Here is a 72,089-nt window from a genome sequence, read left to right as displayed (position 1 = left end):
TGACGGATTCAGCGAGTTTCACGTCACTGTAGGGTCACCGTATCTCTGATCCCTGCACTAAAAGACAAGTGGCCTGTGTCGAGTAAAGGTTACTGGGTGTAGGGCACCCCAGTTCCCCAGTTTGCCGAGTGCATTGTGAATTCACACCACCCTAGTGGTGGATCGGCTTTGATCAGCATAAAAACCTGCGAATGGACGTGGGTTTCCCCAAGGATCTGCCCGGTGTCCCAACGCCGTCGTATAAGTGAAATGTTCTGGAGTGCGGCGTAAAACACCTATCAAATACATAAATTAATAAGCGTAGATTTGTATTACTGGCATTTGTCATCACATAGAGCTTATAGGTAGGCCTAATGTGTCAGTTTTAATCCCCTTTATTACACAGGAGGACAATACCTAGGGATATGCAGCTATCTTAAATAAAAAGTTTAGGATTCCGTCAAAGACAGATTTGTGATTGTTTATGCACGATTAAAACTAAATGATATTTTGGGCAAATACCAGTGCAATCCAAAACAATTAGAATTTCACAAAACATATCACACTGAATATCATTTTGCCGTATTTTAAAGTTGATCCTTTTTCAGTGGACGATATATATATATATATATATATATATAGCTTTGTGAGCGAAGGTGGAATTTAAGAGTTAGATCTACCCATTTGAATTGGATAATAGTGATTAACATTTCATTGAGTATAAAACAGCTGAGAAAACAACTCTCTCAGCTTTGGGAGCAGTAAAACTATAAACCACACACACACACAGTGATAAATTCTATTCAGAGGTTAACAGGTCTTGGTGAACCTTTGTTGCATATCAATCAGCGGCAGACGGTTGGAAGCTAATAGGCTAAGATTGTCCCCTGTTTGAATGAAATCTGTTGTTTCTGAATCAAAATAGGCGCACATTCGCTGTCTGTATCCCGACAGGTGACTAGACCCTTTTCAGGGGTCGGACACTTCCGCCAGGATCGGATAACTAATAAACCCTGAACTTGTGCAAGAACACGGAGGTATGTTCACGCATTTCTTATAGGACAAACGTTACCATTTATGTCTGTACTGAAAAGTAAAAGTAAAACCGAACTTAAAACCGACTTGAAATTAAGGATGAAATGTTTTCCCCTTTTCAACAGTGATCCGCTAAACGTAGAACTATATCAACGAAAATACACAAGCTGTAGGCGCTATCTCACTGCGGTTGGTACTACCGACCTTACCTGTAACATACACATGAGGTGTCGAACCTGACCATTGGTTGTTTGTTTGTTACATGTACTTGGGGTTTGACGTAAATTTCGACATCGTTATGTCACGATTGTGTATCCTTGTACCAGGCCGGACCAAATGCCCTCATATCTATCTAATGCTTCCTCACTAAAACGTCATGCCGAAGAAACAGGATTGATCCGAGGTTTCTAGCTTACGAGGCCTCGCCTCGATTTCATGAAGCACACGGTGCAAAGTAGGCCCTAAGCACTACACTACCATAACAACATATGTTGTAATTTACGTAGCTAAGGACTACTTAACACCAAGTATTCTTCATAAAACTGACCCATGCGTCCTCGGGTAACATACATGTATATATATATATGTATATATACCTAAAGGTAGCGATGCAGGATCTAAAAATCTATTAAATAGAAACATTTCGAATTAAAGATCGATGGATCAATGGCATAAATAAAAGATGCCCTTTCACAGTGAGCAGTCTTTGCTGTGACCGTCAGTGTAGAATATAAAGTATAGTCCACTCTTCAATGTGCATGTCACCCATGACCGTTTCCACCCCTCCATGACACCTCTGAGCGTTTCCACGCCCTCCATGTTACCTCTGAGCGTTTCCACCCCTCCTTGTCACCTCTGAGCGTTTCCACCCCCTCCATGTTACCTCTGACCGTTTCCACCCCTCCATGTCACCTCTGACCGTCTCAACCCCTGAGCGTTTCCACCCCTCCATGTCACCTCTGAGCGTTTCCACCCCTCCATGTCACCTCTAACCGTTTCCACCCCTCCATGTCACCTCTCACCGTTTCCACCCCTCCATGTCGCCCCTTACAGATCTCCACCCATCCATGTCACCCCTGACCAATTCCACCCCTCCATGTCACCCCTGACCGTTTCCACCCCTCCATGCTACCTATGAGCGTTTCCACCCCTTCATATCACCTCTGAACGCTTCCACCCCTCCATGTCACCTCTAACCGTTTCCACCCCTCCATGTCACCCCTGACCGTTTCCACCCCTCCATGTCGCCCCTTACAGATCTCCACCCCTCCATATCACCCCTGATCGTCTCCACCCTTCCACGTCACTCCTGGCCGTTTCCACCCCAAGTATGTCATCCCTGACCGTTTCCACCCCTCCTTGTCACCTCTGAGCGTTTCACCCCCTCCATGTTACCTCTGACCGTTTCCACCCCTCCATGTCACCTCTGACCGTCTCAACCCCTGAGCGTTTCCACCCCTCCATGTCACCTCTGAGCGTTTCCACCCCTCCATGTCACCTCTAACCGTTTCCACCCCTCCATGTCACCTCTGAGCGTTTCCACCCCTCCATGTCGCCCCTTACAGATTTCCACCCCTCCATATCACACCTGATCATCTCCACCCCTCCACGTCACTCCTGGCCGTTTCCATCCCAAGTATGTCATCCCTGACCGTTTCCACCCCTCCATGCCACCTCTGACAGTTTCCACCCCTCCATGTCGCCCTTTACAGATCTCCACCCCTCCATGTCACCCCTGATCGTCTCCACCCCTCCACGTCACTCCTGACCGTTTCCACCCCTCCATGTTGCCCCTTACAGATCTCCACCCATCCATGTCACCCCTGACCAATTCCACCCCTCCATGTCACCCCTGACCGTTTCCACCCCTCCATGTTACCTATGAGCGTTTCCACCCCTTCATATCACCTCTGAGCGTTTCCACCCCTCCATGTCACCCCTGACCGTTTCCACCCCTCCATGTTACCTATGAGCGTTTCCACCCCTTCATATCACCTCTGAGCGTTTCCACCCCTCCATGTCACCTCTGACCGTTTCCACCCTTCCAGGTCACCTCTGACCGTTTCCACCCCTCCATGTCGCTCCTTACAGATCTCCACTCCTCCATGTCACCCCTGATCGTCTCCACTCCTCCACGTCACTCCTGGCCGTTTCCACCCTTTCATGTCACCTCTGACCATTTGCACCCTCCATGTCACCCCTGACCATTTCCACCCCTCCATGTCACCCCTGACCGCTTCCACTCCTCCATGTCACCTCTGATCGTTTCCAACCCTTCATGTCGCCCCTTACAGATTTCCACCCCCTTCCATGTCACCCCTGATCGTCTCCACCCCTCCACGTCACTCCTGGCCATTCCCACCCCTTCATGTCACCCCTGACCATTTCCACCCATCCATGTCACCCCTGACCGTTTCCAACCCTCCATGTCACCCCTGACTGTTTCCACCCCTCCACGTCACCTCTGACCGTTTCCACCCCCTCCATGTCACCTCTGACTGTTTCCACCGCTCCATGTCAACTCTGACTGTTTCACCCCCTCCATATCACCCCTGACTGTTTCCACCCCTCCATATCACCTCTGACCGTTTCCACCCCTTCCATGTCACCTCTTACCGTTTCCACCCTTTCATGTCACCCCTGGCCGTTTCCAACCCTCCATGTCACCTCTGGCGGTCTCCACCCCTCCATGTCACCTCTGACGGTTTCCGCCCCTCCATGTCACCTCTGACTGTACCCCCCCCCCCTCCATGTCACCTCTGACCGTTTCCACCCCTCCATGTCACCTCTGACCCTACATTTCACCTCTGACCGTTTCCACCCATCCATGTCACCTCTGACCGTTTCCATCCCTTCATGTCACCCCTGACCGTTTCCACCCCTCCATGTCACCTTCAAGTTCAACATTTACAACTAAACACACTGTGGGATTAACTAGGAATACAGGCTGCATGGTTGATGAACATGTCTGTGTCTGTACCTAGCCCATGCAATGCCAAAATGCCAAAAGATATACTTTAATAAGCTAGCTACATCCTTAACATCGTTAACATACCACAAGCCTCGTTTCACTTTAAGACATTTGGCCATCTGTAGAACTTACAGCAGAAGGGCTGGGAATAATTCCATGAATCTTATTCCACAGAAATGGAGGCTAGCCGTTTTACATGTTGAGCAAAAAGAAGCAGTCAACAGTATTCAAGGATATTGGAAAGACGCAAGGTATGTTCTAGGCGGCTGAGTGGAATCAGTTTTGAAATCGTGTACATAGAATATGCTAGAATATAAGTTGTCGATAACAAAGTATGTTTTTCAGCTGCGCTTTTATTGGAACTGTTCATATAACCAAGGGGGCGATTTAGTTCAACACGGTGGAAGTTTCCATATACGGGGGAAGTTTCAAAATATGTGACTTCGAGATAAACTTTCGCTATTAAATGGCAATCATAATTTGATAACTGGATGACTTGATTTGAAATCGAACTTCACAGAAAATACTATTTCCTGGAAGGAAAAGCGAGGCTTACCCATTTCTTCTAAATGATGATTCCGCAAAGTGAAGGGTAAAACACATGAGCAGTCCGATGAACAGGATAGCCTTTGGAACCGACAACCACGATGGCTTGACAAGTCTCTCAGCGTCCATGTTTCCAAACAGTTTTGAGTGAATGAACACGAAGTTGTTGTAATCCAATATACCTAAAAATGCTTAAAAATTACACCTGTTTAAACTTTTGGTGAAACAAACAAATTTCAAAACTCTAGCAGATCCTTCGAAAATTCTTGTTGTTCGAGATGATTTACAAACCTGTGGTGGACAATTCGTTTCTCAACACGATAGTCTCAGAGTGGAACTTTTGCTCAGAGCTGTAATTGTATGCCTGTATCGGTTTTCAAATCTCATATCAGTACCCACATGACAACTGTAATCAGTCCAGTTGTCACAGTGCAAAGGTAATCCGAGCACGCTTCAAAAATATAAAAAACTACAAACTGCGACTCATTGCGTTAAGTAATCCACAAAAGTCGTACATGCATCACGTAGTTCACCTTGGTAATCTTAGTTTCGTCTAATGTATAACAACTAAAATATCGCAGAAATGCGAAATTTCGCCAGTCACTAGAATACACAGCTACATTAATCCAACACGTTGCATGTTTTCCTGTGTCGAGTATTCCGTCTGGCCTTGATTCACTGCGTGCGCGAGGTTTTCCCTCCTCGTCGTTAGTTGTGTTTTATAGCCCAACGTCCGCTACGGGTGCTTAACATCCCTCTAACTGGGGGCAAGTAGCTGAGAAGTGGAGGCGTTAGGTAAAGAAGGAAGTCAATTTCTGGTCAACCTCGAAGTACTTGAGCCGTTTGTTCAGGGACTGAGAAAGGACTGTCGGGGCTAGAGATACTCGCATCTAGGCTGTTTCAACATGTATGACTGAAGACCAACTTTTACTCATAAATGTATATTGGAACTTTTTGCTGAAAATTCACGTATTTCCTTTAAATGTAGGTCAAGATAATAATTTTAAGAGTAAGCGCCGGAGGTAAAGTGGTTAAAGCATATGTGGTTTCTACACAATAAATGGTGGTAGTGTTTTAAATAATTTAGCAGCAAGTGAATTTACCTCGCGTACACCAAATACAAACTAATGGAACACTACTCTGGAGGAAGGCAGACAAACACAATAGGGCTGATACAATACAGTCACGTTACCGCTTAGTAGGGTGGCCCGTTAGTGCCATTCGAAATTTTGAATATTCTCTACTGATTTACAATAATTCTTAAGACTTTCTAATAAAACTTATCATTATGAACATAGAATTTTGAGTATATACAAAAAGAAATTAACGAAGAAACAAAAAATTTCACACAAAATTTATAAATTAAACTAAAATCTTAGAAAAACAGCGAAAAACTTTTCTCTGCGGTGGAAACCATATCTCCGCGGTATAAACCTTTTCTCCGCGGTGTGAGCCTTTTTTTTTCGGTGCTATAAGCTTTTTCTCCGCGATGTAAACTTTCCCTCCGCGGTGTAAACTTTTTCTCCGCGTTGTAAGCTTTTTCTCCCCGGTATAAACTTTCAGTCCGCGGTGTAAACGTTTTTTCCGCTGTGTACACTTTTTCTCTGCGATGTGCACCATTTCTCCGCAGTGTATTAATTTATTAATTTTGTCCAAAATATTTTTGTGTTTTCGTTAATTGCCGTTTCCATATATTTTAAATTCTTTGTTTCTAATAAATAGCTTTCATCAGAAAAATCTTGAACCACGGTAAATCATTATTAGAAAATGTTAAAAATTTCAAATGGCTTGAACAGCCCACCGTAGATTATCAATGCACTGATGCGTATGTACTGAGCTCTGTAAATAATTCACCGCGATTTGTCTATCTTAAATGATATATTTTGGGCCCTTGATCGTGGGCCAAGCGAACATATCTGTCTTCAGTCCAAACTACGTCTCTTCCACATCACAGGTTGCGCGTTCGAATCTAGCCCTCGCTCAGTGGGATGTCCTTATTATAGCCATATAATTTGTCAGATGCCAGTGCCTGAAGAGGTGAAATATTGTCTGCGTATAGGTATGTTGCTTGTTCGGCTATTCTCAACCAATAAAGGTGATGGCAGACCATATTAATTAAACATCAACAAATAGTGAAAAACGCAGTAATATACCAGTACCGGATCGAGATTTTTGACCCCCAAAAAAAACATATTCGCTAATGAAGTCGAATATTCTGTATTTACCAAGAATAGCTCGATTATTGCTTTTCAGTAAAGATCACTCGTTCCTGTCCTACTTAAAGAGTTAAAATCATTCTTAAGTTTGAAAAAGTTGTAATGCGACTCGTTTTATAAACTGTAGGAACTTTATTGCCAATTTTCAACGGTAAAATTAACCTGCTTTTACGTAGAGCTCAGCTTCGATGTCATTGATTTATTTACTTTATTTATTTGATTTGTATTTTTCGCCGTGTTCAAGAATATTTCACTAATACCACAGCGGCCAGCATTATAGTGGAAAGAAACCGGGCAGAGCCCGGGGAAAACCCACCACCATCCGTAGGTGAATTCACAGCGACCGCATTTGTGAGAGGCTCCAGGTATTGTGAAGCGCTGGAACGCTATAATCACAGCCATGGAAGTCCTTCGATGTTACACTACTTCTCGTGGAAAATTTCTCTAACCTTTACAACTTTGCAAACCGTCCTTTTATGTTTGGTATACACTGATGCCATGAGTGATCCGATGTGTAGACTTACGACGCAAAGCCTGCATCGGTAAGCCGTCTTCTAACATTAATTAATGTTTAATCTTTTGAATCGGAAAAGTCAAACCTACGTCCGCCATGTCTTGAATTCGATCTTCCGCCCAGTTCTGGCAAGGTACGTGCACAAACGAGGCTGATTTTTTGTGAAAGGTTATTATATGGACTACTCTAAAATAAATTTAAAAAATCTGTTCATGTCCAGGAGGCTTGTGTAGGTTTAAATCTCACTTTGTCGTTTGTTTGTGAGGTTGTAAAACATGGTTCGTAACGCTGCGTACACCAGCACAGCAATTTGCGTTCCAGAACAAAACCACGCGTTTCCATTAGTTAACCTCTTACAATGTAGATAACCCCAAATTAATCCCACGTTCAAGAAAATCAACACGTTCTCGAATTTGGCTTGAATATATGTGTCTTAACAAAATGATTCTAATTATTAGGGAATGTATATCCGCGCTCATTTCTGGTTTGTCACCCCGGCACGCATGCTGGTGGAGGTACTTGGCGTGTGTGGACCAACGTAGCGGAAGGAAATCCTAAACCACCACTTGACGTTACCCGATTTCGGAACTATCAAAGTGACGTTCTGGAACTCCCAGGCTTTCACTGCCTTGTACATCGATCTGCTGCCATAAAACACGATCTGTATTTTAACTCACCCTTAGATATAACGTTACAGATAGCGAAGGAGGCTTTGTGATTTTTCCTTAATTAATTCCCCTCAACTTCCGGTAGGTCTCGCGCCAAAAGACAACGGAGCCATAAACAACACACAGCCCACATTTTCCATCCGTTTCCGTCTGCACTTTTAAGTACCATCGTTGGTGAACTTCAGTGGAACAACACCAGGCGGGAAGAGCCTATAAATAATGCAATTACGTTTTTTATCTTCCCTTATCCTTTATTACATTAGATTTTTAGGCAACGGTACGTTAATACATACACACATATATATATATATATATATATATATATATATATATATATATATATATATATATATATATATATATATATATTTGCTTCGTTTTCTTGCTGATTAACTTATTAATGTTGACAAAGATACATCGATACAAGGCTTAAAAACTTCATAAAAGCTATCCTTACCCGTATTACCATAACACTGAATATATATTTGCTCGGTTGTCTAAATTTTCCCCCCAGAAACTAATGCAGCTAAATACAGGAATTCGGTATATGGGGTTAAATGCCAAGCACAGTGGCGTTTGCAAAAATGACGGCACATCGATTTTTCGCCCCCATGAAAATTTAATGTCAGAATATCTGTATAAAATAGTTTACACTGTGTTAAACGGTCAAGTAGGTTACTCACTGGAACGTTCACCAACTCTCAGCACGACGATAAGATCGAGAATTGGATCTGCCAATGCCTACGCAACCAAACCCGGCTTACTGAATGAACACGAAGCACCACGTGGTTTTATTTAGTTCCACACGCGAAACTGTGAAGTCATGTATTGTATACCAAGGAATAGACGACCTTGAATAAAGCTCAGGAGAGACAGGCAGAGCCCAGAGGCGAGCCCAGGATCAAACGCAGGCTGCTGGCAGACTTCCAAAATATTAATCAGCTTGTAAATACACAATCGGATCTTGTAGCCGCTCCCTACACTGGCGTGTCGTTTGTGGATTTCCCTACCTCGGCCGGTGCAGTGAATTGGACATCCTGTTAAAATCTTCCCCTCGTACTCTTAGCAAACTAGCGTAGTGTTCGTCAAAAATAATTATCTGACAGCAGTCAGAATCCTCTTTACTCTCTCTAAACCCTGAAGGAGATAAATGAAATATATGTTTTGTTCACCAAGCAAGCATGCCGAAGGCAGTGCAGGTTGAGAAGATGCGACTTCATCATTGCCTACTTTGCATACAAAATTCTTTTAACACTCCACGCTGCACTTCTACTCGTTAAACCCGACAACTATGTCGATCGGGTAAACCAAACACAGACTGATTGACAGACTGAGATTCTTAGATTTGTGGTTAGATTTAACTTGATTTCAACCCGTGGGTTTGTGTTTTCAAACAACGATTTGGCTTGGTAGTAGGCCTAATGTTTGACCTCTCCAACCAACGAAGGGATCATCAGACGGGTTGGACGCACATTTTACTTCATATCTCATAAGTCGGTACACACATCGTCAGTTGCATATAGCTTTATGAAGTCATGTATAATCATCGTTTTCTCTGTTTACCCGGCGTGGTAGGTTAGCACAGAATATAGATCAGACTAACGTTGACTAAAATTCGAGCTGAACGTCCGAAGTTTTTAAATTCAATAGTTTATGCGTTGCATATTTTAATATAATAAAACCAGAACACTTAGCTTTGCATGCGCAGAAAAATGTTTGTTTAATAAACAGAACTCAGAAATTAATACACACACATGTAACATAAAGTATAACATTGTCAACAGACATGATCTGTAACTTCACAAACAACCAAGGGTGAAACGTTTGATTTAGAAGTTTTAAAATGTTGAAATTCTGATCATTTTAACTTAGCATGCTTAAAACAAATAATCAAGATAATAAATAGTTTAATACACGTATAACTCACGAAAATGTAGCTACACGTGACGCGGATCTGGCGTCGATCTGGCCAAACGAACTTTCTCCAATTCATTAATAAAAACAAACCTGTTTAACTTTGCTCTATGACAAAATTTCATCACAAAGCTGTGATCCACTTTGTCCTAATTAGGCAAAGAACATGGTAGATGGGTGGAAGGAATCTACAGTTCATTGAAACAAGTCTGTTTCGGTTTGCTCAGTAACAAAACGTCATCATAATGCCCATTATAAGGCAAAAACAAAGTAGATGAGTGGGAGGGATTAGGAAAGGGAGGGGTCATTAATTGAGGGGTCATGTTGTTTTAACGTCACTAAAAGAAGTAGAACTCTGCTGAAGTCAGACTCCAGTGGCCCCAGTTCACCCAGCATATTTCTACTACTAACTTGTACAAGTCATAAACTTACATGTAACAAGGTCAGAAAAACATTCAATATAAACACTTAGCACCTTAAACGGAACTGTGTCTGCCATGTACTGTGGCCAGAATAGTTTCACATGATTTTTAAACTTTCTATCCAAACATTTTCTTCCACTTAATTCCTTGGAAAACCATGAAAATTATTACTATTTATATATGTACATATCGGGTGGGCATAAAAAAATGGGCCGTACTCTGACACTCAATATCTCCGAAACCCTGTTAGGTCAGCTTCTAAAAAATTACACACTTAAAAGCCATTATGTCCTTAGTATACAGACCAAATTTCAATTTCATCCTTTAAGGTTTCTGTTCATGGGACCAAACTCAAAATAGAGTCAAAAACGAATGTTCCGGACATTTCAAAATGATGTTCTACCTTGATGCGTGTCACACAGGTGCAGCGCGCGCTCTACTCATGACACCTGACAGGTGACGCAATGTGGGTCACCGGAACGTGCCTTTTTAAGGTTATGCTTTCTTTTTAACCCTTTGTACAGACTACTCAAGCTATGACCTTGAAAACTGGTGAGTATATTAACAAAATCATGCTATTTGAATATCTAAAGTTCGAAAGGGTTTGAACAAAGGATAATGGACCAGTGTAGCATCAAAGTACGGCCCATTTTTTTATGCGCACCCGATATATATTACATATTTTATTAGTTTAGGTTTAAAATATACATTATGTGCAATGTTTTAATACCTTGACAAAGTTTTATGTTTAATACAGTAATATTAGCTACAGCTACACATCAGTAAATATCACAAGTCTAACGATGCCTTGAGCTTAAATCTCTTCCGCACTCTGTCACTGGCAGGAACACGGAACTGGTTGCCATGGATATTGAACTGAAATCCGTCGTATTCGAACATGAACACAGAATTGGCCTTAGGTATAACTGAAAGGAAAAATGTGGAAGGCATTGATACTTACGGTCATGTTACTTTAGTTTACAAGTTAAAGGATATATGAAGCGCTTGGTTTTTATTCCATAATAAGGTGTAAATGGCATGGCCTAAAATATAGAAGTACAGCTCAGCTTTCTTCTTGGGGTGTATATATCGCTTTAAAGTAGTTTCCTTCAGGGGCTCAGTGGTCAGTCTGACAATAAAGAAGTCTCTGATGAAAGCTGTCAAAACAATTTGGCTAGGGAGGGAGCCCGGAAGTTTGTCCCCGGTTCCCAATGTGGTTATGGATGAAGTAATTTCCGATCTCTGACAGAAAATATACATCAAATAGAGTGGTTATTAACAAATATAAAATATGCTTACAAAATCAAATTTAAGTTTTCTAATGTTTTTTTTTTGGCATATCGTTTTTCATGAATCCTTAAAAAAAGTTTTGTATACAAAAAAGTTCATATATAATCTGCATGCTATCAAGAGACAAGTAACACAATTTTGGTATAGATTCATTGTTGCTGCTTGTTTGCTTTTTTTTCTCAATGTTCATGCTTTTAACTTTCTGCTGTACATCTTCACATGATATCCAATGTAATATATGTTTGAGAGAAAATTCCAGTTTTCAACACAGACAGTCATCAATTGATTTCGTTCAATGATGTATGTTTTCGGCGCACAGGCCACTCAGGTCCAGGCTGGACTGACAACTGTTCTCTTGTATTAAATGAGCACTGATATAATTTGCCCAAAAATCACCATTGCAAAGGCAGGAATGATGAACATACTACACAGCTTGGACCTGATTTACATTTGGACAGGAAAGGTTCACCATTGCTACCTTACAGGAAAATACATCAATAAAAAAATTCCTGCCCTAAAGCTAGAATGGATCAGAATTAACACATTATATTTCACCTCATACAATATCTAGCTAGATTTTTATATCAGGAATCAATTTAATGTTTCTCTATTGTCACATGTACCCCTCCAAAGACAGAGCAGGGCCCAGTTGTTCAAAAGTGTACTAGCTGTTAAGACCTGTATTAACTTTGGTCAGGATTTTAACTCAAGTTTGTAAAAGGCCAAGAAAGGTATCCAGATTTAAGCCTGGAATACTAAATACACTCTCACAAAGCTCTCCCCTGGCCTCTAAAACTTCACATACACTACCTTTGATCTTATTTTCTTCGGTAACCATTTTGAAAGTATTTCTTGTTTCCTGTATGACGATGCCCTTACTGCCAACGTATGTTGGACATTTTGACCGGACGACTCCGAGGATACAGCCATGGTAATCAGCCTTCAGCAGTTTGGGGGTGACCTGAGATAGAGATCTGCTTTTAAGGCTGTAAACATAACATTCAGTATTCATGACAATCACGAATTTCAGATCCACCCTAGCAAGGGAACTGTTCTGGCCCTTGAAGATAACACTCATGACAAACTAAAGGAAGTTCAAAAGTCAAAATGATCTTAGTTCATGGCAATCTAGAGAGATCACTCATGTCAATCTTCAGTAATCTTAAAGAATCACTTGTGAATGATGCTCTGAAAGACCTTCAGTCTCATGGAGGCACTTTGTGACAATCTTTACTGTGAAGGAACTTCAGTCCCAAAGATCACTCATGATAATCTGAACCAACTTCAGTCCCAAGGATCACCCATTCACCCATGACATTGTGAAGGTGCTTCAGTCCCAAAGATCAATTCTGACAATCTGAAGGAACTTCAGTCCCAAGGATCACTCATGACAATATGAAGGAATTCCAGTCCCAAGGATCACTCATGATAATCTGAACCAACTTCAGCCCCAAGTATCACTCATGACATTGTGAAGGTACTTCAGTCACAAAGATCAATTCTGACAATCTGAAGGAACTTCAGTCCCAAGGATCACTTGTGCCAGTGTGAAGGAACTTCAGTCCCAAGGATCTCTCTTGACAATCTGAAGGAACTTCAACCCCAAGGGTCACTCATGACAATCTGAAGGAGCTTCAGACCCAAGGATCACTCATGATAATCTGAAGGAGCTTCAGTCCCAAGGATCACTTATGACAATCTGAAGCAACTTCAGTCCCAAGCATCACTCATGACAATCTGAAGGAGCTTCAGACCCAAGGATCACTCATGATAATCTGAAGGAGCTTCAGTCCCAAGGATCACTTATGACAATCTGAAGCAACTTCAGTCCCAAGGATCACTCATGATAATCTGAAAGAGCTTCAGTCCCAAGGATCACTTATGACAATCTGAAGGAACTTCAGTTCCAAGGTTCACTCATGACACTGTGAAAGTACTTCAGTCCCAAGGATCACTTATGACAATCTAAAGGAACTTCAGTCCCAAGGATCACTCATGATAATCTGAAAGATCTTCAGTCCCAAGGGGAACTCATGACAATATGAAGGAACTTCAGTTCCAAGGTTCACTCATGACACTGTGAAGGTACTTCAGTCCCAAGGATCACTTATGACAATCTGAAAATAATCTGAAAGATCTTCAGTCCCAAAGATAACTCATGACAATATGAAGGAACTTCAGTTCCAAGCATCACTCATGACAACATGAAGGAATTCCAGTCCCAAGGATCACTTGTGCCAGTGTGAAGGAACTTCAGTTCCAAGCATCACTCATGACAATCTGAAGGTACTTCAGTTCCAAGCATCACTCATGACAATCTGAAGGAGCTTCAGACCCAAGGATCACTCATGATAATCTGAAGGAGCTTCAGACCCAAGGATCACTCATGATAATCTGAAAGAGCTTCAGTCCCAAGGATCACTTATGACAATCTGAAGCAACTTCAGTCCCAAGGTTCACTCATGACACTGTGAAGGTACTTCAGTCCCAAGGATCACTTGTGCCAGTGTGAAGGAACTTCAGTTCCAAGCATCACTCATGACAATCTGAAGGTACTTCAGTTCCAAGCATCACTCATGACAATCTGAAGGAGCTTCAGACCCAAGGATCACTCATGATAATCTGAAAGAGCTTCAGTCCCAAGGATCACTTATGACAATCTGAAGCAACTTCAGTCCCAAGGTTCACTCATGACACTGTGAAGGTACTTCAGTCCCAAGGATCACTTGTGCCAGTGTGAAGGAACTTCAGTTCCAAGCATCACTCATGACAATCTGAAGGTACTTCAGTTCCAAGCATCACTCATGACAATCTGAAGGAGCTTCAGACCCAAGGATCACTCATGATAATCTGAAAGAGCTTCAGTCCCAAGGATCACTTATGACAATCTGAAGCGACTTCAGTCCCAAGGATCACTCATGATAATCTGAAAGAGCTTCAGTCCCAAGGATCACTTATGACAATCTGAAGGAACTTCAGTTCCAAGGTTCACTCATGACACTGTGAAGGTACTTCAGTCCCAAGCATCACTCATGATAATCTGAAAGAACTTCAGTCCCAAGGATCACTCATGACAATATGAAGGAATTCCAGTGTGAAGGAACTTCTGTTCCAAGGATCACTCATGACAATCTGAAGGAGCTTCAGTCCCAAGGATCACTTATGACAATCTGAAGCAACTTCAGTCCCAAGGATCACTCATGATAATCTGAAAGAGCTTCAGTCCCAAGGATCACTTATGACAATCTGAAGGAACTTCAGTTCCAAGGTTCACTCATGACAATGTGAAAGAACTTCAGTCCCAAAGATAATTCATGACCATCTCATGGAACTTCAGTCAGGTGGATCACTCATGACTAAATGGTCTGGAATTTCATGGAATTCCACACCTAAATATCAGCAAACACTGTAATGCCAGCTTAACTTTGCATAATATCCACTGACCTTTCCTACCAAATTTTCTTGTGTAATTCTTCTTCAATCATCAGAATAGTTTTTAGTCCCAGTGTAAAATGAGAAGAAAGATTTCACAGCTCACCTTTGAAGTCCCACTAAATCCTTGATGTAATCAATCCATATTGCATTCATTGGTAGATAATCATCATAGCTGTAAACAGAGAGCCCACGAGGGCAGTCTTTGAGAAAAAGGTACTCTCTGGACAAGGACCAAAGACCTTTTGCTTTAACATTGTAGAAGGATTTAAAATGAAAGACAACACCAGATTAAATGCATATATGCATTGATAAAGTATTTCACATGCAAATTAAAAAGCATAACTTTTTGTCTATGTGATATTGTTTAAGAGAGATATCTCATTTCCAAGTAAGCAAAGTCGGACACACTGAGAAAATCGGAAGCACTGTCATGTTATCAACTGGACATTAATCAGATCATAGAGTTATCTCTACAACCATGATGATAATCCGAGATCGTAAGTGTTCACCTTTAACTGTTTTAACTATAAGTGTGTTCAATAGAAAATGACATGACATCATCTTGTCCTTGTATGAATTCCAGATCAAAATTTAATTTGAAACTGAGTTACCAAGCACATCAGAAAAACATGTTCGTGGCCAACCAGGCATGTTTCCTCCGATCTTCCTGAATAAATCTTTTCTTTTAACCTCACTTTCAACAATATTTCAGTCCTACCCCTACTCTATCCCCATGTAATAGGCTACATGTAGCCCAGTGCAGACATTTTATAGTGCTGCCTCAATGAAACACCATGCTGAAGACACCAAGCATTATGTTCTACACAGTTAATATCTACTAACATTGTGACGACCAGTGCTTTACTACTCACTTACATCAAGTGATAAAGTTATTCAACTTACTCATATACACCTTTCTTGTCAAGCTGAAAAACTTTCAAGTCTCTTTTCTCACGTGCTGTCAGTGTGTGACGTTTTGCTGGAGTTTTGTCAAATTGCCTCTTTTTCTTTTTGAAGTTATCCAGAGCTTGTGTTTTGTACTTGAAATCGTCATATTCCTTCTTGTTTTGCCCAGATACCTGAATACATCTTTGAAGAAATGACTCTATGAACTTGTGGTTGCTCTGGCTGGGCTGCAAAATAAAAAAAAATGTTACAATAAGGTACAAAAATGATCCATACTCGGCCATTTTTTATGTTGAATTAGAACTATAGGTGTTTTCTTTCAAGAAATGAATGAATACCTATCACATCCATCAAAATGGACAGTGTACAAAGAGAAACAAATGTTGTAACCCATGGAGTGGCAGGGGCATCTCTGTAGTGTGATGAGAAAGACGGAGTAAGACAGAGCAACAAATGTTGTAACCCATGGAGTGGCAGGGGCATCTCTGTTGTGTGATGAGAAAGACAGAGTCAGACAGAGCAACAAATGTTGTAACCCATGGAGTGGCAGGGGCATCTCTGTTGTGTGATGAGAAAGACAGAGTCAGACAGAGCAACAAATGTTGTAACCCATGGAGTGGGTTGACCCAGCATTGGGTCAGCCCTCCTGATTCCATCCATCTTCAGAATTTGCAACAGGGATAAAAGAATGTAATTCATCACAGATGTTAATGTGAAGAAATCAGGGGCCATTTGTTCAAAAGTGTATTAAAGATAAGCCAGGCTTAAGTATCAGTACCAGTCTTGGCCTTATACAAAACTAATGGCACTTGGCCAAAATTAAATTAAAGGATTAGTGTCCAGATTTAGCCACTTGTCCTAATAATAAAGATTATAACCTGCTTAAATTGTAATTTGTAAGTTACTGGGAGGAACTCTGAGAAATATTTGAACCCATAGTGGACAACATTGAAGATCCGATATATGACACTGTCATCTCTAACCATTAACCATTTAATATTTACTATTCTTTCCTTCTGTCCGCTTCAAATAAATATCATTCTATTCCCAGAGTGATTCTAAATTCTTATACAGATGTACGTGTGCGATGTGGACTTCAGCGTTAATGTACAGAGATTTACTATCTATCATAAGGGTCTATAGTCGTGTACAATATAAATACATGTGCGATGCGGACTTCAGCGTTAATGTACAGAGATTTGCTATCTATCATAGGGGCCTATAGTCATGTACAATATAAATATGTGTGCGATGTGGACTTCAGTGTTAATGTACAGAGATTTGTTATCTATCATAGGGGTCTATAGTCGTGTACAATATAAATACACGCACGATGTGGACATCAGTGTTAGTGTACAGAGATTTACTATCTATCATAGGGGCCTATAGTCGCGTACAATATAAATACGTGTGCGATGTGGATTTCAGCGTTAATGTACAGAGATTTGCGATCTATCCGTTTTTAGTTCAGTTTAAAAATAATGGTATTTTATAACCACTTTGTGCAGGTATTGTTGTGGAAATGGCGGAATTGTGTAGAAGTTGGCAAGGTTGACAGGAAAGCCTTAGAACTGGGCTAATTATCATGCATATGTCAGCATCGGGGGTTTCGTACAAATCTGGTGAGTATGGTTGGTATACATATAACTTCAGGTTTTAGTTGACTGTACCCCCACGGTAGCCAAAGTTTGAGTTCACCTGCAGGCTTATTCCTCTTGTAGCTTTCTGCCTGAAAATGGTGAGAGCAGATATAGCTGTGTTCAGTGGGAATAAAACCTTTCTGTTTTGTGCTGTGAATCCACGCTTTCTTGTTTTATTTATTTATTTGATTGGTGTTTTACGTCGTACTCAAGAATATTTCACTTATATGACGGTGGCCAGCATTATGGTGGGAAGAAACCCAGGAGAGCCCGAGGGAAATCAATGACCATCCACAGGTTGCTGGCAGACCTTCCCACATACGGCTGGAGAGGAAGCCAGCATGAGCTGGACTCACAGCGACTGCACACGTTTTCTCGAGGGCCAATCATCTGGAAGCTTGAAAAACATTTTCAAATTTCTTTGACCACGTTTTTACAACAATATGCAGAACAGCAAACCAAAGTGTAAGCAGAACAGCAAACCATTTTGTGGAGAAATTTGATATGCTTGTCACTTTTCTCGCTTTCTTAACACTGAACTAACTGGCAAAGCTCTGACACCTTGTAAAGGTTCGACTTGTAGGACGTAATTCAGCAGAGACAACCGAGTGTTGGCGGAAAAAATACATAACCCCAGCCTCATTATCTAGTGCTTTTAATGCCATATTACTCAGATTAACATACCTTTTCAGTATTTTTTTACACTCAATTTAACAATATATACAGGGGTAACTAACCATGAATAAATAATCAATCTGGGCACTAATCCTTTAATACTGGGCTTAACCACTAATACACCTTTGAACCACTGGGTCCTAATCTCTTGAATGTTCTTGGTATATATGTATGCATGTATGGTTGAGATTTTATGCCATACTTAAATTTTTCCGTCATCTGACTTTGAGGAGTCATTAGGTACATGTACAGATACTGTGTCTTCTTGTGGCAGGGCGAGCCCATGCCAACAAGTGCTGTCGCCACTGAAGTATCATGCCGATGACACCGGACATGACACTGCACCCAGTGCAGACACTGGCTAGTTCTCCTATTTCCCTCCATCTTTAGAATTTGCAAAAATAAAACAGGGTAATTTTAATGAGATGTTCATGGTATCAGGCCTCTTGAATATTTTCAGCTGAAAGCCTGTAAAAAACTTTACAATTCCTTACTTTTTCTCAGTCTGGTTCAAGTAAACATCTTTGCTGTATGAAGAGGTGTGGTTGATGAAGAAGACAGTACAGCCAAACATTGTGAAATGGCAGATAAATCTTACCTGTATTTGTACCATTATATGGTCTATACTCCTGTCTTTATTTATTAATTTATTCATTGATTTTTTTTTTTTGGCTATTTATTTATTTCACATTTAAGATAGTAGGCCTAGCATATATGGTCGAGGTCTCCTGAAATGCTCAACAACATATTTTGATCTGTACAAATCTTTGCCTGGTTAAAAATAATGCATCAAGTATGGTAGAGTCAATGCAATGACAACAACCTGTGATGTGCGACAGTTTGGAACTCTTACCTCTGGTCGAAAGTTTCTTGAATGACGTAGTACATCATCAGGGAGTGGTGTGTACAGCTCTGAACATGAAATAGAAAATAACATATACATATCTTTGACACAATAGCAGGAATAGAACTGTGAAAAAGAAGCTAAAGCAAATATAAAAAAAAAAAGAACGTAAACTTAAAATTCAATTTTCATGAGCGGCGTTCAAGTAAGTCCTTTTTCTACTTAACATCAATGATAATCAAAGATAATACCTTCCATTTTTTGGTTTAACTCGTGTCGGTAGGACAATCAGGCAGCATAACTTGACATCCAACGTTATCACTCCACGCTTGCCGTCCACAGATATGAGGGAACTCTTCAGTGTCGAAAGGTGCGAAAGAACTATGCAAGCAAAAAGTAAAACCATGCAAAGATTCAATAAAGAAGTATTAAATTACAGTACATGAATTTTGAATTTGCAGTAAAATGTTCACTCCAATGTGATATAAAATAAAAATTTGTCTCTCTAAAATTGATCTTAAATGATTTACGGTACACAGTTGTGAATAATGTATTGCGAATTGCCGTAAGTTCTTCTTGGTCTGGAAATTTAGTTTCTAGTTCTCGTTTTCAGTAAGATGTTGTCGATCTCGCTGTTTCAAAATGGCGACGCCCATGTTCAAAGGGTTTCAAAAATTGTCTTATTCTTGCGTTGGATTCAGGCGATGTAAGGCCATGCCCCTAATGTTTGTGGGCAACCTTGTCTTCAGATTACTAGTTAATTAATAGTTATTACCATCCACGGGTTGTAGAAACACGGAAAAGTTTGAGAAAATAGTTTGCGGTCATAGCATAGTTCGCTGTGTTATGGTGTTAAGGCCAGCCAGGCGAAGGGGCATAACTCATGAAATATACTAGCAAGCCCAGTGTAATGGCAGAGGAGCCTCTCACCAGTGCGATCGCTTTGAGTTCAAGTCCAGCTCATAAAGGTCCAGCTTCCTCTCGTGTCGCACGTCGCAAGGTTTACCAGCAACTTGGTAACATTTATAAAATGAGAAATAAAACGCCGTGCACAGTAAAAAAACGTTTTTTCCAGGGCATTTTCTTTAAAATGGCTTAAATGAGAAATTACACTTTCCCTTCAGAGAAAGAAAGATAATGGTAAGAAGTGTAATAAATAAAAAGGCAAATGTTTTGTGTTTTTTTAATTCCTCGCAAATAAGAAAAAGCATCCTTTTTTTTCCTGGGGCCCAACGGAGAAAATTCTTAAATTTACTTAAATAGCAAAAGATCTACATATGGACAATTTATAATACATTATCTCAGGTGTATGATACTTAGCACAATGCAAAGTAAGCCCCAGATACTTCTCTTCTTTCTTATTATGGCTCTTTATAATAGTTTAACCTTTCCTAATCTCCTAAATGGGAAATGTATTTTCTCAATTAAGAATTTTTTTACTAAAATTCAAGAAAATGTCCAAGAAAACATTTTTGACTATGAATGTGCCTATATTGGAGGCTCTGGCTATGTGAACTCTTCCTGAAAACAGTTTTATCTTTTTACTTCTGTATAATTATTCCATGTATGCTATATACATCACTTCTAGTTTTTGTTTTCAGTAAGATGTTGGCGAGTGCTACACACAACTAAGGATCTTCAGGCAGATGACAAGGCATTACATTTTGACGAATCTGTGCTGGAATACCTGGCTTGCCCTCTGTCCAAAAAACCACTGCGGTGAGAAGTGCTAAATACTCTAATTTATTTGTATGATTGATGTCTTTATTCCTCTATTCATGGTAAAACATATCATTGCATTGAACTGAAACTTGATACATACTATAAATCTTCAACCTTTTCGACCTCTAAAGCCCTTTTTTACAGTGGAATTTATACATACAATTATTTTGAAAATGACACCAAAAATGATTTGTTGGGGCCACTAAAGATGCAGGCTTCATATTCATGTGCAGATTTCTTCTCTCCCCAATCACCCCCCCCCCACCCACCACCATTTATTCTTTCATAATGTTTCCATGAATGGATTGCAGTGGTGATTGAAGGCCAAAGAATTAGGGTATCTTTACCTAGAGACTTAGAAATCAAATTCAAGTTTTGAGCTAATTTGTCTATTTTCAACGAAATTACGGCCGTTTTGGAATGTGGCAGTGCTCGAACATTTTTTCAAAACAGTTCATCATATTGAACTGAAACTTGGTAATCCTACATAGATATTTAATTATTGATTTATTTGATTGGTGTTTTACACGGTACCACCATTCTCAAGAATACTTCACTTATGTGACAACAGCCAGCATTATGGTGGGAGGAAACCGAACAGAGCCCGGGGAAACCCACGATCATCCCCAGGTTGCTGAAAGACCTTCCCAGGGAGAGGTAGCCTGCATGAGCTGGACTTGAACTCAGCTTTGGTGAGAGGCTTTTGGGTCATTGGGAGGCACTGGCGTGCTAACCTCCTCGGCTACAGAGGTCCCTCTTACATAAATATGACCATTTACAGATGAAGAATCGTTTCGGTCTGTTTGACACTTTTCGATATGTTGTTTTCAAAACCCGAGGCAACTCACACACCAACCTGAAGTTTGAGTGGTTTCACCCACGTTATCCACGTTGTTCTATTGTGGATTTTTTTTTACAGTGATAGTTATTATGCTGCGGCTCAAATCGGCAAAACAAAACATTCACGAAGCTGCTTTACATACTATTCGTAGATTATGTCACAGTGTTGTGCCGATGTATGTCCCTGGAAAATATGTTTGATGGATGGATGGATATGATGGATGGTCGTCTCACATTTATAACGCATCTTCTTTAATGTTTCTAGTTAGACAACATCGCAGAGTGCGAGTTGTCCATTCAACTTGTCGAATTAAGTCCGCACTGCTCTATATGCAAAGGGAGCCTCTCTTGCTGAGGGGGTTCGCACACCAGTGCGGCGCGTTCGTTGTGAGTTGAAGTCCAGCTCATGCTGGCTTCCTTCCCGAACGTGAGAAGGTCTTCCAGCAACTTACATGTACGTATGATCGTGGGTTTGCCGCGTTTTTCCTCCCACGATGATGCTGGCCGCCGTCGTATAAGTGAAATATTCTTTAGTACGGCGTAAAACACCAATCAGATCAATAAACTATTTGCAAAGCAGCCTTCACCCACTGTGCTTTGCAAAATTCTACCAATCCTATGAATAGCGTTGCGGTATTTTTTTGCATTTGACTAGTCGAAATGAACGAGGTGCCCCGGTGTGTCGATCGCATCTTGTGAATGCGGCGTTTGTAATATTTTCAGTCAGTGACTGTGGTCATTTCCTCAGCCACTCAGTTTTCAGTCTAACCCTCAGTAAGAGTGGGTTTGTTTGTTAGGCAAACATTCCGTCTCAAATTGTTTCATTGACCAGAATTCAAGCGTTGTTTTTTAAATTTTAATTGTACAGGTATGATAAAGTTCACAACGAACTAGTGAGTGACGACATTGGCGTGGCTTACCCAATAGTTAACGGAATCCCCAATTTGGTGCCACAGGACGCAAGAATGCTAAAGAAAGATGCAGGAAGCTCAGAGGAATCACAGTCAAAATCAACTTGAACAACACTCGGTGCATAATATACAGACTGTGTCAAGGATGAACAACACACTAGAACTATGGCTTGATGTGTGATAAGTTTTCTCTGGCACCTATATAGATTTGCGATGTAATTGTGTAAAAAGTCTGAAGTCAGTCTAGATATTCAGCAGTTTTCTGATCTGTTGTCATGGAGACACTGGAGATGTCAAGAACTGTCCCATACTATTACTAAATGCAAAGCTGTGGCTTTTGTTATCCAACATTGTTCAATGTTACAGCGTCCTGGGACATGCATGTGAAGAGTTTGAAGCTAAGAAAATATATCTATCTTGACTGACGGGTTGATTTCTCAGTTTTTGTAGCAATACATGTAATATGCTACTAAATTCCGTATTCTAACTGCATTTTCCTTGCTAATTTTGACGTCCAACATATCATTGTGTAGAGCTTAATGTGGTCTGACGTGTCGGACTAAGGGCAGTTTGATAGTGAATATGGTTAATTTTACAGAGAACTGAATACAGGCGAAAAGTGAAATTAAACAGACTATTCAGCCATAACGTTATTCCCTCAGCAGCCTGCGGATGGTCGTGGGTTTTCCCCGGGCTCTGCACGGTTTTCTCTCATCATGCTCCTGGCCGCCGTGGAACAAGTGAAATATTCTTGAGTATGGCGTAGAACACCATTCAAATAAATGAATAAACAAACAAACTACTGGCGAAATACCGAGAGCCGTTGCTTCGAATTTATACTTGACGTACCATAAAACCATAAGTGGAAGAATTTTAAACGTTGTAGGTCGGTTTTTTGGGAGGACAAAAACGGAGTTTCTAGGGGAAACTTCGACTAAGGTACTGAGTAGTTTTGTGCGCCTGACGGACAGCATATTAATGGTAGACAACTTGGCTTCAAAGAACGCTTCTGGGGCGCGTAGATCCAAGGTCAGTCCTGGGTCGGGTCACACTTAAGACTTTAAAAGAGGAAGTTGTAACTTCTTGTTTTGGCATGGATTGTCTTGTTATTGATAGTGAATCATAACAAAAAATCGGTCCGTAAAGGTAATTCAACTCTTTTACTACCTAACGACAAGTGTACATGTGTGTCGTCACGACTATACTTTGTTTCAAACGCAAAGGTACATCTTACAGCATATAATGCCATTATATGATGGGGATAATGCAACGACTAGTTTACTCGTATCAGTATAATGGCTCGGGCGTTGCGACTTACTTGCCTTCGGTAAGGTCGTCTCAGGGAAGGAGCACTAGATATAAGAGCGGTGAAATCCGTGCTGCAACAAGGAGGCACATCACATGCGTTCTAAGGACTCCTTCGTCATCATATGAATGAAAAATTGTTAAGTACGACGTTAACCCCAATCACCACGGTCCCACGCGCTGCGAGAGCGGGGGAATCTACAAATCATCGGTATCTGTCCAAAGCCACGGAAACCTGTTTGAATCCAGCTAATGTTGGCTCAATGGCCCCTTCATGTCAGGAGATTTATCAGCTCCCCCTTTGTGGAGGCGCTTGTCAAACCAGATCATCGCATTGGACTGAAATTTGGTACACGACAAAATTGTGGCCGCTTTTTTAAAAAAATATTTTATAGACTTTTACAGTTTTCAGGACTTTGTCTTCATATGTATTGTTTCATATTAAACCCACATCACGTTTTATGCCGTTTCGTATATCTTTTAAATTATGGCGGTTTTTATTCTGAATTGAAACTTGAGAAATGGCATTACCGAGACAAGTTATGGGCCAACTTTGAGTTTTGATCTTTTCGTCCGTTCTCAACAAAATGATGACAAAATGCATCAAAATGCTTTCAAACGCGATTTGGGTATGTAGCGATTTAGTCATTTGGAGTGTGGATAGCTGAGCTCTCGTTCAGGTGGTTTCCCAGCAATAGGGATAACTGACATCTGTTCATACATAACCACCAACGAACGTGTGATAACTGATATGCGGCAAGTGACATCAAGTCCTACAACGACCAACAACGAACGTGTGATAACTGACACCTGCATGGTCGTACATAATCAATAGCGATCGTGTGATAAATGACATCTGGTCATACATAACCAGGAGCGAAAGTGTGATACTGGCATCTGGTCATACATAACCAATAAAAATCGTGTAATAACTGACATCTGCACGATCGTACATAACCAGGAGCGATAATATGATAACTGACATTTGGTCGTACATAACCAATAAAGATCGTGTGATAACTGACATCTGGTCGTACATACATAACCAGCAGCGATAGTGAGATATCTGACACCAGGCCGTATTTATAAAGTTATCTAGCGACATTTTGAAGGGTTATTACTGGCATCTGCATGGTCGTACATGACCAATAACGATCGTGTGATAACTGACATCTGGTCGCACGTACGTAATTAGGAGCGATAGTGTGATATTTGAAATCTGGTCGTGGTTATACAGTTGTTTAATGACATTTTGAAGTGTGATGACTGACATTTCGACATACCAATAAAGAATGTGTAATACTAGCTGACATCTGGTCACACTCCAGTCACGATGACTCCATGACGAATGCAGACTGGTATCTAAAATATATTAAACGCATACTTGTCCACGAGTGTTGAAAGAGCCAAACTAATCAAAATACTGTTGAAAACCTTTTTTTAAACATCATGGCCTTGAGGAGCAAAGGGTAAAACAACGACTCGAATTTTCCGAGTATTCGAACAGTTTTAGAAACGTTTTGCAATGACAGTGTCATTGTTAATCTGAACATAATTACTCCTTAAATATTCACCATTCATCTGGCTTCAAAACGAGCCTATTATTAGCATTAATATCATGGCATTGGAGTGGTGAATCATGTCGTAAAAAGTGGTGTATTTAATAAATGTACGATTTTTTCCCCGCAATGGATAGTTCTATACGGTGTGCCATTGTGACGTAATAGAGCGCTGGCGTCGCTAATTAACAACCCCCATGGGATATGTTGACTGGATGCTCCCATTTTTTCACAGGTTCACAAGTCACCCTTTTATCAGCTCTGGCAACCTGCGGAGTTCGATGTAGTTACTAAAATTACACTCAAAATTAAAAATAAACCTGCAAAGTAAACTTTTTTACACGTTAGTATCTGTACAATGATGCAGAATTGCAGCACTAATATTTTAGACCGACGTTTCACCCCTGGCTACAGGTATAGACTTTCCCGTAGGTATATAAGCGTTTGTTGACGTCGATTCCGCTTGTCAACGTCGACATTTTCATTGTGGTTACATGATGCTTACATCAGTTATCCATTCCTGAAAACAACAGATATTTTATTGATAATCCATTGATGGATCGACAATCTCGTATACGCCAAGGCTCATACCGAGTAAGTATACAAGGTCTTTCTTTAGCAAAGTTTTTTTGTTGCTTTACATATTCTCTATACATGTACAATGTAGGATGCCAGTACCAAAGTGTTTAGCGTTACATTGTTACGTCACGCAACAATATTGACGTTGCGTTAAGGATGACGTCACATGTCAAATAACTCTGACGCCATTTTATTACAAACGTTACTTTCCTAACTAAACATGATGACGTCAACATCGAACATAGTACGACGTCACAAAATAAACTAATGCATTGCAACATTGTAGACGTTGCTATGCAATCAATGTTTGACGCAACAATCCCGAGTAGAGGAATATATGAATGAAGTGTTCATTTCCAAACGTATTCCGTTAAAACCATTTCCCTCAAAGCCAAGAATCGGTTCAAATCGATATCATTGACATTTAATGTCACTTTGATGTAATTTGTGTATTTTAGCAATTGGTTACTTTCTATAAATCTCTGTCAGTCAGTCAGTCGGAGAGTTGATTAGTATGTGTAAAAAAAATACTCCACTTATATGTACGCCAAAAGAATTATAATGCTCGCATTTGTTCAGGAATTAACGTCTATATTTGAGCCGCCCTTGACATTGTGCCTTCTACACATTACCCTCTGTATATGTTATCACTTTGTCCCGGGTACACATAACCCCTCTGTATATGTTACACACATTATGCCCTGTACACATTACCCCTCTGTACATGTTACCCACATTATCTCCTGTACACATAACCCCTCTGTACATGTTACCCACATTATGCCCTGTACACATTACCCCTCTGTATATGTTACCCACATTATGCCCTGTACACATTACCCCTCTGTACATGTTACCCATATTATGCCCTGTACATATTACCCCTCAGTATATGTTACCCACATTATCCTCTATACACATTATCCCCTGCATATGTTATCACTCCTTATCCCCTGTATTCACTTTAAGCCCTCGATATATGTTACCCGCATTACCCCCTCTGCCTATTACCGTTTGTATGTTACCCGCATTATTCCCTCTATACACATTACCCTTTATATATGTTACCCACCTTACACCTCCAGACAGTAACCTTCCTGTATATATTGCTCCCATTATTCCGCCTTCATGTTTTGATGTTTTGTTTGATATAATGTTTCAGGGTAATCTGACACAAGGCCGCTCCAGTCGGGTGGCGGTCTCAGAGGTAAGCTTTGCCGCCAGGTTTGATATAGGCCAGGCCGGTTCGAAGTATACAAGACTACACTATGGCTCACATCTGGCGCCTTCAGTAGCCGGCAGCCACACAGAGAGGAAGGGGGACAACTCCGAGGATGACCTCGCCGAGCAAGAAGCGGCGGCCATCTTTAAATGGGTCGGACCAGGGATCTTCAGAAAACACCGGGAAGAGGATGAATTTGAATGGGAAGAACTGTGTCCTCTTCTTTCAGACACGGATGCAGAGGACGAGCAGGACGAGCAGGGCGACGGCAAGAAAGACGACGGGAAAGACGAAGATGAATTGGCGGAGATGGAAGCCAGAGAGCTCTTTCGGTGGATTGGGCCCAATCCATTCATCCAGGAAATCAGCTCTCTGAAGACAGCGTCCTTGGTGCCCTTTCCTTCCTGTGAGCTTTTGGTGCCACTGTTGAGCGAAGACGAGACAGAGGAGTGTCTCTCCCCTAGCGAGAGCTGTGAGAGCCTTAATGACTCAGGCCTAGCCCAAACTGCTTCTCCCACTCCGACACTACCTAGAGGCATTGAGCGTGATTTGAGGGAGGAGGATGAAAGTGGACGCTCTCCATGCACGGAAAGAGTGGCCATAAAGGCCTCATCATCTATGGGAGTACTGTGCGTGCTTTATGGAAGCGTCAGCGATCTGGACTGCTGTGATGAGGACAGCATTCCTCACAGTGCTTACACAAGTAGCTCTGGCTCAAACCAAAACTTTGATAAAATTGCTGACCCGCCATATTGGGGAATGTCTAGAGAAGACCCTCTTCCAGACACCTGGAGTGTCACCCGCTCTGCCAGTGCCCCAGCGTTTTCCTGCTCGGAACGTGACGCCCCAAACTGTCACGCTTTTGCCTATGAACACCGAGGATGGACACAGAGCCTGTCGTCCGTTACATTGGAGCCTTGTGACTGGCAGGACTGTCTGTATGGAGGAAGTGACACGCTGTCTGTGTCCGCTGAATATTCGGAAGTGGCGAAGGAATCCTGGGCGTACGACAACGAGGCCTTCAGATGGTGACTGCCCGCACCAAACGCTACCCCACCAGCTCCATGTGCGGCCATGTGGATACAAGTAGCAAACTATTCGTGTGAAACATTTGAAGCTACATGTAGTCAGTTACCCATATTACCCCTCCACACACTAACCCCTTTGTATATATTGCCCCCATTTCCCCCTCTTTGAAGATATGATCTCAACGTGGTCTAAAGCGCCATGTATATCCATTGGGAACATTATAGTTATATATATATATCAAGTTAATTGTGTTATATTTGATTTCAATGCAAATTATATGTAAAGATATTGTCAAGTATGTAGTAAATAAAGGTGTAAAAATAATTTTTACCGCATGGTGCTATGTGTACATATATGTAACATATATTGATGATGCTGATGATAAGTGTAAATACGTGTAATGTTTATTCAAGTCATGGAGACAAGCGATATTGGAACATTTTCCTGATTTGTTTGAGGGTTTGGCAAAAATCAAGGGAGAGCAAGTGCATCTTCACATTGGCCATTCAGTTCGTCCGAAATAGCAGCCGTAGCACCGCATACCTTTTCATGTCCGCAAAGATGTCCAGGCCGAGCTACAGAGGTTAGAATCTCTCGGACATTATTGAAAAAGTCGAAAAGATAACTCCATGGGTCAGCCCTATGGTCTTCGTTCCGAAGAAATCAGGAGGCGTTCGCGTCTGTGCCGACATAAGAGAAACGAATAAAGCCATTAAACCCGAGTGTTCAGTGAGCTTGATTTAACAGCAGGATACCACCAGCTAGAACTTGATGTTGCCAGTCGAACCTAACTTTCAGTACCCACCTTGGTCTAAGAGGGTACGAGCGTCTTATGTTTAGCGTCAATGTAGCATCAAAGATCTTCCAAAATGAAATTGCGAAGCTGATACGTCACCTGTCGGGCTCCATGAACTTGTCAGACATCTTGGTGCATATTAGAAACAAAGACAAACACGACAAAAATCCCCAAGCCGTGTAGCAGAGAGTGCACAAAAATGGTGTAAAACCCAACGCTGACAAATCAAGTTGTACGGACACATTTTTGACGCTCAGGGCATCTCACGAGACGTAGGATTGACGCAATCACAAACCAGCCCTAAAGAACGTGATCGAACTAAAGTGATTTCTCGGTATGGCACAATACGTATCGTGGTTCGTGCCAAACTAGGCTTCTATGACTGAGCGGCTCCGACGTCTGATGCACAAGGACACCGACTGGAAATGGGGTGCACGTGAACAGCATGCACTTCATGAACTCAACCGTGCTCTCACCAGTGCCGAGGTAATGAGTTTCTTTTATCCGAACCTGCCCACAGAAATGTTAGCCGATGCCAGCCCTGTGGGATTAGGGACAATCCTTTGTCAAAAGCGCAAAGTGTGTAGCTATGGCAGCCGCGTACTAACCGACACAGAGCAACGCTCTGACTTTACCATTATGACGGGCCACAAACCTTTGCTAGGGATCTTTCAAAGTCAAAAACCGACCTCTGCTGGTCTCGAAAGCTGGCGTCTGCGTCTTACGCCGTACAAATTGCCAACTTATTTACCGACCGGGAAGAGACGAGAACAATCCGGCTAATTTCATTATTCGTCACCCGCAAACTTCAACACCGACTGAGAGTCTTGCTGAAGCCTACGTCAATTATGTTGTTTCCTGAAAACCATGACACTCGACGAGGTCAGACAGAACACACAGAATAACCATCAGATGCACAGCCTGGTGAAAATGTTTGGACAAGCTCAGAACTGAGGGACTTTGTGACTGTAAAAAACGACCTGACCTCACCCAAGGTAAAAGGTACTTGCCATCGAAACCGAGCTTATGGACTTTAACATTATGAATTAGAAAAAGTGTTGTAACTCCATTTTTCTTCCAAACAATATGAACTTCCAACATATCCACGTGCAGAGCTTGAGTCGTTGCGTGTCCCTGACTAAAGGCAATTTTGGCAAAGTATAGGTGGTTTTATGGATAGCTGAATAGAGGCGACTCTGCAAGAAATAGACTATAAGTGTATATCGTGAAAAAAACAAACAAACAAACAAACAAATGGGAGCGATACGTGGGACAATGACTCATAGCCATGAGATACCTAGTTACACCAAGTGCGAGTTTAATTCCGGTCTCTGGCAGGAAATTTGTACTTTGATCTCACATCTTGATACCAACACCTTCACTGGTTTTTGAACGCTGGACGGGTTTAGTCGAATACTGGTACACCACGTGAGCATTGCAATGATTTAAACTTGATATACGCGATAGCTTATTTATTCGTTTATGTGAGTGCGGCTTTACACACAACTCAAGGATATTCATAATGGCTTAAGACGCGACTAAACTCAACTGCTCGTTGGTACAGAGTCGCTTACCACCAGTATTTATTTATTTATTTGATTGGTGTTTTACGCCGTGCTCAAAAATATTTCACTTATCCGACGGCGGCCAGCATTATGGTGGGAGGAAACTGGGCAGAGCCCGGGGGAAACCCACGACCATCCGCAAGTTGCTGAAAAACCTTCCATGTACAGCCGGAGAGGAAGCCAGCATGAGCTGGACTTGAACTCACAGCGACCGCATTGGTGAAAAACACCAGTGGAGTGGTTATTTCGAAACACGGGCGCTTGGCACCCGATGCCATCGTTAGTTTGGTCTTAAGGTTGCGTGTATTATCGCTGCAATTCATTCATTTTCAGGGTCACAAAAACAGCATGAAGTTATTGTGGAGGTTCCTGTTACCGTGCCGTTCTTTGTATCGTGGCCGTTCTTATTACCGAGGCCGTTCTTGTTAACGTGGCCGTTCTTGTTACCGCGACCGTTCTTGTTATGGTGACCGATCTCGCTACCGCGGCCGTTCTTGTTCAGAAATACAAAAATCATAGCAAATCTTGTGACTCAGCTGTACGGCCAATTATCTCCGATGTTAGTCATTCATGTTAAGGCATACACACAGAGACTCTAGATTTCCTCTTGTGAGGGTCGAATACCCTTTTGTTAGCACAATGGCCCGATATGTGAACATGAAAGGCATTGTTGTGTAAAAAATGTACACAGATATTATAGTGGATATTTAATATTTTCAAGTATGTACACTGCTTAATATGGAAGAAATGCCGTACATCGCCTCAGTCTCAGAGTCACTGTCACTTCGCAAATGTTTTACCATTCCAACCTACATTGTGTCTCTCCAAATCGTAGAAATTGATGTACAGCCTACAACACAGAAAGAAAGAACAACACACATTTACATCGCTCTGACAAACAGGAAATGGATCAGCTGTAATTCATAACTACTGCTATTATCTGTCGCCCCTCTGCACATCTTGTCCTACGATTAACTCACTTCAGTCACATGATATAGTGAGAGCCACTGTATGAAAAACAACACAGCGACCTCCGCAAAATTTCAGCCCTTCAGGATTTATCTTTCGCTTGGCTACAGTGTCATACAAAATGGAAGCACTGCCAGTATCTTTTTGCTGGATTAGAATAAATGTAATTTGGCCAGCTCAATACAGGGTTTCACAAACCTCAAGAAAATGTATACCATGGGAAGAGCTTTGCAGCAGAACAAAGTCAGGACGTATAATGAAAGTACGGTCATAAAGACGTGCTATTTACAAACATTCATATGCTGCCTCAGTGAAACACCATGCCGACCACGACACAATCTTCTGCACACGTACTGCATCACAGAACCAGTATATGTATTTATCCTACAACTATGACCGTTACGCACATGATACACAGGCATCCTATATTTTCCCGTATAGAATGGTTGGTATATGCATCCTCTGAAAACAGGGACTACTTTCAATGTTTACATTCAAAGTGCCCTCTACCCGGGAGAGCCCATCAGAATTTGGTGAGACGTAATTACAACAACAACATTAAACTCCAAAGAAAACAAATTTAATGGTCTTCGTTTCAGCACACAAAGAAACGACAAGCATGTTTGCTACAGCCTGGAGAATTAAGTAACTTTCAAGACAAAAACTTTGATCGCCGCTCCCAAATTAACTTGTTCAACGCATCAAGCATGGTTAACACCGCGACGTCACGGTATTTACTAACGTTGAGTGAAAATTCTGTAAGACGGATCGGAAGCTAGAGATCACGTGATCTCCTAAGCAACAAAGGGAGTGGGTGAAGAAAACGGCCCTCCCAACGTCAGTGCATAAGAAAATGCGTATTTTAAATCGCTGTCAGTGATATTGTATCCGCTGAATTTGTCTAATTTTCAGCTTTTCCGAACATTTCTGCAGAGCTTTCCTGATGTAATTTTGTAAAACAAGGCCTTACAGCTCCCTAGCGAAGTGGAAAAAGTGACTTTTCCCTAATGCTTTAACACTGGGCGGCCATTTTGGTTATACTCGAAAGGCTGATCACGTGACCTCCAAATTCCGACCCTACAGAATATCTTCATGGTGACACTCCTGAACTTTGTCCTCTAAGCAACCTGAACACAAGGTCGGGCTGATAAATATTCACATGTTGATCTCTGATCTCGTTCCACTTAGTCAAATAAATTTGTCACATGAATCCAAAATTTCGTCTTCCAATCTGCTGAATATAAACAGTTAAACGAGCAAATTATATCCGGTGCTAACACACTCACGACAGTCGTCAGTAGTTTCATCATTAATGTCTACCGATGTTCCATTATCAATGTTCACTGCTCCTTTTGAAAACTTTCCAGTGGAGTCACGATCAGTGGCTACCCAGCCGCATGGGCATGATATTTTCAGTAAAAGCAGTCTTTCCATCATAGTGCTGTAGCCGTTCCTTTCAAACAAGACATGATTTTAAACTATACCGCATGCGGAAACTTTGCTAGCATAACCCACGTCCTCTCACGTGACGACAGTGCGTGAGGGGATTCCCGTGGCGTAGAATATGACCGCGATTTTGTGCAATGGCGGCTTCGAAATAGTCCACGCTCGTGAATGTTCACCATATTCACTTATTTTAAATCGTTTACAAACCGAATGTAATGAAATAGAAATTTAAAGAATATATTAATATTCAAAACTAAAGGTTAATAACAATAGATTATCACAAAAGCACGTGTTCCGCGATGTTTTCATCAGCGATACGACAGGCCGACCTCAGACAACGAGAGCTTATACATCATCGCGGTCAACACACTGTCATGATAAGCTGTATATATTATATATTGCACATTAGTGCTCCCCCACCCCCTCCCACGTAACTAATCCCACGTAGAATCTAATCGCAGGAAGGGTATAGTGATCAGTCTCCAGTATACTCACACCAGGGCGACCAGTTATCGGTCTGACCCCTTCTGGCGAGCGTCAGGTGCCCATCCGCTCACCACACTCATACCGGAGCGACCAGTGATCGATCTGGGCCCTTCTGGTGAGCGTCAGGTGCCCATTCAGTCACAGTACATTCACATCGGACCGGCAATTTCTTGGTCTATACCCTCCTGGTGTACGTCTAGCATCCAATCAGTCAAGGTATAATGACTATACGATAGCTTGGTTATCCTCCTTCAGGTGAAGAAAGAAATGGTCACTGTTTTTTTCAGCATCAGGAAAGTTTACTAAACCCAATAAAATTAAATAAATAAGTAAAAAAAACGAGTGCATTGATCTGTTTGAAACAAAAACTTAAAAGAAATGCTTTAACATCCGATTCAAAACAGTGAAGAAAGCAATGAACATTCGCTGTGGTGTTATTTTTTTTCATATGATCGGGTGGAAAAGAGGGGGGTATAGAACATATGCTGCCCCCCCCCCCCCCCCCCCCATCAATGTAAGAGACATATAACATTCGTATGCCCATCGAGAAGCATAATATGTGTTTCACGTCAATCACTGCATGCAAGACCAGTTTCCAGAATACTGTTAAATGCAAATCACAACAGAAATAAGAAAGTATTAGGTCGTATCATGTAAAGAGAACCAATCACCAGTTCTCAATGTTGACGGAATGCCAAGCTTTTTTTCGTGCGCGTTACATGAAGTTTACTTGTCATTTCCGTTAATTCAGATCTTCAGCTAAAATAGATTAGCATATCTGAAGACCTCAAGACAGCAAACAGCCAATTTGTTTTCATATTTTAAACGTGGTCAAGCCTCGCTTCCACAGAAGTCCTACGGCCTATATAAACCCGAGCTGCGCACAACAGGTTACATTCGTCATCGACAGTTTCCAGCAAAGTGTATAACGGAGTGCTTCACCATGCAGCTGTTCTTTTTCCTGTTGATCTCTAGCGTAGTCGGCATGACTTTGGCTTCTTTTTGGATTAGCGACAAGCGAGAAGAGAGTCGTGATGAGAAATTGTATAGAATGCTGCTAAAAGAAGCGGAGCGTCGTCGCGCTGAAGGGGGCGAAACCATTCCGAAGTTGGCCGAATCGATGGGACTGAAGACTTACGTCGAATACCTCACGAAGGCGCGTCTGTTTCGCAATTAGAAACAACAGGTATGGTGTATACTTCTCCATTGCCTTTCCGTGAGTTTGTCCACTAACTGGGAATTGTAAATGAAATTGTTCGTCATGAACGTTCCTTGCGCCTTTTCTGTGACCCGGTTGTACTGGTCCGTGTTGAATGGCTTGCTTGTTCAGAATGTCCAGTATGCTGGATGCCTAAAGTAAGCAACTTTTCAACGCCTGGATTTTTTTTTCCCCACTCCCCCCCCACCCCCCCCCCATCAGATGTAACAAACCACTTTTGTTTTAAAAAAAAAAAGTTATGTATCTGTCCTGGTCTAAAGGAATGGCAGTTCTGCCAACGACTAAATATTCTTTAACCTATCCAGTCTCCGCACAATATTTGGTTTCAATAAAATTTTTTTTTTTTTCTCCCCTCGAAAGGTCCTTTCACCGCCTTCGCCCCAACTGACAAAGTGTTTGAAATCTACCGGAGTACGTTAAAACTTTATTGAAAATGAGACCTCGATGGAGCGCATCATGAAATACAGTGTAATGACTGGCGAACTAAAGGACAGCAACTTGCAGAACGATCTAAAGATACCTACCCTACTGGGCGGAGAGGACATGATTCGCATTAACAAGTACAAAATGACAAGGTAACTAAAAAAAAAAAAAATTTACGTTTTTTTGTTTTTCCTGTTTTTTTTTCAAAGTTGCACAATTTTTTTTACCTAGATCTAACTATTCATACACATTTCCATTCAATCTCTCCCCTATTTTTTTTTTTTTTTTTTTTTTTTTTTTTTTTTTTTTTTTTACACCATTTCTAACCGGGAGTTTCATGATGGCTTTTTTCAGGTAATCACTGCCTCTGGTCGCATCATAAAAAAGATGCCCGGAGAAACCGCCACGAACGGAATGGTTTATGAAATGGAGGGACTTCCTCAACCGCCAATGGGCAAAATGTCAAAGTCCATGGCCGAATGTCCAGTATTCAAGATGCTAACCAAAGCGCTTAATAAAGCTAAATTGGCGGAAATGCTTATGGGTGAGTTCGTTTTTTTTTTTTTTTTTTTTTTTTTTCTGTAACGTGCCCACAATGATGGAGGGTTGAATTACTTTTAATCTGCCTAAAAGATGCACGGAAATTTAAATTTCCGGCCATGCGGAAAACCCCGTCACCTTTGCCAAATCTATGGAATCGCTGAATTTGTTGCACCAGTTTTCTAACCCAGGAAATATATCGGCGGTGCAATTAGTGTACCCTTCCAGCAAAATCCTGCATTTTGGTTTAACAGTTCATTTGTACAGACGACAGTCATAGTACACTGGTCCAGCAAAATGTGCAGACGTTTAAACGCAAACCATGCCTACGTCTAGTCACAAATATACTTCCAAATTCTAGAATCTATTCTCCGCACCTAAAATAGCCCGTTGCCCACCAAATAACTATTCAACGTATTCTAATAGTTGTGCTTAAATAATCCAGAGCTTAATGTCCAGTCTTTCATATTACACTTTCACTACTTCATAAACAGGAGAGGGACCCTTTACTGTCTTTGCTCCAACTGACGACGCTTTCATGAAAATCCCAGAGAAGACAAGAGATGATCTTATGAAAAATGAAACCGCCTTAAAAGGTAACGTGGCAGGGAGGCGTTAACCACAATGGATTTTACATTCTCCCTGCCACCATTTTATGTAACTATCAAACTGGTTCAGCAACGACTTTAAATGTAACAATCAAGGCCATCACCAGGTAAATGTAAAAAGGTGATAAGTTCATTACTGAACACTCATACAGGTAACTCCTTAGGAGACCTTAATTAACCGGACTCTTTACCAAATTAAAATCTGTAAATGCGACGTTACATTCAAAACACCGAACCGGATAGAAAAGTTTCTACTGTTGACCTGGGTTTATTTACAGAAACCCTGATGTATCACGTGATGAAGGGAACATTTTACACGGCTGCATGGACGACGAAAGATACCATCACTATGGCGTCGGGCAAAACCGCTACTGTTACAATGGAAAGCGGTTTGTTTTACATTTATTAATGCCCCATCAGGCATATTTAATTCGGATTTTGGTCCCCTGTTTGGATGCAATAACGGCTACAAAAATATATATATAATACTTGAACTAATTGCGTTGCTTATTAAAGTTAATGAGCAGCACCTCGCTTCCATACATATGCCTCCCTATATTTGGCATGCGATTTAAATACCATGAAACTCGTAAATACGCAAGCAATACCCACTATGCAGGGGAATAATTTTGAACTTCAAAATTTTTTAAAATTTTCTTTCAGACAAATGGATGGTAAACTCTATTCCTATGACCACCCCAGATAACACTTGCGTGAACGGAGTTGTCCACGTCATCGAGGAAGTCATGATGCCGCCAACAGCGCGATTGGAACTGGTTTTTGACCAATGAGTCGTTTGTTGTTTATGTTGAGTTTCGTTGTCATTTGTTATGGAGTATTATCTTTTTACAATAAACACTTGAAACAAATTTTATTACTCAGCGTGGTTAAGAAAGGCAGTGATATTAAGGTTTTTACAATTTAAAACCTGGTTTATACTGATGCAAAACGAGTTTACTACCATCGGCCAGAAACCGAAGGATTGCAGAGCAGGTTTGTTTTTCACGTGTAAGAACCACACAGGCCAGATGGCCATTCCTGAAATCATTGCACTTACGCTCATGGAAAAATCGGTATAACTGTTCACTAAATATTATGGCTAGATCTTGTAAATATCAGGATTTCTGGGATTTAATTGCGTCTTCGTATGTAGACTTTTGCATCTCCTGAACTAAATCGTCCATAAGGGTTCAGAAAACCATTTCATAGGAAGTTCACTAACTGGACAACTGCTGTTGTGGTAAATTCGCGCTTTCCTCTAACCGTTCATAACCTGACTGGCTTCGTCTCTGGCCGTACGATGAAAGGTCTGGCAACCTGCGGACGGTAGCAGGTTTCCCCCGATTCCGCCCAGTTTCCTCCCATAATACTGGCCGCCATCCTACAAGTGAAATATTGACCACTGCGTCAAACCCCACAATCAAATGTAACTGTTCAATAGCGCGCAGTGAATGTTACAGCAGCTGTTGCTTACCCTGCCCTCTCAACCTTTGATTCGGGGGGCATATGTGCGAAGTGTTGATGATCACGTGTTTGATTTTCAAGAGGAAAAACTTAAAGCAAAATTTAACCACATTGTTAGCGACCGCGATTCCCTCGACTGATAGCGTATCGAGGATAAGAGATTACACTATTGAACACTATATGGTGGATTTAAAATCCAACACAGCCTTGGATTCAAATAGTCTAAAAATGAAACAAACCGGTTTAGAGGGATGCATAGTTTGGACTGAATGAAGTTCCCGATGGTCACAGTGTGTTGGTCGTTAACGTCTGGCCCCATTTTACCAATGCACATCAGATCGACCGTAGCGCAAGGATCCTGTGTCCCGCCAAAGGACATAACCTGGTCCGTATGAACTCTTACTGCGACGAACTGTCAACAGACCAGTGTGGGGGGAAAACAAGTTAGACTTACTATTAAAGGCAACCAAATAAAATATAATTGTAAGATACCCATAAACTTCAGCTTAATACACGAAGATAAAAATAAATTAAATGTATCAGTCTGCCGGAGTGATGCTAAAACGTATTCGGTTATATCAGATTATTCTGTTAGATATAACATACTTTCTATTAATTTAACAAAGATTCTAAGGTTGACAATATTCTGTTCAATATAAAACCAGTTGAAATAATACATTTTTGCATCAATCATAACACTGAGTTTAGGCTACATAACATTCAAAATTTACCCTATCATATGGCTTCATACAAAGAACTTTTCATACACGAGGGACGTGAAAATCATGAATTTTGTAATTTACGGCAAATGAACACGGGGCGGTAAGGATAGGTATGGCTGGGTGGGGTGTCATGGCTGGTGTCGTCGCCATGATACTTCAGAGGCGGCAGCATGGACTCGCCCTGGCGCATGTAGACACTGTAGGCCTATATATGTACACGCCTAATGACTCCTCAACGTCATGACTGAATTTTTTTAATTTTTTTTTTTATGAAGTAAGGCCTATGACATGAAACCCCAAGGTGACCCATCATAGGTCTACATATATACAACTGATCAATAACTTATCTACAAAAACCTTGTACCGGTAGCGCAAATTCTGCGGGCTATCCTTAAGTCTGTTAAAACTGCCCCACAAACTTTTAAAGCTGGTGCTAAACTTATAGGCTGATGTACCAGTAGCCTATAAATATGCCGCCCCACGACCAAATCAGGGACTTAACCCGTTCGTCATGTAGAATCAAACCAACACAATCCGAGCAGACCACAGTTTGTGTAATTAGTGACGACGTATAAGCAAAGTAAACTAGCAAGTCTGGACGTCTCGATCATAACTAAGGCAATAGTAGCCCGAGACCTCGGTGTAATGGTGGCATATATATAGGCCTACTGATACGCGGGGACCGCCAGTCACCCCTAGACCTACGTGATATACGCCTAACCCCATAATAAAAGAATACAGCCGAGATACTTGGCTAAGGCAATAGTTACGTCGCCGACGCCTACCCCTATGCAAGTATCACACCGTTCCGAGGTAGGCCAAGGCCTACTTAACTCACGGAAGCGGGCTTCCCGAGCATCTCTGCCACCACATTTGTTGCTTCGTTTAAGAACCCCTGGGGTACTTTCGAGCCAGGCGTGTTAGTGTTGATGATTAATGTGGGCATTTTCCTGAATCTGAAACTTGTGAATTGTAGACCTGTGACCCAACTGGCAACCTTGACGCCCCTCTGGTTATATAACAGTCAGTCTTCAGCGCCGCCTGGCCTTTGGGGCGCACGGACTGTCATTCGGTCCGCGAGTTAATATAGATATAATTGATGAATTTTATTCTATAATTTTTGTCAATCAAGAATACATACATAAATATCTAAACATACGGGCGAACCTTTTAATAATTGATTCATTAATTTATGGTGGAAATCATAAGTTTTGTGTAGTCCTTGTCCGTATATTAATCAAAAGTGCACCGATATTCACATGTTATAAATTTTATAACACCCCTAAGCTGTCAAAATAACAAAATGGCCTCCAGTGGCAATGGGGGCAAATATTACGTAGATGATTCTCTGAATAAGGAGGAAGAAGATAAAGTTAGATTGTACGGATCTACAAGAGAAAGTAACCCAATACAAAACAAAAAGCTCTCTGCTGTCGAAAAGGCAAATGGAGACGAGAACATTCAGGAATTCCATCTTGTAAGTAAAGCTAGCATGAGTGTTGTTGTTGTTGTTGTTGTTGATGTTGTTTTGCGTTCTGCGTTCTGCGTAATCGGTGGTACAATAGTAGGGCAATGGAGTATGGGTGATTGCTGTCACTTTACTTCTCCGTGAAGAGGTGCTATTTGTAACCTAGGAAAGTTTAAACCTGAGGTTGCTGTAAAGTCGTAGTTCGTCATCAATTCAGTGAAGAACTAGCTTTTCACGATGAACAGTTGAGAACGGAATCATTGACAAATCAAAGGATCAGCCTTTACTACTGCCAAAATGTGTCACATGTTTACTTTTGTGCCCTTATTCATGTGTTACTGTTTCTAAGTAATGGGAGGACTATTTTTGTCCATTTATATCAGTTAGCCAACAAGAATGCTATAGCGGGTGCTTTGACTAAAACAAGCAGACATTATGGTAGACATGATGTAGGGCATTTTGGCCTACTCCCACTTCATTCAGGGAGACATCAATGAGTGATGTAAGTAGTGATGTGAAAGCTACGCATAAATGGTCTTTACTATAATTCAGCGAGATATAAAATATGAAGGTAGTATATTTAATGTTGAATTAGTCTCACTACTATTTTTAACACGATACACTTACATCTAGGAACCTTCTTCTTTTTTAATGCCAAGATTTATCTTGTTGAGAGTTCTTTGCAAGGGAGACAGCCAAACAAATTGTACCCTGAGCAAATCCAACTCAACTCAGATGTCATCCTTTTTCTGTGGGTGCATTAGTGGGGTCTTATTTCCTGACATAACATTAACTATTTAGACATACCATTGGAGTGACAAACCCATTCTCAAGAGTTTTACTGCCTGTAATCAGAACCTATTTTGCCAACTCTCAATTTGAAAATGGCAAAAAGAATTCAAGACCATCACAAGCGAAATACTCTTGAGTACACACAACAGAACATTATTGACTCTAGGATTCATTTCAAAAGTGAAGAAACACAGAAAGATACAATAAATGACAGTCAGAAAGGCTGTGATTTAAGACTGCAAATACAAAAGTGAAAACAATTTTTTTTTCATGTGACATGTGCACATGCTCATTCCATCAACTCAGGTGGTCTGGTTGTCTTAACGTCTGTCTATGCACTTGACTTAAGATGGTATACTGATGCTGGCTTCACATATCTACACATTGGATGAATCTGGGTATTAGTGCATACAAAATATAGGCAGGTTTGAGTTGTTAAGGTCAATAAGATTTTCCGGCGGTGGGTAGATGGGAAAGATGCATGCTGAGTACTGTGTTAGGAGTGTCTCTCAGCCAGCTTAAGCTACATTACAGTGCCATGATTGGGTGCCATTGATGACCAATGACATATCAACATTTCACCTAGCTGTGGAGGGAGTGGTAAAGTTTAGTGGCAGCCTTTGTTTATCGTTGACCTGCTTCTTAGCTGATCATTATGGAAAGCAGATTCCTCATTGATTTGACTTCATATCTCCTCTACCATGTGATCAAAACAAATTGCACTCTAAACTGTAGATATGCCAGTATTTTGTCAGCAAAAGATACAGTGTAAAGACAGTCAGGACAATAGCTCTTTGGTTACTGTCTCTACTTTAATGTGCAATATTACCGATTCACAACTGATGGTAAAATTTCAACCTGAAATCACCAGGCCATGTTTTAAACCTATTTTTAAGGGAGATGAAAGTGCATTGATTGGAGGAGATGAGACAGATGGTTTGTTTCCAGCCAATCGACTGTAAGTATTGCAGTATGTACCTCTTGCAGCAACCTAGCTTCAGTGCGTACATCTGGGCAATATTTCACAAAATACATGTAGCACTATGTACACACAACTCAATGACAGCATAATACCTACATTTCTGGTTGGCATAGACTTTACCTACATGTAATGATGCAGAATGCTTTGTGTATAGGGCTCCTGATTTGTATATTAAATGTTTGAAATACAATAATACAGAATTAAGTTACATGTTTATTATGAAGACGTTGACAAAAACAAATGGTGGAAATACTGTATTAAAATTGATGGTCTTTTGAGCTTGATAAGTTCTTATCAGGTTGATTAACTTGTTTGTCTCTGGGAAATTGAGCATGTCAAATGTGTTAAGTTTCCAGTTATATCAGTACCTCGTTATTTTCACAAGTTTATCTTGTTTAGTAATTTGATTTCAGAAAAAAGACATCATTTTGAATTTGTAGTTTTCTTAGTTAAAAACTGTGACTAAAAAAAAAAAAATTATCTTTCAAGTTACAGCACATGAACACACAGATGGTATTTGGAATTCGAACTGTAAAATTGTTTTCAGTGGCTGTTTTTATCATTATGATGTGTTGTGGTGATTACATGTTTGTATAGTTTCTGTTATGATATTTTGAACAGTTAATAATTCAAAATTTGCTAAACCTGAAGCCAGTACTTAATCACACAAATGTGGAAAGGCTTTTGAATCTGTGTCAAGATGACACTGTGCTTTTAGACTGTTTACTTTTGCACATTATACATGTAAACAATCACTGTGAATTGAACAAATTCTGAAAACAATACTGTACAGCTTTACTCAGAAATTTTTGGACACTTTGAAATTGTAGCATGCCAAGTGGAAATCTTCACAGTTGATCTTAAATCTGTGATCTTAAATATATGTGCAGACTTGTAAAGAAGAAGCATCAATGTTTTGCAATGGTTTTATAGCTCTAATTAATACAACTATTTAAACAACTTTTTATTGGTGCATGTATTACCAAATTCCTCTTTACTAACGCCTGTTCACAATTTCATCTGCAGTGGCTTTTACGCAGCGCTGATTATTACATCTTAATATTGATACAAATACATGTATTACCAAATTCCTCTTTACTAACGCCTGTTCACGTATCCACTCACAATTTCATCTGCAGTGGCTTTTATGCAGCGCTGATTATTACATCTTAATATTGATACAAACACATGTATTAATAAATTTATCTTTACTAAGACCTGTTCACATATCTACTCTCGATTCCTTACTGCAATGGCCTACATTTTTTGTTTCCCATGTGATGAAGTCAGTGAGATTAAGACCAGCATTTAAATACGTTTGTTATGCATAACCTGACCCACCTTTCAAAAAAGGGTCCTACTTTCTAATGTTTTTATTAGGATTTTCATCGAGGTATTTTTTTTCTCTTCATGTTATTTTTTTTCAAATCCCTGTCTTTTTCGTTAGCCAGAATAAAACAGGAAGAATTCCTTACAATTTGAATTTCCAAACAACCCTCAAAACACCTTTCTTAGAAAGACCTCTCAGAAGTGTGCAGCTTGTAATAGGCCTGAACAAAAGTTTTAGGTGCCTATTGTATGAACCACTTGAACGAGAGGTGAAGGGGAACGTTGGGGCTGTGTGGGTTAAAGTAGCTCAGTTAGCGTGAAACACTCAGATTTTTAAAAAAAATGTCACATGACAGCATTAATTGTGATGTCGAATAAAAAGTGGAGATCATGAGAAGACATTTTTGTCTCATGAGCATTTAAAATGCCTTCATATTATTTGTAATATTTGCTCTACCCATCATACATCACATATTTTTACATCACTTGTGACACTTTTTTAAAATGAAAAATAATTAGTAAAAAAATGGGGATCACTGAACTACTTTTTGTCTAGCATAAGCTAAAAATGCCTGTATGTGAAAGTTATTGGAACTTTTTGCATAAATTGGGCTGCATACCTCAATTTTTCACAGTTAAAGTTTGACAACAGTTTTAATTTGAGCTACTCTTTTTTTGTAATTTCACAACTTAATATGCTGATCCTACATTACATTTGCCTTATGGGGAATTTTCAGGCAATTCCCCAGCTCATTGCACTCATCGAATGGCTCATTTGCTGACTGTGCAAGTATATCTACCAAAACCTGGCCTGATGAGAAAAGGTAAATGCTGGTCGCTTTATTTATGATTGTAGTGCCAGTTTCTGTGTGTTTTGAAGTTTCTTGTTGTAGTGCTGGGTCGATGTTTTAATTGAGGTTGGTGTGGCATGCACGTGTACAGCTGTTTGTTGCATCTTGGTGATAGCTCTTGATTTATAATGTCAAAAGCCTTCTGCTTTTTTCCCATTTCAAATGATTCGTTTTCATAATTTTGATTAAGTACTGATTTTAGCTACCCTAACTGACCTAAAAATTCGACGACACAGGAGCATTTTTTGGAGGCAAATAAATGCCATAAGATATTACCTCTGGTGCTAAAATTACCTTCCAAACGCCTCTCAAAGCATCCTTTTAAAATCAGTAGAACTCCCAGAATCTGGAAAAATGAGCAACTTACTCATGGACGAAAATATTGCACAGATTTTAAGATTTTTTGTTGAAGTTTGAGTAATTGCATGTAATAATGTGTTGTACAGCTGGTTTTGTTGCTATTGACAGCTTGTATTCAGATTTATTGAAGTGAAATATTTAATATGGTGTAAAACTCCTGTCAAATAAATAAATAAATAAATAAATACTAGTATGTCCCATGATGGATGCTGAGTTTGATGATCAAATAAGGGAATATATTATTCGGAAAATGTTTACAGGGTTTGTATGGGGTCCTGAAAACTGGAAAAATTCCGAAATTTGAAAATTTTTTTTATGGTTAAGCCATGAAAAGCCTTGAAATTGTGCATACAGAAGCAGCCTGAGCTACTGCGTGTACAGCATTATTCTGGAGAAATTAGTTTGTCAACTTCTGAAATATCTTTGGAGACTAAAAGTTCAACTAATTGTAGGCTATTTTACTTTCCTGCAAGCTTAGTTTAGATGTGGAATGTTTATTCTGATAGGGCTGCTAATTGTAAATTTTGAACCTGGAAAAGCCTTGAAAAGCCAGGAAATTTGACATCTACAAGTAGAGGAGCATAGTGTTTAACAGTAGATCCAAGTTTGCAGTGTATACATGTTAGTGTTTAACAGTAGATCCAAGTTTACAGTGTATGCATGTATAACTGTGAGTATCTTGTCAGCCACATTGTAACCTGTAGGGCATAGGTGGTGAATTTCCAGTTCCAGGTCCCAGCTCGTATTATACTACATGTAGTTATTTATTTATTTGTGTTTTACACCGTACTTCAGAATATTACATTTTTTATGACGATGACCAGCATTTCGGTGGGAGGAAACCAAGCAGAGCTTAAGGGAAATGTAGAATTAGAAGCTCTTTCACTCAATATTATCACAATGTTCAGATTTACAGCAAGGAATTCAGTAATTAAGCATTGAGCCCCTCGCCAAGGCAAGCACTGTGTTCAAGCCCAGCTCATGCATGCTTCCTCTCTGCTTGTTTTATGGGAAGGTCTTGCAGCAACCTGCGGATGGTCCTGGGTTTCCTCAAGCATGGTTTCCTCCTACCATAATGGTGGCCAGCCAGTATATTAAAAGTAAAGTGAAATGTTTGGCATTAGACACCAGTCAAATAAATAAATATATTTGTGGTAAATAGTTATGCCTCATGGTATAATAATAATAATTATAATAATAATAATTGTAATAATAATAATACTTTATTTTGTTTTGGAGATCATTGAGTTACAAAAGCAGTCTTCCTTGAGCCCGCCATGCGTACATTACATGTGTAAAGTCATTTACATGTATATATATAGTATGTATAAACTATGGTTGAACCTTATTTATACTGTATACCCCCTGATTTCCTCCCATCATAATCCTGGCTGCCATCAGAGAAGTGAAATACCAATCAAATAAATACACATATATACTGTACAAAGAAATCAGTGACCGAGTGTAAAAGGAAAGAGTGATACCATAGATCTGACATGTCTGAGAGGACAAGTGAGTTATTGTAGTGGATAACTTACAAGTGAACATCACAAACACATGCTTAATTTTAAATCGCCATTATGTATCTATAATTTGTAGTATTTGTATACAATATTTTTTCTGGCGCATTCTATTGCTTTCTCTTAACAATGTACCTGTATAAATATGGTTGCAAATTTCATTTTCTAATGTGTTGTGGGTGACTGGTGGTTATAAGCTTTATATTTAGGCCTACTAATGTTTTTGCATGCTGTTATCTTTTAACGCACTTTTTAGTTTAGTTCACCTTTCACTTGTATATATGTCTGTATGATGTAAAGAAAGAATATGAAATAATGTGTGATTTCTGTGGGCTTATTTTACATTCTCTCATTTTTTTATCAATATGAACAGGATGTCCTTCCCGTGTTACCCCCTATATTTACCCATTAATTGCATGGGTTAATTTTGTAAAATCTCATGATAATTAACATTTTCCATGGACAATCTTACTTCTTTACTTCTGCGCACAATTTACTTTGTAATAGACAAGCTGTTTGTGAAATTCCAAAATCATGAATCTCTTCATATTTCTCCCCATCACTCTGCTGATAATGGAGAAAAAAAATGCGAAAGTATGGAGTCAACATTAATCTCACATTCTTCAGAGACTCATTACAAGTGCTTGTGCACTGAGTTCAACTTTTCAGTGGGCCTAAAGGTTTTACTTTATGATATGTTTCATATTTGCAGCAAATATTTGATGTGCGTAGAAGTAAAAAGAAACACAAAGAAAGTTTTTTAGCGTCGCAAAAAATGTTTACGAATAGTTACTCCCCAAAAAAGCTTTCATGTGAGCAGACCTAATCAAGAAACAACTACTGGTTCATTTTATCTGTTCTTATTCACCAAATTGTTTTTAGAAAGGGCTTTTAGTGTTTTCCACCTCAACATTGATTTCTCTTATTCAGTGCATAGACTAGTAGTGATATTATATTGGTATATGTTACTTTTCTTCAACAGCTGGTTAAAACACCCAAAAGTGCGAGAGAATTGGAGAGTTGTGTTGGCATCTTTTCTCCTTGTGGTTGTTGGCATAGGTAAAGTTTTCTGTCTTAAATCTGGATAAGCTGTAGATTAGGTGTAGATTCTTTGTTTTAATCTTTGTTTTTGGAGCTGATATTCAAGACAGCTTTTTTGGGTGTTAAGATTATGGATATTAAGACTTATCATAATACGTGTTATCCAAATTCCTCAACGTTTTCGCATATGTAAGAGAAACTTTCAGTGAAATTTATACACATTTTAAGTTGATTTTGGAGACAAAACTATATTGGTTTGGCTGCCCAGTTTCAGGGCTTCACAAAAAGTATAATTTTATCCGTCTACTCAGAATAATGCCTTCAGAATGTGCTTGAATAAAACACCTTGCAAACATGGGAAAAGGTTGAAGAAATACAGTATATGTTACAGTGACCTAGGGAATATACAGTGCTGCTTAGGAATAAGGATTAAAATTTAATGGACTATTAAATCGAGTTTCTCCGTCATAACCATGCTAATCGTGTGCCAGTTAAACGTTTGTTGTTTGCATTAAGCAAATGTAGTATAATTGATTCAACGAAAATCAGTGGGTAAAGTTATTAATTGCTTGAAGCTGGCAAGAATGATCGCTAAGCTGACAGCACAAATTTAGGCCAAATAAAGCTACAAGAGTGAATCATAGGTTCCATGTACAATGTGTCAGATTTATGGCAAACAATGTATTGGGTCTGCTTTTTCAGCTTTATTGATAACAGGCACAGTAGTGCAGGTCGTGTCGGGAAACTGTGAGTATTGATACACACACTGCTGTTTTTCTAAACTATTTGTGTTTACATTATTGTGAGAAATTCATGTGTTTAACTTGGAGTGTGGGTGCATGTGCGAGAAGTGGTATTTGTACAGTCAGTTGTTAGAATATGTGCAGCCAGACAGCTCTTCATGTAAGTCATACAATATGTGTGCGCATTTGGCTCTGTTTTGTTGTGAGCCTTCTATAAAAACATGTCCAGCTGTCGTATATATATGTACATTGGCATACCTGTAGAAATGTGTGTGAACTGAAATGAAATCTAGATGTATGAATCATACCAGCAGATTTCTAGGATTTGAGATCTGCTGGCTCATACTCATCAAAGGGTATATAAAAGTAAAATTACCTTTTAGTAAGACTTATACAGTAGATGAAAAATAATACCAAGATATTATTTAATGTTTTATATGATAGAATATAGACATATTCGTTGATGTTATATTTCATAGTTGTTCTTAATTGTAAATCTTTTGATACTTCCATATTATCTGGTTTGAATGGCTTTAATTCTGTGTGACTAGGGTTAAAATGCTAGAACCATTTCTGGAGTTTGTCTGATTGGGATCATGTATATATACATATATTAAAATTGAGTGCTCAGTTTGGTCCAGTGAAAAATAGACCCCCAAAAAAATAAAAAATGTTCAGGGGTTCATTTACCATAAGTGAAAGTTTTTGAGCCTGGCATTTACCACCAATCAAATAAATAAATACATAAATGTTTTTTTCTGGCTGCAGTTCTCCACAGTTTTGTAGTTTTCCTTATCGGCATTATCTGTATTATTCCTGGAGGTGAGTGTAAAGAAACATTTCGTCAAAATTCACCCTAAAATCAACGCTGCCTGGTGTAAAAGTGTTATTATTGTTCTCGGTGGAACATATTTTGATGGGAAAACGAATGCAAATTCACAAAAGCTGAGACAGCATGCAGAGAGTTTGTTGTTTTGCACTGAGGCCTGTCATCATATAACGTGAATGGCCCATGTTCTAAGATAGGATGTTGTCAATTTGACCGATCAACCAACCGACAGACAGACAGACATCGACTTGTAACATCGCTTGTCACAGCTAAAATAGACAAGATGTCAAGTCTCTTCTGAACACACTTCAATGGTTATGTGTATTTGCTAACATGATATCTGACACATCACCACAGTTATCCATATCATGATGTCTAATTAGCATTTTTGAATTGTTTTCTTTTCAGCATATCACCTCATTTACATATACTGCGCTGTCAGAGGACGGCAGGGATTCAGCTTCTATAACCTGCCGGTCTTGAAATGAAGCCCACTCGTCTCCTCGCTTATCACCATAAGCGTGTTACGGTTCCTTCACACAGTGCAGGTTCAACCACAGCAGTGCATCGGCAGTCAATGACATCAGATCTCCAACAGGCCTGGGACTTTAGGCCTTTAACAACTCGGAGCAGCCAGAATCTTGTGTGAGAAATTCGCCAGGAATTTTCTTTAGGTCTTTAGCACGTATGATTGAAAAACTGGACAACCCAAGGAGTTTGAATGTCTGTGGGACAAGCTGTTTAAAAGCACATTCATACCCTGACATATTGATGGTGATACCAATGTTATCAGTTTGAGGCTGAGACATTTACTGTGCATGTAGTTGAAACAGTTGTACTCCCACAATGTTAGTTGGTAATTGATTCGAAGCTGACAAAGACAAGACTCAGTGGCAACCATGTTTGTTTCGTTACTGATAAAACATTCTGAGGAAACATAAATTAATTGAATCCATGTGATAACTAAAGACAATCTCCCGTAGTGCAAGAAGAAAAAATGTGTTTCAATACACGTCAGATATAACTAAAGATAATCTCCGTAGTCCAAAAAGAGAAAACCTGTTTCAATACACATGTCAGATATAACTGAAGACAGTGTCCCTTAGTGCAAGAAGAAAAAAAAAACAACGTGTTTTAATACACTTCAGATAATTATCTCTTGATTTAAGCCATGCTTTAATATTTAAACCTTGACCTAGTTTGGAGAAATGGTTCAAAGACCATTGGTAAGTTGATTGTAATTAGCATGCACCTTGACAACACAAGTGAAAGGGATATGTTGCCATGGTAATTACAAAAGATCTTTGCACTCCGGTATTAAAGCTCACTCATGTCAAGTTGTGCCTCTCCCATCCTGAAAGTGTCAAAAGTCTGTTGCGGCGAGAAGCCATTTCAAGCTTTTGGTTTATACTAGACTTGCATTGTTGTGTACAAACACATCTATGACTGTATATATACAAGCTATCACTTTATGCCTGTACATAGGTGTTGGAACTTTTGTTGATAAAAATAGGCATCAGATGTACGATTCTTCCAATAGCTGTAACTTTGTGACTGGAATGTCTAAGAACTTGTATATTTATTTATTATTGTTATATATAATAATTTTCATGTGTATTTAAATAGAACATGCCTGGATTGTGATGATAAAAACAAGGAATTGTCCAGGATAATTCACCTGTTATCTTCGGGCATATGATTCCACTGAGAGCATTTGTTGACATTGAGTCTGCATTAAAATTTGATTCTTGGGCTGTAATAGATTCTTTCCATAGAAATTCAAATTTTACAATGATTTGTCTTCAGAAACCAACTCGTGAAGTGTTCGCAATTTTATCTCTTCCATTCCAAAAATAAGCTTTTATGTCATGTATTAAACTTTTGACGAGTCAAAATTGTCACTTAATGGAATTTTTGTAGCGCAAGTTGTTTCCCCTTGTGAAGACATTTAGTTGACATTAATGGATTGAGAATGCCAATGGCTAGACTGCCACAGTTTTATGCATTTTTAATTTGGTATCATTTATGCACCTAGAACTGGTCGGTTACAAGCTATTGTCTTTCATTAACCCACCGTAGCATGTCATTTTAAAGTACAAATCTATTGTATAGAACAGTTGCACACCAAGTGATGAAATAGTAGTTCACATCTGTTGTCATAGAAAAGTTGCACATCAAGTTATGAAGTGGTACACATTTTGTCTATTGCTGTACACATTTTATTGCTAAAGAACAATTTTACACCAAGTAATGAAGTAGAGGTACACATCTGTATTGCTGTAGAACAGTTGCACATGAAGTGATGAAGTAGGGGTACACATAGGACAGTTGGAAGTGATGAAGTAACATTACAAAGTTTGTTGCTCTGGGACAGTTGGATGTCAAGTGATGAAGTAGAGGTAGGCCTACGCATCTGTTTAGAAAAGTTGCACATCAGTTGTTGAAGTGGTAATTGACATCTGCTGCTTTAGATCATTTAGGCACACAATCTTTTGGGTGGCGATGTGTGAACATTCACATAAAACAGCAAAATCAATGATTTATTTTGAACAGTATAAATTTTAAAAGTTGCAGTATGCTAGTGTCTTTTCGTTTGATATGAGCACTTGGTAAAAATGGCACCAGTCCAGAAATTGTGGTTTTTGGTTTTCTTTTCAATGCACTGAAGTGCAAAATATAGTGCCTTGGTATCAGTATGTTATTATTACCATTTTAATGCATTTTTTTCGTCCATTTGTAAAATTAGTAAACATACTGCAAGTTTAATTTTATGAAACTTACAGAAAATAAGCATCGTGGGAAAATTACAAGTCAACATGTTGTGGCCAAATGTGTAGGAATGTATAGGTATGAAGAACTACAAGTATATGCTGTATGATACGACTGGAACCACTTTGCAAGGACTACTGGATATACTCTGAACTGAGTTCTGTTAATTGTTCACTCACTAGGACTCACAAGGTGTGGGTTCAAACCCAAATGTCGACAGGTACTACCCCTGCTCTCATTGTTCATGTGACTGTTGTAACAGTAGGCAACAGTTCAACGTTCATCGAAGACCACTTGTCTTCTGCCAACAGGGAGTGAATGGCTGTACATTACACTTGGGAAAGTTTGCCAGTAACATGCCAAAGGTTGGAGGTTTTATACACTGGGCACTCTGCTTTCCTCTAACCTTGAAAGTGATTGCCATCGTGTGAGTGAAAATTTTTTGACTATAATTTAAAAGAAAGTACAGTACAATAAAGCAGTAGAATAAATAAACCACATGAAGTTTGTTGAGATTGTCCACTGTCTTTAAATCAAAGTAGTTCCACATATAACTGGAATTAAACATTATTTTATTACTGTCAGTAGAGGTATTTTTTGTCTTAGCATTTCTCATTGGAGATTTTTTCTTTCACTTTCTTATCTACAGAGTTTTTATTGTAACTTATTACATGTCATTCCATATTTTGACACATTCTTATTTTATATAATTCATTTTCTCATATTTTTTTGATGTCTGTTTTGTACATTTAATTATTGCATAATGTATTTCACCGAAAGTTTAGCATTTTTAAGTGACACATTTTGCTTGATTCTGTTTCATTCATTTTATTTTTTTCAGTTATGAGTTTTTTTGAAGCTTAACACCAGAAAAACTTAAGTATTGGCATCAAAAGTATTATTTTAAGGCCTTTATGTTCTTGTGAAAGTGTATTTTTACGTGCTAAACTTGAGTTGAAATACAGTAATTCAGCTTTTATGTAGAAGTATATCACTGGATTTATCTGCACACGTTTGTGGTTGACCGTTATAAGAGTTTGTCATTGTTGAATTATTACAACTAGCATCCCTGTTTTTTCTCTGGCAGTTCAGTGCTAGTCTATCTGACTGTTATACAGTAAGATGTGTAGGGTTGATGTACAGTATGACAGTTCAGTGCTAGACTGCATATCTGACTGTTATACAGTAAGATGTGTAGGGTTGATGTACAGTATGACAGTTCAGTGCTAGTCTATCAGACTGTTATACAGTAAGATGTACAGGGTTGATGTACAATATGACAGTTCAGTGCTAGACTGTGTATCTGACTGTTATATAGTAAGATGTATAGGGTTGATGTACGGTATGACAGTTGAGTGCTAGTCTATCTGACTGTTATACAGTAAGATGTGTAGGGTTGATGTACAGTATGACAGTTCAGTGCTAGTCTATCAGACTGTTATACAGTAAGATGTATAGGGTTGATGTACAATATGACAGTTCAGTGCCAGATTATCTATCTGACTGTTATACAGTAAGATGTGTAGGGTTGATGTACAATGTGACAGTTCAGTGCTAGACTATCTGACTGTTATACAGTAAGATGTGTAGGGTTGATGTACAGTATGACAGTTCAGTGCTAGACTGTCTATCTGACTGTTATGCAGTAAGATGTGTAGGGTTGATGTACAGTATGACAGTTCAGTGCTAGTCTATCAGACTGTTATACAGTAAGATGTGTAGGGTTGATGTACAATATGACAGTTCAGTGCTAGACTGTCTATCTGACTGTTATGCAGTAAGATGTGTAGGGTTGATGTACAATATGACAGTTCAGTGCTAGACTGTCTATCTGACTGTTATGCAGTAAGATGTATAGGGTTGATGTACAATATGACAGTTCAGTGCCAGATTGTCTATCTGACTGTTATACAGTAAGATGTGTAGGGTTGATGTACAGTATGACAGTTCAGTGCTAGTCTATCAGACTGTTATGCAGTAAGATGTATAGGGTTGATGTACAATATGACAGTTCAGTGCTAGACTGTCTATCTGACTGTTATGCAGTAAGATGTATAGGGTTGATGTACAATATGACAGTTCAGTGCCAGATTGTCTATCTGACTGTTATACAGTAAGATGTGTAGGGTTGATGTACAGTATGACAGTTCAGTGCTAGTCTATCAGACTGTTATGCAGTAAGATGTATAGGGTTGATGTACAATATGACAGTTCAGTGCTAGACTATCAGACTGTTATACAGTAAGATGTGTAGGGTTGATGTACAGTATGACAGTTCAGTGCTAGACTGTCTATCTGACTGTTATGCAGTAAGATGTGTAGGGTTGATGTACAATGTGACAGTTCAGTGCTAGACTATCAGACTGTTATACAGTAAGATGTGTAGGGTTGATGTACAGTATGACAGTTCAGTGCTAGACTGTCTATCTGACTGTTATGCAGTAAGATGTGTAGGGTTGATGTACAGTATGACAGTTCAGTGCTAGTCTGTCTGACTTTTATACAGTAAGATTTGTAGGGTTGATGTACAATGTGACACCATTGTTTATATGGTGTGTATATCAAAGTGTGTGTTATTGAATTAACATCTAGTTAAGCACAGTCAGAATTTCATGTACATATGTACATAGTTTTTTTTTTACTTCTTTTATAATTCTGATTTCATTTTTCAGTATTTTTGACTCAGATTTCATTGTGTGTGTTTTGTTAGCCTGTAAATTCAGATTTCATTCTTTACATTCTGTTATTTGACTTGGATTTCATCTCACCTGTTTACTCAGATTTATTTTTTTGCTGCTTTACAGCTTTTAATGTCATTGTTTACAGCCTGTGACTCACTTGCTTAAATAGCTGTGTGACTCATTAATTTGGTTTTGTGAAGTACCATGTTGAGTCTCATTGGATTGTTGCTGCATTGTTTATAGTGTCTGTCCAAGATGATTTCATTGTTGACAGATTTTGTCCAGCTTTACTCTTTACATGCATCTCACGGTTTGCTTGTGGACTCTTTATGTCATGACACATCAGTACTTTCCCTGTTTTCTGATGTCACCATTGTTTGTCTGCTTCTCTCTTCATACCCTAACCTAATTCCAAATGATTGTTCTTTTTGTTCCTATTCTTTCAAGTATTGTACATGATCAGTTCCAAGCTAATCAAGTGTTTCATTATTGGAGATATTTTCCTTCGGTTCTGAACGTTTTGTGTTGTAATTTCTGCGAACATTCCCGGCAAACATTTCCAAATTCAAATTAATACTGTGTCTGCAGGTGTATTTTATATTCAGATTGTATAGCAGTGAAATTAGAGCACCGAATTTGATATTTATCATATGTATCGGTGTATACTGCGGTAAAATTTGTATTCCAGTCCACTTAAAAAGGTAGTGATAATCAAAGCTAGAGTCGTCAAGAAAGGTCTCAGCTAATTGGATTGCTGTACTGTTTCCTGCAAAATGAATCTGGTCCAAGCTGAAATAATGATTGTATGCTCTCGCCACTCTTTCATCTTTTTATTTTTGGTGTGTTTTACCTCATACATGTAGAATGTACCTGGCTGAAATACTAGCTATATTGATGTTGTTGTAGCATACAGCCATTTATTGTACACTTTTGCCTGTATCACTTTCTAACATTGTGGAGATCATACAAAGTGTATTTCATATTGCTCATAGCCAGTATATAATGTCCATATTGATTTCGGCATTAGCAACATTTTACAGTGACGTCATTCAATGACACAATGTTTTCTCTCTATACAAATTCATAAAATTTTCCTTCACATCAGCTCGTATTCATTCAAGGACATCTCCGGCCGTAAGTGGGGAAGGTCTGACAGCAACCTGCAGATGGTCGTGGGTTTCCCCCACGCTCTGCTCAGTTTCCACCCACCATAATGCTGGCTGTGGGTGTATAAGTGAAATATTCTTGAGTACGGCATAAAACACCAATCAAATAAATAAATAAATCAAATCATTCAAGAACATATATTCAGTCAGTAATGTATATTCATTCAGTAGTGTATAAGTACAACTAGAGCTCTTGGCCTTGTTTCATCAGAAAGGGGTCCACAGCTGACAAGTAACATCATTAGAGCTGCATGTTTTTTTTTATAAAATTATACAGTTTTTTGTCCAAACTGTAGACCTGCTGTTTGTTTGCATTCGGTGAATGTTAATATGAAATGTGCTGGAAAAATACTGAATAAAAGATACCAGTCAGATAAACCAGTTGAAAATCTACGCTTTTCTGCATAGCCAATTTTATAATGGCACTACAGAGTTGTAACATTGTGCTGCAGATTACAGTCTTCGTGGGGAATCCTGGGGAAGCGTTGGCAAGGTCAGTGTGACCTTAAAAAGCTGTGACTGTTGACCTCTGTTATAAGATACCGAGGTTGCACACTGTTACTACCGGAACCACACTCTGTAACTTTGCACAGTCCTGTACATAATGGAGGCAGCATATAATACACTATGCAGTAAGTTGTAGATACCTGCCATTACAAGTACAGCAAGAATAGCTGGTTTTGTGTGCGTGTGTTTTTATTTGAATGAAGGGAATATGGTTAAAAACTACTTGGTACACTTTTCACAAAGCTGTAATAATGATACATGAATTTTTTCGGGAATCAAATTGTCTTTATATGACATGATAGTCCTGTACATATAATAAAGATGTAAAGAGTGCACTCATTAAGTGGTATTACAAAGTTCTGTGGAAGTGACTTCAGGATGCCAAGCATTATCCACAATGTATCAAGTGAGATGCATAGGCCTTGTTTAACAGAAACACACAATTTGAGATTAAACTGAAGAATTCATACTATACCAAATCTGCTGTGTTTAATTTATTCTTCAGAATTTGACATTGCGGTACTATGTTTGTCCATAAATACATGATGTACAAATTCTTTGGAACAGTTTCCTTGTACACTGCAAGAACTACAGCAAATTAGGGGATGCCATGTACAGCATATCCGTGTGATGTATATCCAATTTTATAATCAGCCAGATTGTGGCCATGTTTGGACAAAACTGAGCGAAGAGTAAAAAATTTATGCTGTGTTTCCAAGGACGTGGTTGTCCTGCGATTACCTGTATGTTAATTCTTCCAAGAATTGGAATTTCACAAACACACTGGAGTGTTTCCAGGGACTCTACCTGATTCCTCAGTGCAGAGTGAATGAAACATGTCCCATTCTGAACGCATTGTCTGTGGAAACACTTTGTCTCTGTCGACTTCTTTGAATCTTACAAAGAGTTCATGGCAAGGCACCGAAGCTGTAATATTTGTTGTCCAGATTAAGATCTGTGAGAAAACCTCAGGCTAAACCAAGTCCTTCCTCATACATTCACTTGTCTGACGCCAGCCATCATTAATTATGTATGTGGTTGATTAGCTTTTATATTAACCGATGATCATGGATTTTTCATTAATGCGATGGCAAGGTACCGTAATTTGTGGACCTTTTCGACCAGCAGGCCTCAATTCACAGCTGTGTGCCAGCTAGACCGTAAACTTTGCCGCTTTTACTTCGAATGATCGAAACTTAAAATGGTGCCGCAATGGCGAGGTGGGTGATTGTTGTTCTCGCCACGAAGTTCGGAGCACATGCTTGGCGTGGGTAAAGGCTTGAAGAACTCCAGACATCACCTTTATTTTTATACCATGAATTAAAATGAAAAAAGTATCAAGCCACAGTTGTTTACAAACCTGTAAATTGCGAAATTAAGCTCCTGTGAAATATTAGGGTAAATCTATTCCTACTCACATTTTTGGGGACTGTCACTGCGTAAGCCTTACAGACAACTGACAGCTTACTTCAGAATTCAGTAATGACCAATTTCATGAACCTATTTTCATCGACCCGTCCCTTGGGGGAAAAATGTCAACACGATTGTGAAATCTCCCGCCAAATCTAGACTAGCAGATGGAGGCTCAAAATTTCACATACCATCACGTGCTTAGTGAAAAGCCTGTGGATTTTCTTTTGGACTTAATTGGGTTTAATTTTGTCACTAAGCCATTTCAATAGAGCCATCATAAAGTCATGTGCTGATACAAGTGTGCTGCAAATATATTCACAAGACTTACATGTAATCTCTTTACCACGAGAAAAAGACGAATGTGTGTTTTGATGCAAAGTGAGTGAAAAGATATTTTCTTCTGAGAAGAAACATGTGGCTTGTTTTTAACAATGATGTGTTCAACCTACTGAAAAGAAAGAAAAAAAAAGTCGCCTGAGTTGGACCGATTATGGCTGGTCGATCGGATTACACGCAACAGACAACTAATTTCACCTCACGTTGCATCGGCTCACATGTTATTTAGAACCAGTAGAAATTTAGTGTCTCACTAACATGCTCGCTGTACCTGCATGTGTGTTGACAGTTTGCTGCACAAACTCTTACAGATGAGCTTACATAGTAAATTAAATTGTGTAATAGGCTATTAAACAGTTTGGTGTCCGTCATTGAATGGAGTGAACAAATGCAGAGCTTCGAGCAAACTACCTTTCTCCTCTCACCAGTTACCTGACTGACTCCTCCTGACTTGAGCTCATTCTGGGAGGCATAATGAGTTTGTCATTGAATATTAAACTTTACATCATACAACTGATAGTGATAAAGCAAGACATATAACATCGTAAACAATTTATTTCCTTCATTCTTTAACACATTCAATATTCCATGTAACAATCAGTACCGAAATCCTAAAACACTTTAAAACTTATGATTAACTTTAACAGTCACAGTGAATGTGGAAAACACAAGGGACGGAAAGCTTCTAATTTGAAAGGTTAGTGGAATCCACTATAAAAATATATCATAACAGCAGTCGAGAAGAAAGTAAAAATCACAACAGAAGTCCTACATTCTGAAAATTCTACACACTGTGTAAATCTGTTGTGTCCATACAAACAGTGGCACATCTCTGATATGTCAGTGTATAGGAAGGTAACATTTGTTCCCTACATGCATAAATACTACACCGGTATATGAAAGTGACATAGTGTAAAAATAACTTGTATACACGTATATACACTCTATATTGAGGACGGAATGCACACTTGGAAGGAGTAAATCTTATGGACGGAGGTTAGATGATAAAAACAAATAATGTACTTTATACATGTTAAGCATGGTTTGTACAAACAGCACTTAGATAAGCCAGGAGTGCTGAAGCCCTTCACCATTCTCACTTACATATCACAGCCTCTTTGATGAACAATGGGGTACAACTTCAACACAGCACTATGGGAACAAGGCTAAATCAAATACAACAGCTTGTACATTTAATACTTGAACTTTAACATGACGGTAAACAGCAGTTCACAATGGAATTTTCCGTGCTGTATAAGTGACAGTCATATAAACGCCATAACTGCAATGCGTTTTCAACTCCAATCCGGCAGTATAAATTGTTTTCTAATACCGCAATGTAACGATAAGTTTCAAATGGCGATCCTCCATCACAAATTGTTTCATTACACTGCAATCAAGCATTGCTTCATGTCTTCTGTTCATAATATAAAATGCAGCAATAGAGACTTCCATTCTAGTGCAATGCAGTTTTAGGTAAGGTTTAAATATACCACTTTTACAACACCACAAAGTACTTCATCACACTGCAGTGTCACAGCAGCAGTTCATAATGCTGACACAGGAGTCAATACTGGTAATAAGGTTTTATATTAACCATGAAAATCAACAAACAAAAAAAAGACACCAATATCTATAAACATTAACAAAATAACTATTTACATCACATTACCACAGATGTCCAAACCTGTGTTTATAGAATAACTGGCATGAATAAAAATATGCCAAAAATAACATTTATTGCATAAGGTCAAACAATTTCCTGTGCTCAAATAAAACAATGTCTCTTCAATGGCCATACAAACTGGTACGTAACAACCTCTGAGTACTCCTTCACATGCAAGTCAGATTATAGGCCTTTTTCTGTCATCTTTTTTTTTCTATCCCATTTATGGAATAATGTTTAAGCTCCCTGTAAAGTAATCATTCTCTTCCAAAGTTGGTCCAAAAAACTAGGTTTTTTGAAATACCAAAACTAGATGGAGGAAAACAAATCAAAATCATGGTATCTGCTGTGGGGTTTTTTTTTTTTAAATTTTTTTGTGGAGAATCCTACTAAAGTCAACATCATTGATCAGAACATATTGGTCTATGATATAAAGTAGATAAAAAACACTACAAAAGTACAATGTGTTCATGGAGTGCAGAGAGCAACTTCTGAGTGTCCGTTTGTCCGTGTGCACAAGTCTATGTTGTTCAGTCTGTGTTGAGAATGAGGCAGACTCCCTGTAACACCCAATGACTGATGTGCTCTGTGGTAGCCAGGTCAGCTTCAAACACAAGACCTACTCCCATAGCGTTCCTCCTCTGTGATGTCACATACACCGGGGTACGGAATGTGTTCTGAAATAACACATAAAAAAAATTATTAACATTAATTAATTTAGGATTTAACATTGCTCAATGCGTAAATCTGATTGATACATGGGACTAACTGGTACAGGTATTTCCAGTTATACCTCAGCAAATGAAGAGTATCTAGGACTTGTATTTATTTACTATTTTTTTGATTATGTTTGATTGATAATGCTGAACTCAAGACCTATCCACATAGTTTGGTGGTAGGGTTTATGGGAAGAAGAAAGATGAGTATCCTTAGTATTTTATAAACCACCAACTTTCACTAGATTTCTCTTGAATTACCTGGCTGCAGCCAAACAAACAACAGCTGTCATGCACAAATTCTCCTGTAATAGCTCTCTTGGACAAATATGCAAGTGAGACCTTAGCTCTTCATTCTTATGACTATGGTTTAAATACATACAACTATACATGTATATGTGATGAGCGTTTGGTGTCAGTTTTAGCAGGTACATGACAAACTTTGTAAGTCAAGCTGTTCAGGCCACAGATCTGGAGCAGGACTACATCTGCTATCAGCTATATTGTGTACGTGTAAAAGAGAAAAGTCAAGTCACCTGAAGTTTGAGCCTGTGAGCTTCTATGGGTATGATCTTGAGTACCGGTAACTGCTGGATCAACTGTTTGGGCTTCTGGCGGATCAGACACATGTCCTGTTTATCCCAGGCTGCTCCCTCCAGGTATAGGCCATGAACAAAGCATCCTGACAAAGAGAAACAACAATATATACACATGTCCTGTCTATCCCAGGGGGTGCCCTTCAGGTACAGGCCATGGACAAGGCATCCTGACAAACAGAAACAACAATATATACACATGTTCTGTTTATCCCAGACTGCTCTCTCCAGGTACAGGCCATGGACAAGGCATCCTGACAAACAGAAACAACAATATATACACATGTCCTGTCTATCCCAGACTGCTCTCTTCAGGTACAGGCCATGGACAGGGCATCCTGACAGACAGGAACAACAATATATACACATGTCCTGTCTATCCCAGGGTGTGCCCTTCAGGTACAGACCATGGATAAGGCATCCTGACAGACAGGAACAACAATATATACACATGCCCTGTCTATCCCAGGGTGTGTCCTTCAGGTACAGGCCATGGACAAGGCATCCTGACAGACAGGAACAACAATATATACACATGTCCTGTCTATCCCAGGGTGTGCCCTTCAGGTACAGGCCATGGACAAGGCATCCTGACAGACAGGAACAACAATATATACACATATCCTGTCTATCCCAGACTGCTCTCTCCAGGTACAGGCCATGGACAAGTTATCCTGACAGACAGGAACAACAATATATACACATGTCCTGTCTATCCCAGACTGCTGTTTCCAGGTATAGGCCATGGACAATGCATCCTGACAAACAGAAACAACAATATAAACACATGTCCTGTCTATCCCAGGCTGCTCTCTCCAGGTACAGGCCATGGACAGGGCATCCTGACAAACAGAAACAACACTATATACACATGTCCTGCTTATCCCAAACTGCCCTCTCCAGGTACAGGCCATGGACAGGGCATCCTGACAAACAGAAACAACAACATATACACATGTTCTGTTTATCGCAGACTGCTCTCTCCAGGTACAGGCCATGGGCAATGCATCCTGACAAACAGAAACAACAATATATACACATGTCCTGTTTATCCCAAACTGCTCTCTCCAGGTACAGGCCATGGACAGGGCATCCTGACAGACAGGAACAACAATATATACACATGTCCACAATAAAATATACACAATGAAAGAATGTTCTACCTGGCTGAAAATGTTATATAAGGATTAGTGCAAAACCATAACCTACTACAAGTGTGAAAGAGGTGAGCAAGTGTTGTGCTACTGAGAATTTTTAGCCAGATTGGTCTTGGTGACTCTATCAGCAGCCTGGCTGAAGCCACAAGGCTTGCTGTCATATCTCCCCTCTCAAGACATTTTTAGCCAGATTGATCTTGGTGACTGTATCAGGAGTCTGGCTGAAGCCACAAGGCTTGCTGTCAAATCTCCCCTCTCAAGACAACATGCTACATGAACCTGCCACTACCACAGACTAACTCACCCTGATGAGCGCGCTCTGTGACGTCGTCGGGCGTGGCATATTGAGTCACAGAGGTGTACAGGGTTGACTTGTCCAAAGGCCAGCCATTCTTACGGCACGTGGCCTGCACCAGAGCAGTCAAGTAAGATTCGGGGATGTGCAGGCCTGATAACCACATCACGGCTGGTTCTCCTTCACTGATCTGAAAACACACAGTAAGACAGTGAGAATTCATTTTGTCGGCTTGATTTTTTTTTTGTGGGTTTATTTTTTTCACATCTAAATGAAGAATTTCACTAAAAAGACTTTTTCAATCAATCTGTCAATCAAGAACCTCAATATTGGTGCAGATATGTTGACCAGATGTTCCACACATGGTTACAAATGTTCAGTCTTTCTGCGTTGTCATGATGACACAATTGCTTTCACCACGAATAGCATGAAAAGTAACATTATCACAAGTCACGGGGATGTGGGGCATCAAATGTGATGGATCCATCCATTAGCTGCTGTCAACTTTATAAACAAAGAAACCACAGCACCTCCCTATGTATGACAAATCTCCTGACCTGAAGCCGCAGCTAAGCAAACAGTCTTGTTCATCAAGTGTTGTGTTGCAGTTGAAAGTGTGATATGATAATGTGAAACTTGGAGTCATGCGTTTGAGGTTCTACTCTTATGCCAGCAGGAGCCTTCTTCATATTGACAATCAAATGTTATAAAGTACATGTATTAGGTATCTTTTAACATGGACCATTCACAACACTAAATCCAAGACAACATGAAGCCCTAAGAGTGATGTCACTGCTGTATGTATTGCCAACTTGCATTTGTACTGACTGAATCTGCATTTACATGCCAATTATTTTCATAGTCAAAAAGGGTTTTATTATTTCCAGGTGCAAACTTAATGAACATATGATGATCTTTAGAAAAAAATACAACTTGTGCCAAGCCCTCACCCATTTGGTATACTGAGCATTCCTCTTTTCAAAGTGGATCATCCAGTTAGCCAGTGACTTGAGGGTCTCCGGGGCCAGACGTCTCCATATAGCAGGGATCTGACCATTAAACAGTGCTCTGGCCACTTCGTCCAGCTCACTGCTCATGCCCACCTCTCCAGCTAGAGCCTGTATAAACATCAGCAGTCCACATCATTATACCCATATCTATGTCACATCAAGACTGACTAGAGCTGAGATCTGACCATTAAACTGTACACTGGCCACTTTGTCCAGCTCACTCCTCATGCCCACCTCTCCAGCTAGAGCCTATATAAACAGGTAACAGCCGATGTCATATAGTACACATACATTGTACTAATGTCACATCAAGACTCATTGATGAAATATCGAGCTATCAAGCTAAACAGGTAAGAGTTGAATCTAAATATTGGTCAACACTGATCGATTTTGAGCATATTTTCGAGCATATTTTCGAGCACATTTCTCGGTCCACTGAAAATATTCTGTTTTCTGTGAAGCTTTGAAGATAAATTATCGCCATAGTCAAAAGATTAAGGTGGATAAACTGCATTCATAGTTTTACTTAAACATGAAAAAAGGAACCAAACAGAACGGGCATAACATCTGAACACTACAAATTCTTCTATCTGTACTGACCCGCTTGAGAGTGGTTAAGGACCTCTTCATTCGAGTGATCAGCTTTATGAAGCGCTCTAATTCCTGCAACAACACCACCGTAGTTGGGGTAATGTCAACACCAAACTTTTTCTTGATCTTGTCCAGCTCGAGTCCTGGTGGCAGACGATTCAGGACGTCGGAGGCGATCTTGTCAATGAAATCTTCTCGACTGATGCCACCCCCACTGTCCCCTGTTTGTGGCTGTAGCTCCACCAGATGGCTCCACATGTCACGGGCAGCCAGCGTGTAGTAGCCGATCTCAGCATTAGGGTGCAGACCAAACACCTCAGGGGTGTTTGCTAAGGGCAGGCTCTCTATGTAGTCTACAAGGGACAAAATTATACCAGTGGTCAGACAATGCATATAAAAAAAATCAACATATAGTGTGAAATATCAGAACAAAATGGACAGAGTGAATACTAAACAATGGCTGAATGATCTTTTATCTGATAGACTTCAGAGTGAATATTAAAATAGAAACAGCCTTTCATTTCAAACTTAGCGTCACTGGGATCATGCACTTCACTAAAGTACAAGTCATTACTACTGGTGAAGCGAGTTGGGCTTGGAGAAACCCTCTTGCATTGCCAGGGTGCATGAGAAATCTCCTGATCTAAAGCAGCAACCAAACCAGCAAAAGACAGATCATTGGTTTAGCACTTAGAGTCACAAGTACATGTATGTAGATTCGGCCAGGACTGTTGTTAAGACTGATACCTTGGCATTGTCTGATATACAAATATAGCATCTTGTGGTGATAACTCACCCACATAGACATCCCTGGCTCCCTCCTCGGGGATTCTGTAGTCCACCTCATCGTTGTGGTAGAAGTGGAATGGCTGGAACGTGTCAAAGATAAAGTCTCCCATGTACTCATCCATGTACGTTCTCAGCACGCGTCGGTCAAAGTCGTCAATAGCACGGCCTCCATACATCACCTGGGGAAAATGGGCAGAGGTCAAACAGAGCAGAGGTCAAACAGGGCAGAGGTCAAACAGGGCAGAGTTCACATAGGAGCTACTCAGTATTTTGTTCATGTAAATTTCATAAATCAAGAAAGAGTCTTGTATTGCTGATCAAAAGAAAATGAAATTTATTTTAAAAAGATGACTTTGTTTGCAAAGGTGGCAAATGGGTATTGAAGACACAAATTTACAGCCTTTATAAAGTTTTGAAAAAGTGGAAGATTTGGTTAAGAACACAATTCATTTGAAAGTCAGCATATCATACTAACCTCTAGGTATTGGTTTCAGCAGAGAAATCTGATTTGGAATTCTCTAACTCCATTTACCTTTAAGCACTATCAGATTTTCAAATGACACTTGTACTCACCTCTCCAATCAGATACTTGAGGCTGTTCCAGGGGATCTTGGCCTCGCCTTGCTCTGCTGCTTTCGTCAGGTATGTGTTTAGGATCTGTTCACACACCTGAAAGTCAGACTCGTTAAAATCGTATGGAATATTCCAGCCAATTTTCCCATACTTTCTTCGCTCCTGGACGACAGCGTGGAAAAAGGCCAGAACAAAGATGAGAGAGGGGAAAGCATTGTGAGGGCATTCCGCCAGCGCGGTACTAGTGATGCGAAAATATGTGCTACGTAAGTTGAGCTTGAGCCCATTGGGTGGCTCGGTAACGACCTTGAGTGACCTCTGAAGAATACCGATGGGGAAGTTAGGGGTGGGCTCTGTGGTAAGCCAGAGACGGAAGTCAGGGTGGGGTTTGGTGAGTTTCTCCAGTTCTTTCTCTAAGTGCTTGAGCCAGCTGACCAGTAAATGACAGTTCTGCAACATGAGCCACTGTCCGCGGGCAATCGCTGTCTCTAGCAGCTGTATGGCAACCTGTGATGGAAAGATTTAAAGCGTTCAACTTTTAGGCAAACAGAATTATATATTGCAATTGATAAATTTTATCAAACAGTAAGTGACATCAGGTCCATTCCTTAGATTGTATCCCTGAAAGTATTTTCATTTATCTGATTGTTGTTTAACGCCATACTCAAGAATTTTTCACTGTATATGATGGTGTTCAGTTTCACAGGGGGATAAAGTTCCTGGCATAAACCACCAGTCTTTGGCAAGTTCCTGACAAACTTTTTCACATGTGATGCACAGATATGCACGTCATATTGGTATATTCATATGCATAGACAGCCACATGGAAGACAACTGATATTCAACAAACGTTAGACTGCACAAACGGTCACATGAACATCATTAACTGCTTCTTGTCACTAATGCCCCACAGGCACTGATGGCAGAGGAATACACATATTCTCTGCCCAAGGCCATGGTTGAACCCACAACTCTTGTACCATAGCAATGCAAAAGACAAGTCCCTTTAACCTTTAGATCACAGCCCAATGTCATCCATGGATAAACTGAGAGTTTGCTCCTGGATGCTATTTTACCCTTATCAGCATCATCTGAACTTCACTCATAATCAAAGTTACTTATTCCTACCCTTCTGGCCTGCTTTATGTGATAATAAGTTCATAAACCCAGAAGTGGGAAAACAATTTGATATAACTCACCTGGGAGCAAGTTCATAAACCCAGAAGTGGGAAAACAATTTGATATAGCTCACCTGGTAGCAAGTTCATAAACCCAGAAGTGGGAAAACAATTTGATATAACTCACCTGGTAGCAAGTTCATAATCCCAGAAGTGGGAAAACAATTTGATATAACTCACCTGGGAGCAAGTTCATAAACCCAGAAGTGGGAAAATAATTTGATATAACTCACCTGGTAGCAAGTTCATAATCCCAGAAGTGGGAAAACAATTTGATATAACTCACCTGGTAGCAAGTTCATAAACCCAGAAGTGGGAAAACAATTTGATATAACTCACCTGATAGCAAGTTCATAAACCCAGAAGTGGGAAGACAATTTGATATAACTCACCTGGTAGCAAGTTCATAAACCCAGAAGTGGGAAGACAATTTAATATATCTCACCTGGTAGCAAGTTCATAAACCCAGATGTAGGAAAACAATTTGATATAACTCACCTGGTAGCAAGTTCATAAACCCAGATGTAGGAAAACAATTTGATATAACTCACCTGGTAGCAAGTTCATAAACCCAGATGTAGGAAAACAATTTGATATAACTCACCTGGTAGCAAGTTCATAAACCCAGAAGTGGGAAAACAATTTGATATAACTCACCTGGTAGCAAGTTCATAAACCCAGAAGTGGGAAAACAATTTGATATAACTCACCTGGTAGCAAGTTCATAAACCCAGATGTAGGAAAACAGCTTGATATAGCTCACCTGACAGCAAGTTCATAAACCCAGATGTAGGAAAACAGCTTGATATAGCTCACCTGACAGCAAGTTCATAAACCCAGATGTAGGAAAACAGCTTGATATAGCTCACCTGACAGCAAGTTCATAAACCCAGATGTAGGAAAACAGCTTGATATAGCTCACCTGATAGCAAGTTCATGAACCCTGATGTGGGAAAACAGTTTGTTGTAACTAACCTTCTCTTGTCCCTGCCCCATGGACAGGTACTTCAGCTTGTTTGTACCAAATCCTGTCCTTTCCGCTAACTTCATCAGGTCGCTGGCTGGATCAGACCCCGGGCTGAGAATGAACACGATCGGTGACACAGGGGTGCTCTGCTCAAAGATGGCCTCAAAGCTGATGATTGGTGGCGTGACATACTTCTCCCCCATGATGCTGATGACATAGACGGTGACTGCACGGTAGATACGATCCACACGGAAGCATCGCAGCAGCATGAGGCGTTGGAATGCTGTCAGGCTTTTCTCGTACTTCATGGGGAACTGCTGAGACTCTGGTGTGTCATGATCAAACCACTGAGAACAAATCAATCAAAGCCTATATTATTTCGCGTCACAAATACATTGCAATATGTTTATGCATAACTGGCTAGACATCACCAGGAATTTTCTTGCTGCATCCTTCACCACCATGAACTCTGACTGACAAAACTTTTTCAAAACAGCTTTAAGAACCTATCAAATAAATAAATGAAGACATAAAATGAAATGGTAATGATATTCTCTAAAGTAGAGACTGTAAAAATGTTAATTAATCAACCTTCATACCTCTTTCCAAACTTTCTCATTGCGCTCGATGTCATCGAGGAGAGAAGAGAACTGGTCTGGTGCAATCTCCACCAATCTGATGATGTCTTCCCATCCCTCGTCTGGTAACCAGCTGTGAGGCTTCTTACGTTTGCTCTTCTCCAGAGCAATGTTACCCTACGATAACGAAGATATTTAACAGTGGTTACATGTACTGTAAAAAGAATACATGTACTTCTAATTTTTTTCTCCTCTGTTTCTCTGCAAGAAGGGCTTGATGAAATACAATTTCAGGAATGTCATGTTTCTATTCAAACCAAAGCCATTCACATTTTCTATGTTGATAAACATTAAGACCTGAATTTATACTGAGTATTATTAGCTTGTATGGACCCAATCAATCACTGAAAACTGCGTCAAATCAGACAGAAAGTTTCAATGAATCTTAACATGAGGTCTGAAAACACAATGACACATATATATCTTTTCTAAATCAAAGCAAACATTACTTTAGCCAACATACATGTGATTATTGCCCCACCAATGATCCCCTTACCCTTACAGTTATGTTACAGTACTCAAACAAAGCGCAGATAATACATACATTCAGTTTGCAAATAAAACTACATCAGCTCATCTGGCTGACTCGGAGATTCGTGTCATGCATAAATAATTTATCAGTTTAGGCAATAAAAAAGTAGCCTTGATGAATAATATTGAAATGCAAAGTTTAAATGTATAAACATAAGATCCTGTCAGGGGATCTATACAATGTAGGTCTACACTAGTGTTTTACCAATAAAGTCAATACCTTGATGAAGAAATCCAGTTCTTCCTGTGTCACTTTTGACTGATCTTGTTCCAGTTTTATGGTGATTTGGAAGGAGAAAAGCAGCTTGTGCTTCTCAAATATACCTGCACATCAAGAACATGTTTATTTATTTAATATTTGACTGGAGAGAAAAAGCTGTACATTTATGCATTTTTTCACCTAATGCATGTATCTGATAGTGGTCAGGAAAGCGAAGTATAAGGAGAACAAGGCAAAACAATTTTAAAATCTTTATACTCTCAGTTACAGAAATTTATTCTACACTTAGCGAGCTGAAGCTTGTTTATTGTGAAACCAGGGAGCTGATTGTTGCATAGTGTACTTATCTCCATAATAACATGTAATTTGTCAATTGCAATTAAAGTTTTCTTCATGCATCTATGTAGACAAGACTTATTCCTGTATACTTGTCACACAGCATCTGTAGATGTAGTTAATACATTTTAATCATTTTGCTTTGGATGTAAAACACTGGCATTGCCGACAGTCAGTTACCTGTGCAGCCGTAGTTGTAGACATTGTGCGTAAGCGTGTCCATGATGTTCTTAAGCCGTTTCTGGAGGATGCTGTCTGGCAGACTCTTCTTCAGCGAGAACTCAAACACCTCCAGGTAGGAGGATAGTGAGTACTGGTACATGGTGTTGATGGAGGACATCTCCGCTAACACAAAGAACAGGATTGCTCCACGCTTGGCCGCAGGACGGTAGCCATCACGCAGCTTGTCAATGTCTATCGCAGTCTTTGCACCGAGTTTCAGCTTTTCTGCCACCTTAAATCAAGACCACTGATCACTTTATTGATAATTCAACAATCAGTAACTTATGTTGTACTAGGGTTGTCAGCGGTAAATCTGTCCAAATTACACATTGTCACACAGATTTTGCCAGCCTAATGGGACCCAAAGCAGAAGGTGAAACAATACATTTAACTGAAGTCTCTAACAGAGCTGTACTCATGAAAATAATTCAACCTGTAAACACTGCTTGTATACCAGACATGAGAGACACAAGCAAACAAATATACCAACACACATGATCAATCCAAATAATAAGTTATTTTAAATCAAGAGCTGTATTTCACCTAAAGTTTAGCATTTTTCAGATGACAATTTGGTGCATTCTGATAGATTCGTCCACCATTATATGGGTGTTACGAGCAACTGTGAAGTTTCATTTTTATGAAGTTGCTGATTCAGCAAACTGCCATAGCCATCAGTTTGCTGACAGTTCAATTATCTTTACTGACTAAAGTCGTTTAAAGCTTAAGATGCAGGTCAGCTCAACTGGTGGTGTGGAGCTGATCCCAATCGCTGGTGGTCATATGACTTTAAGATTGAATTGGCTAACACGTAACAACTAGTTTATTCTTTCTCATACAAGAGAGCTTAAAACCCAACACAACAGTCGAGTTGAGTCTTAAGCGCCCGTGTATGGCAAGCTCATGATGTAAACTCCTAAAGACTATAGTATGCACACCTCTGTGGCTTTGGTCTTGGTGTCTTCCAGAGTCTGAACCAGCTCTACATTGTCTAACATGTTCCCCTGGGTCTGAGCCAACTCTCTCAACAGAGAATCTTCCAGGTCCTTCAACAGCTTTTTGTTCTCACTGAAAACACAAAACGCATGTTACTACATGTAGTCTATGTAGACAAAAGGTTCTTTGTTCTTCCTTTGACTGTTGTTTTTTCACTGGAGATCCATTTCATGGACAGGGTAAACAGCAGTGTCAAGGGTAAACCACCGACCTATGGCAAGTTATTGACAAACTTGACTTGAATGAAGATGAGCAAATCATACTGAAGGAAAACAGGTGGTTATGGTCTTCAACAAACATTAGATAGTGTACACCACCAATCAATCAACACAGACCACTTTCTGTTACCAAGACTCTATAGAAAGATAGCACAGACAAATCCACAAACTCCCTGTCCAAGGCTGGGACTGAAGCCCTACCATGTGTGATCTTACGATTGAAACAAAAGCATCTTAACCTGCTCTTGGCTGCACAATTTCTTTAATAACATACGCAACTAAATGTGTATGTGTCAGAAATGTAGACTCCAGACTCAAAGTATTAGCTAAGTCTACTGGACTTGAAAAGAACTAAACACAGACTTACTGGTTTCATCCAGAACTGTACAGGTGAACATACTGACCTTGTTTCCTGAATTAGTCTCTCTCTCTGCTCTTCTAGCTCCTTTCTCTCAAACTTGACAATCACAGACAACAGCTGATCTTCCAGCCCCTATGCAAAATGCAAAACATCACAATCAACTCTCTGCTAATTTGAGGTCATTTATTTTTTCATTTGATTGGTGTTTTGTGCCTAACTCAGGAATATTTCACTTATATGACTGCAGACAGACTAATATTGGGAGGAAACTGGGAAGTCTGGGAGAAACCCACAACTATTCCTAGGTTGCTGGCAGACCTTTACACATATGATTAAGACCAATTTGAGGTACTTTTGGTACAGTTTGTACACACATAAATGGCTTTAGTTTGCAAGATCATGCTTGCAAGATCATTATTTTGTGTTATAAAAATAATGAAACAGCCAGGTACATATACTTGTGATTTGCCACACGATTTATTCGTGGCCAAAAGGAGACGAGATACAAATTCAGCTCAGCAGAGCATACTGGCCCCCGATAGCTCAGTTGGTAGAGCATCCGCTTCAGGGCACCGTAGATCTAGGGTCAATCCTCGGTCGGATGACACCTAAGACTTGAAAAGAGCAAGTTGTAGCTTCCTCGCTAGGCGTTTAGCATTAAGGGGATAGTGCAACAACTGGTTGACCCGTATCAGTATAATGGCTCGGGAGGGGCTGTCTCAGTGAAGCAGCAAAAGTGATGATAAAACAGTGGTGGAAATCCGTCCTGCAACAAGGAGGCACATTACACGTACATACACTCGTCACATGACTGAAAAATTGCTAAGTATGACGTTAAACCCAAAGCACTCCCTCACTTACTCAGCAGTGCATAAAGACACTGACTGATTGTTTCATTGATTGGGTTAAACACCGTGCTCAAGAATATTCTTACCTTGAGTGTGACTGTGTAGTTGATCACCATGGATTTACCGAAGATGTTGGGGCCATATTTAGGATTAGCCAGTTTTGTGTTGAGGTACAGTCTAAAACTGGGATCAAAATCCACTTCTTTGTCTCCCAACATAACAAACTCTCTTCCTTGACCACCTGAAAATGTGAACCAAACAATTTCAAAAATAGTTTGGATTACATTATAAATTATAATACATCAGGTAGATATCATTTCCTACACTAATAAATCAATCTAAGTGAAAACACTGGTTAAAGTGAGACTTGGACACACAACTTTGGGTGTCTTGCCTTACCTTGAGTTGTGAGTTTGAGTCTCACTTGAGCCAGTATTTTAGATGGTCTCGATTTATCAGTGGAGGAAATCATATTTAGGCCTACCAGGTTTACATTGCAACGACAGAATTATAGATACCCAGAGAGAGAGAGAGAGAGAAGGGATAGGAGGAAGGATGTAAGGATTTATCATCCACAGTAGGGCCCTTGAGCCTTTCACACAGAGTTCATGACTACAAGGAACAACAAAAGTATGGCTCAGTTTTAAATCTGCAATAAATCAATACCATCAACTTTACTACACAGTCACATAATTTCTGTACACCATTACTAGGAATTTTACTTCCAGTCCACCAAGGTCATGTTTTTGCTGGCTTTTTTACGTTTGTTTGTTCACTTGTTTGTGAGCAACTTTAATGAAAAAAATTTGAGCTATTTTATTGTCAAACAATTCTTCACCACTGTGAGAGAGGTAAAAAAAATGCACACTAATGTCCTTTTGTTTACATGGTAGTATTTGTATATTTAAATGTGCTGACAGTTTGTGCTCGAGGA

The 72,089-nt window shown here is 39.8% G+C and overlaps 6 protein-coding genes across 6 annotated transcripts in view; 2 read left to right on the top strand and 4 right to left on the bottom strand.

Annotated features, from left to right (window-relative positions):
• LOC135476178 (collagen alpha-1(XXVI) chain-like) overlaps positions 1 to 5,206 on the bottom strand; it is a 20,773-nt gene extending 15,567 nt beyond the window's left edge. Inside the window, exon 1 of the mRNA XM_064756110.1 lies at positions 4,542 to 5,206. Within this exon, the coding sequence (XP_064612180.1) occupies positions 4,542 to 4,660 (119 nt within the window). The 5' untranslated portion in view covers positions 4,661 to 5,206. The remainder of the gene's footprint in view (positions 1 to 4,541) is intronic.
• Positions 5,207 to 9,711: 4,505 nt separating this feature from the next.
• LOC135476410 (ribonuclease P protein subunit p29-like) lies at positions 9,712 to 19,886 on the bottom strand. Its single transcript, XM_064756419.1, has 7 exons — positions 19,831 to 19,886; positions 19,307 to 19,436; positions 19,065 to 19,123; positions 15,894 to 16,123; positions 15,094 to 15,162; positions 12,366 to 12,541; positions 9,712 to 11,191 (listed from the first exon to the last, which is right to left on the bottom strand). Exons 2-7 carry the CDS (start codon positions 19,311 to 19,313, stop codon positions 11,055 to 11,057), a joined length of 678 nt encoding a protein of 225 aa, XP_064612489.1. The 5' UTR covers positions 19,314 to 19,436; positions 19,831 to 19,886; the 3' UTR covers positions 9,712 to 11,054.
• Positions 19,689 to 23,211, top strand: LOC135476411 (UPF0434 protein Mmar10_2939-like). Its single transcript, XM_064756420.1, has 3 exons — positions 19,689 to 19,761; positions 20,657 to 20,774; positions 22,486 to 23,211. Exons 1-3 carry the CDS (start codon positions 19,698 to 19,700, stop codon positions 22,634 to 22,636), a joined length of 333 nt encoding a protein of 110 aa, XP_064612490.1. The 5' UTR covers positions 19,689 to 19,697; the 3' UTR covers positions 22,637 to 23,211.
• Positions 23,212 to 31,265: 8,054 nt separating this feature from the next.
• On the bottom strand, positions 31,266 to 39,469 carry LOC135476682 (macrophage migration inhibitory factor-like). The gene is made up of 3 exons (XM_064756791.1): positions 39,299 to 39,469; positions 37,978 to 38,150; positions 31,266 to 31,433 (listed from the first exon to the last, which is right to left on the bottom strand). The coding sequence occupies exons 1-3, from the start codon at positions 39,404 to 39,406 to the stop codon at positions 31,364 to 31,366; spliced, it is 351 nt and encodes a 116-aa protein (XP_064612861.1). The 5' UTR covers positions 39,407 to 39,469; the 3' UTR covers positions 31,266 to 31,363.
• A 294-nt stretch (positions 39,470 to 39,763) lies between these two features.
• Positions 39,764 to 51,832, top strand: LOC135476409 (transmembrane protein 134-like). The gene is made up of 7 exons (XM_064756418.1): positions 39,764 to 39,937; positions 41,617 to 41,678; positions 43,769 to 43,855; positions 46,745 to 46,821; positions 47,506 to 47,550; positions 48,315 to 48,368; positions 48,784 to 51,832. The coding sequence occupies exons 1-7, from the start codon at positions 39,764 to 39,766 to the stop codon at positions 48,861 to 48,863; spliced, it is 579 nt and encodes a 192-aa protein (XP_064612488.1). The 3' UTR covers positions 48,864 to 51,832.
• Positions 51,833 to 59,438: 7,606 nt separating this feature from the next.
• The window catches only part of LOC135476299 (dynein axonemal heavy chain 10-like), a 58,051-nt gene continuing 45,400 nt past the window's right edge, over positions 59,439 to 72,089 (bottom strand). The window contains 14 exon segments of the mRNA XM_064756287.1: positions 59,439 to 59,590; positions 60,166 to 60,311; positions 61,687 to 61,867; positions 62,628 to 62,795; positions 63,288 to 63,631; positions 64,075 to 64,246; positions 64,641 to 65,147; positions 66,794 to 67,132; positions 67,385 to 67,540; positions 68,175 to 68,278; positions 68,691 to 68,964; positions 69,671 to 69,800; positions 70,351 to 70,439; positions 71,242 to 71,396. Coding sequence (XP_064612357.1) covers positions 59,444 to 59,590; positions 60,166 to 60,311; positions 61,687 to 61,867; positions 62,628 to 62,795; positions 63,288 to 63,631; positions 64,075 to 64,246; positions 64,641 to 65,147; positions 66,794 to 67,132; positions 67,385 to 67,540; positions 68,175 to 68,278; positions 68,691 to 68,964; positions 69,671 to 69,800; positions 70,351 to 70,439; positions 71,242 to 71,396 — 2,912 coding nt within the window. The 3' untranslated portion in view covers positions 59,439 to 59,443.

Source organism: Liolophura sinensis, chromosome 10 (genome assembly GCF_032854445.1).
Source record: "Liolophura sinensis isolate JHLJ2023 chromosome 10, CUHK_Ljap_v2, whole genome shotgun sequence".
Lineage (NCBI taxonomy): Eukaryota > Metazoa > Mollusca > Polyplacophora > Chitonida > Chitonidae > Liolophura > Liolophura sinensis.
The sequence above is the reverse complement of the archived record's forward strand: the minus strand, read 5'-3'. Positions and strand labels throughout refer to the sequence as shown.

What these genes read in the sequence shown, in the direction of transcription:
- LOC135476410 (XM_064756419.1), bottom strand. An exon ending in CAAGAAACTTTCGACCAGAG is followed by an intron (nt 16,124 to 19,064) that starts GTAAGAGTTCCA and finishes TTTATTTTGCAG; the next exon opens with CCCAGCCAGAGCAACCACAA. An exon ending in GATTTAGTGGGACTTCAAAG is followed by an intron (nt 12,542 to 15,093) that starts GTGAGCTGTGAA and finishes TTATGTTTACAG; the next exon opens with CCTTAAAAGCAGATCTCTAT.
- LOC135476411 (XM_064756420.1), top strand. Translation starts at nt 19,698, where the DNA reads ATGGCGACGCCCATGTTCAAAGGGTTTCAAAAATTGTCTTATTCTTGC. An exon ending in TTGCGTTGGATTCAGGCGAT is followed by an intron (nt 19,762 to 20,656) that starts GTAAGGCCATGC and finishes TTTTGTTTTCAG; the next exon opens with TAAGATGTTGGCGAGTGCTA. An exon ending in CTGTCCAAAAAACCACTGCG is followed by an intron (nt 20,775 to 22,485) that starts GTGAGAAGTGCT and finishes TTAATTGTACAG; the next exon opens with GTATGATAAAGTTCACAACG.
- LOC135476682 (XM_064756791.1), bottom strand. Translation starts at nt 39,406, where the DNA reads ATGCCCACATTAATCATCAACACTAACACGCCTGGCTCGAAAGTACCC. An exon ending in TGCTCGGGAAGCCCGCTTCC is followed by an intron (nt 38,151 to 39,298) that starts GTGAGTTAAGTA and finishes GTCTGTTGACAG; the next exon opens with TTCGTCGCAGTAAGAGTTCA. An exon ending in CTATGCATCCCTCTAAACCG is followed by an intron (nt 31,434 to 37,977) that starts GTTTGTTTCATT and finishes TCTGTGTTGTAG; the next exon opens with GCTGTACATCAATTTCTACG.
- LOC135476409 (XM_064756418.1), top strand. Translation starts at nt 39,764, where the DNA reads ATGGCCTCCAGTGGCAATGGGGGCAAATATTACGTAGATGATTCTCTG. An exon ending in CCTTGTGGTTGTTGGCATAG is followed by an intron (nt 46,822 to 47,505) that starts GTAAAGTTTTCT and finishes CTGCTTTTTCAG; the next exon opens with CTTTATTGATAACAGGCACA. An exon ending in TATCTGTATTATTCCTGGAG is followed by an intron (nt 48,369 to 48,783) that starts GTGAGTGTAAAG and finishes TTTTCTTTTCAG; the next exon opens with CATATCACCTCATTTACATA.